Here is a 72089-nt window from a genome sequence, read left to right as displayed (position 1 = left end):
TGAGATTAAAAAGAAAAAACAGAGACGAAACAACATGCAGTTTAATCTTTGGGCTCAAAGTCCTCCAAGATTATTTTAACAGTTAATTTAATGCATTTAACTTAGCTTCCAGCCCAAACTGTTCAAAGAAAGCCCTTGCTTATGCTCTACCGTTCCCTAGGAACATCCTAGAGAGCTGCTGTATCTTTGCAAGCAATATTCAAGTTAAAAAAAATGGCTATTATGGTTTTATTGTTGCTTGAGTACAATTACTCCAAAGAAGCCATCAAGTCATCTTGCTTTCCTCCTCCCCCTTCTTTCTCTTTCCTCTTCCTCCTTGGGAGGAAGGCGATTGCAGCAATGCTGTTTGCGTTGGAGCTGGTGAGAGCTAAAGGTCTGGAAATGCTGCAAAATACATTCCAACAATGGGCCCACAGCCATATATGGCACTGGCAGAGATCACTGATGTAATGGCAACTCTGCACTCTTACTTTATGGCCAAACCTTTCTCCTTGTGGAAAACCCAAATAAACGGGTTTTCCACAAATGCACCTGTTATTAATATTAATTACGTTTATTATGATAGTGGCTGGGGACCAACTAAAAACCATGTCCCCACTGTGCTAGGCACTGCTCAAACACAAAGCAGTGGACAGTCCTGGCCTCAAAGCGCTTACAATCTAAACAGACACAACAGAGTAGAGGAAAGGAGGCTACAGCCGCTCGGTAGCACCTGCAGCCCTGTCCTCAAAATAACTCTATACACTGGACACAGGCCCAGATCCTGAAGGTATTATCTAAATCATCAGTGTTTTATATAATGGCATAGAGAGTACACGTATAAAGTTTGCGGACAATACCAAACTGGAAGGGGTTGCAAGTGCTTTGGAGGATAGGATTAAAATTAAAAATGATCTGGACAAACTCGAAAAATGGTCTGAAGTAAATAGGACAAAATTAAATAAGGACAAATGCAAAGTACTCCACTGTGGAAGGAGCAATCAGTTGCACACATAGAAAATGGGAAATGACTGCCTAGGAAGGAGTACTGTGGAAAGTGAACTGGGGGTCATAACGGATCACAAGCTAAATATGAGTGAACAGTGTAACACTGCTGCAAAAAAAGCAAACATCATTCTGGGATGTATTAGCAGGAGTGTTGTAAGCAAGACATGAGAAGTAATTCTTCCGCTCTACTCCGCGCCGATTAACCTTAACTGGAGAATTGTGTCCAGTTCTGGGTGTCACATTTCAGGAAAGATGTGGACAAATTGGAGAAAGTCCAAAGAAGAGCAACAAAAATGATTAAAGGTCTAGAAAACATGACCTATGAGGGAAGATTGAAAAAACTGGGTTTGTTTAGTCTGGAGAAGCGAAGACTGAGAGAGGACATGAGAACAGTTTTCAAGTACATAAGAGGTTATACAAGGAGGAGGGAGAAAAATTGTTCTCCTTAACCTCTGTGGATGGGACAAGAAGCAATGGGCTTAAATTGCAGCAAGGACGGTTTAGGTTGGACATTAGAAAAAAAAACCTTACGGTTAGTGCAGTTAAGCTTGGGAATAAATTGCCTAGAGAGGTTGTGGAATCTCCACCACTGGAGATTTTTAAAAGCAGGTTAGACAAACACCTGCCAGGGATGGTCTAGATAATACTTAGTCCGGCCATGAGTGCAGGGGACTGGACTAGATGACCTCTTGAGGTCCCTTCCAGTCCTATGATTCTATGTAGTCTTGTCACTTGCATGGAAATCAATGGAAGTGAGGAGCCCCGATACCTTTGAGGATCTGGGCCAGAGTCCCTGCACAGCACCGTTCTGTGGCAGGCAGCCAGCGATGTAGGCTGTCTGACAGTTTGCACTCCCTGGGCAGCAGAACTGATCTGTTTTTGCTGCTGTTTCCCCTTTGCTGAGCAACAGCCTAGTCAGGGTCTTTGTAACAGGTCAGTTTCCCATTGGAGCAGAAATCGGTGCTATAGAGTATTTTCAGCTCTCTCTTGGACTTTCCTTAACACATTGTTCCTTTCCAGCTTCCACTCCAGGTTTCTCACCTGGGCAGCCTCCTATTCCAAGACTGCTTGTCTTACACTTACATGGTCTCAAAAGGTGTCTGGGCATTAACCTTCATTTTGTGTTACTGCTCTGACTGACCATCACACAGAGATTTAAACATTGCCCAGGTGTGATCACTGCGTGGGGTAACTAACTCTGTGGAGAGTTTCATACGGGGTGCTTATACATCCGTGATTCATACCACACACAACTTTAGCACCTTTCGGCACGACAGCTGTCTTTCAGTTTTCATACCTGAGGCCTACTCTACACTAGAAAAGGAAGAGTGCTGTTTCCAGTATAGATTATGCCGGTTTGGCAAGCAAATTAAGCTCTACTGGCAAAAGCACTTCTATGCTTGCATAACTGCATCTATATCTGAGCTTTTGCCAGATTAGAAATGTTGCAAAACATCACCCCAAACTGACATTTCTATACAGGAAAGTGTCTAGTGTAGACCAGATCTATCTAGATATGCATTGCATCAGGGCAGCAGGATTTGGGCCATAATGAACACCCTAATCTCCAAAGGTGCAGACATTTTTGCAGTTTGTCACAGTTCACTGGGCACAAGCAAGGAGGCTACTTTGCCTCTTATCCCCTCAAAGGAGGAGTCCTGGATCCAGGCCACGTTCCTTCTGACCACCAATGCAACTGGTGCGTGAAAGTTCCCGTGGCCTGCTGCACCAATGTACAATTAAAGCATTTTTTCAGCAAGCCCGAGCTCTGAGAAAGGCATTCCCGGTGAGACCAGGGCTGTGGAACTGGGAGCATTTATTTAAAAGGCGAAGCTCAGGCTGGTGAAAAGTGCCAGATTGACAGCATTGGATTCTAGAGTCCATTAGAGTTTCTAGTTATTAAAATGCTTTAAAAGTAGTTTTCCTATGTCAGAATACATGGGAGGGTTTCATGCTACGAACAGTAAAAAGTAGGTCAGACCCCACAAATGCAAACTGACAAGAGAGAAGAAGTCAGCTGTTTGAAGCAATGGCCTCAGTAGCAGCTCCACAGCAAGGGACCAAAAGCCTTTTCAAGACTGCAGCAGAGAAAGGCTTCTTGGTGTGACTAGCTGAGTCTCCGCCTGGGGTATTCGCTTTTGGACGTTTCTGTCTTTTGTAAACAAAACATCCTCCTCGCATGCAGAGGCTGCCGTTGAGTGGCAAGCGCCCTGTGACACTGGCATGAAAGCCTCTGTTAAAAATAAACTGCCCCGGACTTTGTGAATTGAGGTCAGACCCTTCACGTGGTTTTAGCCGAGATAGATAGTAGATGCAGCTTTACACGGTGAGTTTAAGGCTGTGCCATTACAGTCAATTAGACACGCCTGCCAAAGGGCAGTGGGAGGCGTTGCTGGAAGTACACAATGCACACTCAGCATGGGACACTCTAACATTTTTTAAATGGCGCTGATGAGGCTTAGTGCTGCCCTCACTCACTCGGTCTCAGAGATCTAAGGTCAGGAGGGAACTAACTGCTGTCTGATTGAACAAGCCTGGATTTGTGTGAGGGCTGGGTTGTGCCTTTATGGGTACAATGGCACCACCTTAGGAAAGGCCCTGTGACTCTAACTCACAATTCCCCCCTTCCCCCTTATCTTGCTTCACAGGGGAGTAGTCCTCTGCTATAGGCCTTTCCCAGCTGCAGGTTGCCTGCTCCCTCTGTGCTGGCTCAGCTCAGCTGACCAGTGTGTTAGAACAGAACCAAGGATCCGGCCGCCCGATCCTGCCTCATTCTGCCCATCTGCGCTCTCCTCCTCTACTCAAACCCCAGGCCTAAGGAAGCTGCAGAGGGTGTATGCATGTCTTACTCCCCCTTATGTTCTTAGCGCCAGCCTTGTTCTGGCCCATAGTATTTTTAACCTCACAGTGTTGTCCTTGCTCATGTGAAATGTATCCATGTGGTTACCTTCAACAGAACTCCCAGCCGCAGCAAGGATTATGCTTGTAAGGATCAGCAGGTCCAGATCCTAAATCTGAACAGTTTTTAATCTACCCCAGTGAAATAACAATGACACCTAGCTCTTCTCTAGCTCTTCACATCCATAGATCTCAAAGAACTTCACAAGATGGTCAGCGCCAGCACGCCCATTTTACATACAAAGAAACTGAGGCGAAGAGGGGAAGAGACTTGCCCAGGGTCTCCCAGCAGGCCAGTGGCAGAGTTGGGAATAGAAGCCAGCTCTCCTAAGGCCCAGTCCAGTGCTCTGTCCACTAGACTGCTCTGCCTAGCTCACTGTTGCCTAGTTTCGCTGCTGTTCACTTTTGGCCAGCAGCCTGCCTTTCAGAAAGCGGGACTTAGAAGCACGAAGCCAACAATTTCCTAGGCAAAATTAAAGTTGTAGCACAGTTTAATTAAGCTGTTAATTAAAGTGTGCTCTGGTATTCGACAGCCTCTTGGAGACTTAGGAGCTGATAAATACTTGTCTGCAGCCTTATTTTATATTCCTGCCCTATACTTTAATTACCATCCTTTATTCTGTTTGCAGCTAAACACTCCTATAGCTTCAGTGCTGTTTACAAACGCTCTTCTGTGCTGCATAGCAATGTTATTCTCTTTTGCCCTCCAGATGATACCAGTCATTGCCGAGGATGCAGACCTGAACTAAGAATTTTCTGTGAAGCAAATAATACAGACCCCAAACAGTTTGCAAGACAGCCTCCTAAGGCAGTCAGTTCATGAGAGGAGTACATTCAGGAATAGGCCAGATCCTCAGCTACTCTACATTGGCACAGCTGCATCAGGCTCTGAGACTTACAGGAGCCGAGGACCCTGGTGTGTTTAATCCACCGTTTTACACCACTGAGTTTCATCTGCAGTGTGACTATTCACCCTACCACTGTGAACGTGTAGAACATACATTGTATCTAGCACTGTGGTAGCCATGTCGGTCCCAGGATATTAGAGGGACGAGGTGAATGAGGTAATATCTTTTATTGGACCAACTTCTGTTGGTGAGAGAGATAAGTCAGACGTGGGTCCGAAGATATTACCTCATCCACCTTGTCTCTCTCATACACAGTCACAATTTGTAAACGGAAGTCAATGGAGTATGACCATTCATAGCAGCTGAGAATCTGCTCTTTTCTACTTGCTGGTATTCTGTGGAATGTCTAGAATTTGGAAAGCAGGAGACAACTTTAATGTTTCTTTGAGGACATTTAATTCCACAGGCACTTGCTTGAAAACAGGTTTTTCTTCCAGGCTTGAGAGAATTAGTGCTTACCTTGCTAACTGTGGGCTAGATGGGCCCGGTGGGCCCAGACCAGTGGAAAGGATGGTGTGGAATCTCACCACTCCAAAGGGAGCACTTGGAGGCAGAATGGCTCCATCAACTCCCAGCCACACCGGGACAGTGCACCTGCTACTACACCCTGATATGAGATAAAACCTGCCCCACACGTGTGATTTTCACTCCCTGGCTCAGTGTGTAGGTGTGGGGAAGTCCACAGTGCTGCCTCTCCCCACTATGAAGTGTGGCGAACACCTGGGGAAATAGGGCTAGATTAGTCTCTGCGCTCCCCTGAGTGCAAGGACTGCCAATCTGCCTTGCCTTTGCACACGCTCTCCCCCACAACCGTGCGCTTCTGTGATGGCCAAACAGAATCTATGTAACCTTACGGCGATAAGGAGCCAGGCTCTCTAGCTCAGAGCTGTGACAGACTCACCTGTTATGCAGATCGAGCACAGACAGGAACACCTAGCACACACTGACCAGTGGGTAACACTAAGATTTAGTGGCCCGATTGAATCCACTTTGGAAATTTGGCCACAGGGGCCTGATTCTGAACGCAGCTCATTTCAGTGGAGTTGCATCAGATTTACAGTGACGTAAGGGAAATCAGAATCAGGCCTCATGCACCAGATTCTGCTGATCACTTTAAGATGCTCCGGAGATGTAAAGCAGTTGTAAACCTGATTTAATTTACCTACTAATTCAGTTTTATGACTGCTTTGCATCATCAGAGTGGAGCACAGTGATGAATCTGGCCCTACGTGTTAATTTTCTATCACTGACCTGACCTTCACTAGTAGCCACAGTTCAGTGACCACAAGAAGGAAGTATTTTGATTAGAGATTTTGCATATTCTTACCTTATTGTAAGTGCATGGTATAAAAAAAGGAATTGCATTTTTAGATGATTTTTAATATAACACGTGCTGCTTCCCGATACTCATCTGTGGGTTTAGTGATAGAAAATTGCATTAGCAGACAGTTCGTTTGTTACCACAGGCTGATATTGGGCCCCATCTAAAGCCCTTTGAAATCTATGGGTGTCATTCCATTGATCAGGCTCATTTAACTTCTAACCACTCTTGGAGCTATGATTTGTCTCCCAAAATGCATTATACTGAATGCGCGCATCCTGGGCCAAATTCCTGCCTGGTGTAATTCCATTCACCGCACTAGAGCAACAGTAGGACCGAACTGGGCCTGTTACAATTGAATCATCATTTTGTGTGTCCTTATTGTCTTTGATGTATTTAATCCCAGAAGTAACAAGGGGAAAAGCAGTAAAAATATTCACATGGCGCCATACAGTCAAATAGACACACTGCAGAAATGAAGCAAAAAAAGTACTAAGGGAAGACCACAGCCAGCTGAGCACCATCACCTACATTTCCCACCCCTGGGTGAGATTTGCCACCGACTGAAATAACTGCAGTTACATTAAAGCTCAAACGTCTGTACTGACCAATCCTGCTCCCATTGAGTCAGAGGTGAAACACCCATTGGCTTGAGTGGAACCGGGTGCCAGCTCACTATGAGCTTTACTTAGCTAGGCAGGGAGGAATAGCCCACTTGTTCCCCTGCTCAGATTGTGGCTGCAGCTGCAGGTTGGGGAGAGCGCGGGGGACACTCATCGGATACTCCCTCACCAGTGAGCATGTGGAGGAGGCAGGGAGTGGAAGGACCCCTGGCTCCCTACTCCACGGCCATGGTAGCTGGCTGTATGCCCAGTGGAAGTTAGCAGCTCCGTGAACTGGGTGAAGTAACTTACTCCTACTAAAGCAACTGGAGAGCAGGGGAGGGAATGTGACTCATAATTCGTTCCTCGATCTGTCCGGAGGGGGATGCAGCTATACACAGCCCCTCACACAGGGCCATTTGCAAAGTTACCGTCCAGCTCGAAGTGTGCACAGCGCAGGCAGCCATTGCCTTCAGTGGGAAGTCAGGAATGAGCGTTTCGATGTGGCTCCCCGAGATTTGCGCACGGTCCCTAATCTGCAAACAGTACTCAGGCAAGTAGCCCTACTCACCTGAGTAAGGGCTACTTAGACAAGTACAGGTTTGCCGCCCTGGCACACACAACGTACCCTTCTTATTTACTTGAATTTTAGATCCACAAATACTGTTTTCAGGCTAAAATGCCATTTAACAATAAATGGGCTTTTTAGTGCTGCTGACTATTCATAGCCCATAGATCTCTCTCTCCAATATCAAAAGCCATTCTATGACCAACAGCTAAGCCACCACATTTGCCGCAAAGAGGACAAGCAAAATATGAGAAAAATTAATGCTTTCCTTACCTGCCTGTGGTTAATTTCTCATTCACAATTGCCTTCCTCTCTTCAGTCAGGAGTTCAGGTAGAGGCATTAAATATTCCCTCTGCCCTCCGATTTGCCTCATTAAAATTGATAACGCTCGTTTTGAACACCAAACATAATTACCACATCCCCCCACCAACTAGCTAGCGTAGACTCTTTATTGATAATTTATGAGCATCAGCTAAGATGAACAACAAAGCCCCGGCTCCGGGAAAACCTCTCATTTCGGTCCTTTGAAGTTTCAAGCGTGTGAACAGAAGATGAACCTTGTCTGAGGATATGAAGAGTGGCCCTGCTTTAAAGCGCGCTGCCGTGCATCTCAACTGAGAGGATGACACGCACATGCCTTACATTTTTATACCTTCTTTAAGCCTGAGGAGGAATCATTCAAGCATGTTTTTAAAAAGGATATTCTGAAGCATTGGGCCAGATCCTCCTTGGCAGTTGCTTTGCGTTGCCTTAGCAGCACACAGCAGCAGCAGGAAAACTGCTGTACGAGATAGCCAAGTGTTCACCTTCAGAAAGGGGAACCTGCTACACTTCCCACCAGGTAGCAGGGCGGGGTGGGAGAGGATAGGTGTAGTGTATAAGAATCAGGTAGTATCCCTTTAAATAGTTTGTGAGCCCTCGAGTGGCCTCCCTGTCTTCTAGTGCAGAAGCCACCAGAACCTAACAGAGCAGCAGTGTATTAGGTAATGAGGCTTTGGATAAAGTTAGTAGCCATGATTATTTGGTGGTTTCCTCATATTCTTTACACATATTCATGTGTGTAAAGATCACAAATGTAACACTAGCCAGCCCTGCCCAGTGCTCCATCTCACTGTGCTTAGCACAGCTCTCCACTGCTGCAGGTAGAACTTAGTGCAGCCTTTATGCCAGCTGTTGTTTTGGCCCCCAAACCTTGCCTTTGCTCTCTTCAGCTGTGTTGAGTGTAAAATGGTTATAGCTCAGAATCTGGCCCGTTGCCTTGAGGAAAAATAATTCCACCCTGTAAGCGCCACATTCTGTCCCTCCCTGAAATTGGATGTTAGTTCACTTTCTAACCATCTGGTAGAGTATGTTAAAAAGCTATATGAGTAGACCCTCTGCTGGTGTAAACTGTCACACTCTATTGAGGTTAACACCAATTTACACCACCTGAGGATCTGGCCCATCTTGTAGAAAACTATAATGCGAGTGTTAAAGTCCTGTAGGTAACCTATTGTATAGGGAGGTAATATGAGCACGCAAGTCATTGCTGCTCTATCATGAGCAGCAAACATAAGGTAGCAGAGGGGATCATCTCCGGATTCGATAGGACAACAGTCTATAAATGCACTGGACACCAGAGGCAGGCAGACAGTTTAAACAAGGGAGAAGTAGTGTGATCTCTTAGAAGGCCTCAAAACAGACACATTAAACAAATTATTCTTTAGAGCAGGTGCTACAGATAGAACAGATACAGGAAATGAGATATGGGGTAAAAATTTTCAACAGTGCCTAAGGGACTTAGGAACCTAAGGCCCATTATCCAAAGTGACCTGGATACTTAGAAACATATGGCCTGGTCTACACCAGAAAATCACCTTGGTTTATCTATGTTGGTCATGGGTGTGAAAAATCCATGCGCCTGAACGGCATAGTTAAGCCGACCTAAATCCCTACCTAGGCAGCTCTAGGTCAATAGAAGAATTCTTACATCAACCTATCTACCACCTCCAAGGGAGGGGGATTACCTATGCTGACAGGAGAACCTACAGAGGTAGTTTCTACACTGAGGTTCAGTTGTGCCGTTGTAATATTTCAAATGTAGACAAACCCTGAGTTTTACAGAAAGTCACTTGGATTTTGGCTCCTAAATGCCAAAATCACTTTGGAAAATAGGATTTAGGAACCAGATCACTTAGGTGCTGCTGAAAATTTAACCCATTGTCTCTAAAGCAGTTAAATAAAGCCATTTATTTTGCTGAAGCAGGTTTTGTTCCCAGATATTCAGGGAATTATTTTTTTTTTTTACCATTTGCAAAAAGTGGTGTTCTCTCAATTGTGTTGTAGCAGAAAGTATACAATACCCGTTGTAAGAAAATAATAATACTTCACACTTAGTGTCTTTCATCCAAAGATCTCTATGTGCTTTACCAACACTGACTAAGACTCACAGTATCCCTGTGAGGCAGTATTATGATAACCATTTTACAGATGGGCAAATTGTGGGAATTCAGCAAGTGAGAGTTTTGTCCCAAGATCACACAGCCAATGACCAAGAATAGAGCCCAGAAGCCCCATCTCCCAGCTTCTAAATATGGTTGACCAGTATTTTAAAAACAATCAAGATGGTTCCCTTCAACACCAGAGGGCTGTAAAAGGAAATCGTGGAGCTGCTGGCAGGGGGAAGAGGCTAGGGAAATACAAAGGGCCAGAAGAGCCAATGTTTCTCACTCATCGTGGTATTTTTAGCTTGCACATCTGCTGGTTAAACTGAACAGCTGTTACTGTGATTCCCAAACATTTGTACAGACTGTTGCCAGCAAGGAAAGCTCAGTCTCTCTGGCTATCATATAGTGTCGGAATCCTTTCCTCCCTCAATGAAAGCCAATGTGGAGGAGTGGTGAGGGAAGGGAACGTAATACGTGGAGTATCAAAAGCGATGGTTGATATTAACAACTGTATTTGGAAAACATGCAGATGAGCAAAGTGCATGCACTAGCTCCGGAAGAATTGGAATTTTAAGCACTGTACAGTACAACATCTTGATCTTGTAGATTATTATTATTTATATGACAGTGATGTCTAGAGGCTCAACCAAGATTGGGGCCTCATTGTGCCCGGTGTTGCCCAAACATGCGGTAAGAAACTGTCCTTATTCCAAAGAGTTCACAAGCTGGCAATAGAGGAAGAGGTGAGATGACTTACCCAAGGTCACAGTGGGTCAGTGGCAGAGACCAGGCTAGAACCCAGGCCTCCTGACTCCCAATCCAGTGTGCCACCTACTGGACCATGTTGTCTCTCTAATAAAATAATAAACTTTACACCTCTATGGCACTGTCCAGCCAAGGAACACAAGGCACTTGACAATGGACATTGGTTAAATGTGCCTCACTAACTAATTAAGGAGGTACATAAAATTTGGTGCTTAAATGAAGAAATTTGCTCAGGTTCCTCATTAAGCACCCAATCTGGTGGGTTACGATGGAGAAGCTATGTTGCAAAATACTAAATTTCTTGGCTTTCAATCTGCACTGAACATTGGAGAGAGACTCTGGATGAACTACTGCTGCCCTGCCTGACTTGAGCAAGGCGGTGATGGCATCAAACTTCTTTTTATGTGGCACCTTCACAACTGGAGGTTGCAGCCAATGTAGCCTATTCTGTATGATCTTCTGATAATCTCTCTGGATAAACAGTCCTTTTGCATCACCCGGGATACCACGTCACCCATCCAGGATCTTCTCTTTCTGCCTCATATTCTTCTGCCATCAACTTCCCCTGCCAGTGCTGTAAACTTGTGTTGCCTGCTTGAACCTCTTAAAATGTGCTCTGCAGGTGGACTCTTTCTTTTCAGAAGACCTCTGACTGGCATTTGCGGAGTTCCAATCAAATTTAGGAAGCAAATTTAGCAATAAAAGTAGGAAGCATTAAAAAGAATCGTGCTGCACTGAAGAGAACATCTCAGGCATTTTCCTTTGGAAAACGATTCCAATGGAAAATGCAGTTTCGGCAAAATTTAAATTTTCTATAGAAAAATTTTGATTTTGCTAAAAAAATTGAAATTTTCCATTGGGAAAAGTAAAATTAAATACTCCATTCTGAGGTCAGACTGACCAAATAAGACTATTCCCTTTTTGAACTGAGCCAAAACATTTAATTTTGAATTAGTTCAACAAAACTTTAAACTGCTTTTTCCTATCAGCGCATTGACTGATAGGAGAGAATAGGGACTAACTACCATGCCTATTAGCCAGGCTCCCTGGAGGACCACATCTCCTGAAAGGCAATATGCCAATTTATCTCCAACCAAGCTGCATGGTGCATTATGGGAAATGTAGACTGACCAGGAAGCCTGGCCCATAAGGGAAAATGGTATGGTGGCAGTTTAATATTGAAAAGACTCAAGACAAAAGTTGTTTGGGTCAGTTCAATAAGCCAAAGTGAAACATTTAATTATGGGACTATCAAAATATTTCATTTTGACTGAAAAAGTGTCAAAACTAAACATTTTGACATTTCTGCATTGAAATTTTTTGGAACTTCCATTCTGTGAAACATTTAAAAATTTCAACTTTTCACCCCAATTTGGGACAAAAAAATGTTGAAATCTTGGAAATTCCCACAGGACAGAAATTCCAAATTTTGCTCACCTCTAGCACTGAGCAAACTTTAAAAATCCCTCCAAACAAATAGACAATCATGGGATGAAAATACAGTCCAAAGCTCTGAGATATAAAGGTCTGATACTGTAAAGCTATACATGCCCTTTGGGACTATTTGAAATTAATGCCATAATTTCTGAATGTATTGTTGACACGAAATGTTGTCCATACTTTGTATACAACCAGTGGAAAGATAGTACAACTTTCAGGGTGTGGGATATATGTGATATAGTTCATTTAAATAAATTAAACCATTATATCATGCCGAAGGTAAAAATCAGTTTGATAACCTGCAAAATCTTCCTTGCATTTTCAGACTCTGGAGAATCAGAGCCTTGTCCCACGTCTAATGCAGTGCAGGTCAAGAATGACCAAGTGTCATTACCCCTTTGGTTGTTGTGAAAAAGGATGAGGCCTTCACAACAGTTCCTCACGGACATGAGACTTCATGATGCAAAGCACCATCACAATTAGCACTAGATACCAGCCTGGCTCTCAGTCTCGACAGAGGGGACAAGCACTGAACAAGCCATGGAGACTGAGTGAACTGTGAAGAACAACGATGAGGCACATGGGTAGGGACCGTATGTCGAAACTTGTACTTCTCGTGCCTGTGTTATAACTGTGCTGAGGATGGACAAAGAACTTCATTGTCCAGAGCTTTTTGTCTGGAACTCTTTGGCAGCACCCAATTCAGATGTACAAGTAAAATATAGTCAGCCTTTGGACAGGGTCTCTTACCAAATTCCTTTCATTGGTATGTTTGTGTTCCAATGCTAGCAACATTAGGCTAGCAGCAGTGACCACTTGTCTCTAGGCAGCACAATTTGATGGGTGTTTGTTTTATAAACGTAAGCGGGGGAATAGTCCCACTATTGTGGGGAACTTTCCCGGCTTCTGCACTACTCCGGTGAAGTGGGCTAGCGAAAGGATCTGAGTCCTCGCTCCCACTTCCTTTACCCAGTGGCCTCCCTGCCCTTGAGGACTCCCCTTCCACTCTCCTGTCTGGCAGCGTCCTCGTAACCCCAACAAGGCTGGGCCCAGGATTCCTGGGGGGCTCAACCCCCAACCCTGCTGTGGTCACCTAGGACAGGGGCTAGGGTGTCCACACTCCAGGGTACTCTCTCTGCACTGGGCACTTCTCTGACCCACTGACCATTACATACAAGTTAAAGCAAATGCAAGTTATTTAATCAACAATTAATTTTAAAAAGAACAAGGGAAAATGGGAAAGGTTAAAGGAAACACATCAGCCCGCTCTGTGGCAGGGAACATCACAAACAGTGTCTCTGGAACATCAGGGCAGTTCACGGTCTGTTCCTTGTAAGTCCCAGGCCTTCTTCTCAGGCCCTGGCCATGCTGTAGGGATGCTGTGGGTTGGACACTTGCTCTGGTGATGGCCACACGCTCTCAGGCTCTAAGCGGTAGAACCCTTCTTCCCAGTGTCGCCCCCGCCCTGTCGGGGTTACGATCCAAGCCTGGCCTGCAGAGCCTCTTGGCTGAGGCGTCTCCCTGTGCTGGGCCTGCTGCCCAGGGTCCCCCTCGTTCTCCCCAGCTGCTCACCACACCCAGCTCCGGACTGCTCCAGCCCCAGCTCCACCACTCTATCTCAGCACGGCTGCAGCTGCTCTGCCTCCAGCTCCCTGGGCTGCTTCTTTGGCCCCTCTGGCTCTGGTTGCTGCAGCGCTGCTCCCAGGACAGGTCTGCTCTGCAGGCTGCTTCTGTGACTCTGCTCCCAGCACTGACCTGCTTCCTGGGCTGCTTTTCTGGCCCCTCTGGCTCTCGTTGCTGCAGCTCTGCTCCCAGGGCAAGTCTGCTCTCTCTGGGCTGTGCTTCTGGCTTTGGGGCTGCAGCTCTGCTCCCAGGACAGGGTCTGCTCTCTCTGGGCTGCTTTTCTGGTCCCTCTGGATCTGGCCCAGCTCTACTCCCCAGCTTAGCTTGGGCCCCTGCTTTTTCTTTAGCTCGGCCCCACGCTGTCTGACCCAGGCAAATCCAGCTCACACGGCGGACGAGGACGGGACCTCCCTGGCCTCCTGACTCCCTGATTAGCGTGCTCGCCATGCATTCAGGCTGACCTGGAGCATTGGCCTCTCCCCATTGTTCCTGGGGACTATCAGTCTCATGGTCCTGGTTTCCCATAGATGCTTCCCCTTTTAGTATTGGGAGCTAGCCAACCAAAACACCCCCACTGAATGTCAGTAAGGGGGCAACAGTCCCCTTACATAAAGAAGGCTACTGACAAATGAAAACCATTTGTAATTTTGCCATTCATTAAAAAAAATACAGGGGAAGCATCCTATGATGCATATTATGGGCCAGATCCTGGCCCTTATTCCATCCAGTGAGCTGGGGATTTCTCTAGCCTAGCGAAATCCTCAGGAGATCATCAGCATGGTTCTAAGTCACCATCTCCAGGAGTGGGAAACATGCAGATAGGAAGGGCTGTGAGTGGCAAGGGGTGCGGCTAGCATGTGCTTCATCCCAACAGTCCAGGGGGCCACAACTCTAACTTGTGCTGGGAACTGAAGTTTTCCTGACTGCCTCCAGCATTGTCAGGGCAGAGATGTGGCAGAAAACTTCTCCTTAGGCGCACCTAAGATCTGGCCTTATCTCTTTAATCTGAGCTATTTCTTTAACCATCCCAACAACAACACTGTGGGCTTAGAATGAAAGCACCTAAATACTGTGAAAGCCTGTTTGATTTATCTCAGATCACATTTTAATTGGGTTGGCATGAGCCTCAAACTATTTAGATGTTTTAAAAACCAGTGCCTGATTGTCATGACTTTGTCCCATGCACTAGCTGAGGGTAAGAACACAAACCTCTCGAGGTTATTACTCAAACATTTTTTCTGCATGCTGTTTGCTTCATTGTCTCATTAGGCTTTAATGAGGTTGTTCTCCCTCTGCCTTCTTCTTTGATAGAAACCCTGTCTGAGAATCCTCAGAACCTCATATCTGCAGGAGGCCTTAGGGTAAGTTCTCGGTGGGCAGGTGCCCATACCCAAGTGAACAACAGGAATAGTGGAGTAACAGAGCATTGCCTTCTGTGAAGATAAGCTGCAGAAAAGAATACTAGGACTTCTAGAGTGAGGCTCTAGATCAGACACGGTGAAGGAAGGGGCTACGATGTTATTTTCCTGATGAAAAAAAATGAGCTATTTGATGCCTGTTTTGTTTCCTTGCAAGTGGCAGGAAAAAACCTAGACAGAAGGTTTGAAGAAGTCAGCTGAGAGGAAAATCAGAGGGTTTATCTATATGGGGAAATCAGGAGCGTTAAGATGAATTAACTACAGGTGTGAATGTAAAGTGCATCAAACCTTTGTGTGGATGCTGTCTTCAGAGGTAAAGTGGCTTTCGGCTGAGGAGGTTTAGTCCTCCTCCAAGGAGGATTTTGGATTTTTTTAATTTCTAATTACTAAAATTAAAGGGAATTTTGAAACAGAAAGTTGATTGAAATGTTTCATTTATAAAATGTCAAAAATAAAAGGTTTTGAACCCTTTTTTAACAAAACAATTTGGGGCCATGAATCTGCGCAATGTTTTAGGGTCACCAAACCTGCATTTCTTGCTGAAAAATTTTTTGACCAAACAAATTTCACTCAGCTCTAAGGTTAATGGGTTCTGTCAGTGCTTGGAATTTTATCCCCCATGTGATCTAGATTATCAGGCCTGACAGCTGATGCTAATTCTTATTTACATCTGGGTAGGGAGAGGGGAGGAGAAAGGTAAAAAGTAGTCTGTTACAATGAATATTTGCTGTTAAGTTTTCAAGCTATTTACAGAACGCTTTTACCACTATCACTTTCAATGAGCTGTCTCTGCATTCTTAGAGAGTGAATGGTAAATGCTACCTATAGTGGAGCAACAAACTATTTCTCCAGGAAAAATCCCATTTTCCGAAGGATAAAGACAGTCAGAGAGACATTACAATTAATATTTCTATTGGCTCTTAGAGAGATTGTCCTGTTGCTACTGCAAGGAATATATAGGTCTGGAGGAGAGAGAAAACGTAAGCGAGTTTGAAGGCGAGAGACACGCGCGATTGCTGGAAGTGCATACATAAGTGGAACAGTATGGTTGAGAGCTAGAAACATCGCTGAGCAATACAAAGTGCAGAGAGAGCGAAGCTGTAATAGTCCTTTCATTAAGGTCAAAGCTTTCTATAAATTGACAGCAAAAGCAATTCCACTGTGCTCTATTCTCAGCTGGACTTCATCCTCTGGAAAGGTTGTTGTGTAATATTGCTGCTTCTAGATCGCAGACGCACATGTGGGAGTCCTGCATTACCTGTAAAGGGCAAAAGAACACCGCGCAACCTTATAAGCAGCAATACAAGCTAGCCACCACAACCCTCTGGCTTCTAAAACAAGACCATCTCCTTATCGCTGACTTCAGCTATAAATTACTTGCTAATATTTCAGTTGGATAATTCAGTGAGCTCTCTGAGGCAGGAACTATGTGCCTGTATGTGTCAGCACAGCACCGAACACAATGGGGCCCTCCATATACTTCTATAAGGAAATATTGTACAAAGGAATACTGAGGAAACAAGCCGGCCTGAGGTAATAGGGGTAGAGCCTGGAACTTCCACACAGGACACCCTGTTACTGGATCCAACTAGGACCTTTACGCACGTGAGGAACCGAGTGTACCATGGAAGTGAAAGGCGTGGTGTTAGAGTGCCCGCTGCTCATGGAGGAGTCGTTGGGACTAGTCACCATAGTAACCACTACGTTCACTAATAAATGTTCTTTTTTTGCAGGATTGGCCTCAAACGGTCATAATGGGGTTTGGCAAGAGGGAGCACAGGTCAAAGCTTCTCCATTGAGTCCCATAACCTTAGCCCACATTTGAATGACACTGGGGTTGACAGACAATAAGAAAAGAAAAGAATAGAGATTCTCTCACTCCAACCCATGGTGCAAGGGGAATTCACCTCAGCCCCCCTGACACATCCGAAGGCTCTCATATAATCACTGGTCCATCCACAACCACTCTTCCATTCTCCTGCTATTTTACATCAGGTTATTATTTTTTAAACAGAAATGGAGATGTGACAAGCCTTTAAAGAGCCATTAATCTCTATCCCTTTCCTTTCACATAAGCAAAGTGTTCAGTTTACAAACCGGCTGTGCGTGGTATAGTTTGGATACAGCCAGTGATTGCTCCAGTTGGTCACCCAGACTGATCAAATAATTACTCAAAGAGAGGACACTATACTGTGCTGAACTGCATACCCAGCATGGAGTGCAGCAGCTCATCTGTTCTCTGGGGGCCTGGGCCTGGAAGGTGCCAGGACTCTCAATTCCCTTAGAAGTCAATAAAAAAGGAATAAAATGGGAGATGAGGGTGCTCAGCCCCTCCCAAGATAGGGCTCAGATAAACCAAGTACCCTGATTTGCTCCCTGGTAACAAGACATCTTTCCCTCCCAGAAGATGCTGCTTCCTGCTTCTCTCTTTGGAACATTTCAGCCTTAGGCCTGCTCTACACTGGAAAATTAGGTTGGTTTAACTACGTCAGTCGGGGTATGAAAAATCCACACCTCTGAGCCACGTAGTTAAGCTGACCTAAATCCCCCTGTAGACAGCACGAAGTCAATGGAAGAATTCTTCCGTTGACCTAGTTACCTCCCAGCGGTCTAGGTAGTGTCTACGCTGATGCACTACAGTGGCACAGCTGCAGTGGTGCAGGGAGGGGGCCGCTATAGTGTTTTAAGTGTAGACAAGCCTTCAGATGAAGTTTTCAAGCACATTTTTCAGCTGCTTGCCTCCTTCTCTTCAAAGAGCTGTTACTTCCTACACAAGCTTTTCAGACAGCGTCAGCAGGATCAGGCTTTCACCCTTTATCTTTACATTAGCCTCCCTCCCACGTCGATATTCTAATTCATTTCTGCAATCATGTTCGTACTCAAATCTCTGAATGGGTGAAAGCATCAATTTAAAACAAAACAAAACATAGTTAAGTGGACACCTAAACAGCTCAGATTCCTTTCATGATGTGTCCCTACAAATTAACAGTGCCCTTTCTGCGGATAAGTGCATTGTTACTTAGAGTTTGGATAATGTGCTGCACTCTGTCATATTACATGACTTGTGCTGAGAGAAGGATTTCTATTTATCGGCATGTATAAATTGTAGTAATTACTCAAAATTTAATCACTGGTTTGACTATCAGATTTCTCTTCTTCTATTTGCACTGTTCAGCACCTTAGCTGGGAGAGATCTAATCTTTTGCTCTTGTTATTCAATAGTTCTTGTAAGCGTAAACCCTATAAGCTAGTGAAGCAGGAGGCCCTCAGGAGTTATGAAACTTCTTGGCTTCAGATTCTTGTGAATGGTGAACAACTTTTGTTTGTTTTTGTTAAATACATGTACTTTACTTTGTTCTAGATGGTTAGCAGTCATTGTGATTTTAAAATACGTCAAATCAATTTTCTGAAGCTATGTCTTAGCTATTGTAAGTGCTTTCTGCCAATTTAATGGAAGGAAAATGAACTTTAGTCTTTCTATCTGTGGATCTGAGTATTTATATTGCCCTTATCACTTAGAATCTGAGCACCTCAAAATTATTAATTATTGTTACCCTCACAATATTGCTGGGCCAATCCCATTTTACAGATGGGTATCTGAGGCACAGGATAGATTTAAATGATTTGCCCAGAGTCACACCAGGAGTCTGTAGTTGAGCCAGGAAATCTCCTGAATCCCAGTTAAGTGCACTGTCCACGAGACTGTCCTTCCTAACCCCTGTCCTTATGTTAGTGACATCCAGGGGAATAAAAGTAGAGTTGAATCAGGTCTTACTTTGTCTGCCTTGACAAAAAAGAAGAAAGCCTCAGTTGTGGTGGAAGCTTCTGGGGTGCAGGTTGCTGTCCCATAGGCCCTGGATAGAGACAGTGGGTATGTCTGTACTGCAATAACAGGGTGTGATTGCACCTCCAGCTGACATACCCAAGCTAGCTTTACTCTAGCTAGCTGGGTCCTGGAGCAGCGCTACCGAGCTTCAGCATGGGCTGTAGAAACCTAGCCAGTAATGACCGGGCAGCTGGCCTGCTGCTGCTGCTGTTTCACCGTTCTGGACCCAGCTAGCTCAGGTATGCCAGTTCAAGCCACAGTCCCTCGGAGCAACTACAGTATAGATGTCCCCTGTCTCGGTTCACCAATGCCAAACTGCCACCATGGCTAGGGACAGGAGAATCTGCTTTCATGCCCACTTAGACACCATGGGCTTGACAGTTCTTCTCACATCTAATTGTTGTTGGGTTTACATTCTGCTTTGGAAGAGATGAACAAAGGAGCAGAGAGGAGATGAGAGAAACATTCAAGAGAAAATGTAAACTGGGTACACAGCACGTGCTATATATAGGACAATTATGGCCTTCTAGCTTTGGGGGGGAGGGGGAGATGTAGGAGGTTGCTCTGCTCCTTTATACATAGCACAGGTTTAGCCAGAAAAAGTTTTAAAGGGATCATCCTTCGACACCTAACCCCAAATATTCCATTTCCCTGCTTAAATCACGGGAGTAGGTCTGTGAACTTGAACTAGCCTCATAAACCCAAAAGACAGTTTGAGATGGTCATTATGGAACTGGCTGGGATTTGAACCAGTGAACAGGAAATAAAAGAATCCATACCCCGTTATCAATTTCCTAAGGCTTGTAGTCCCCTTAGGTGCTCCTTGAATTGCTGTGGTGTTGTAGGACAGACTCCTGTTTGCTTATATGGCTGAGTTGGGTGCGTTCTCTAAGATGGTAATATATTCTAGCTCAGCATTAACTCCAAAATAAATGTACGCACATAAACTTACGTCATCCAACTATCCACACAAAACGTCCCACTAGTGAACAGAGTCAAGGCAGACGCCTTCAAATCTATATGTTGCATTGTGCCTACATGTCACCCTGATTTCTGGGATTTCTAGAATATCTAGAATTAATGTGTCACTTTGGTAGAACATTTTTCTGGCTGTCTAAATGTGGGCTAAGAATTACGGGAGACACTAGCCAAAGGCACAAAGGGCAGGTAAGTCAAAGAGATTTTGGTGCTTTTCAACCACGTGTACCTCTGAAAATATACCCCCTTAGTCATAGCCCCAGTAAAACCAGAAATGGGCCAAGCAAGGTTCGGTTTGGGTTCTGATGGTTCAGTTCCAGCTTTGCCCAACTTACCAGATGATGAGGAGGGTTCAGATAACATGGTCTATTTCAACCCTAACTGACAGCAATACCATAAACAGGACTGAACTGCATTCAAGCTATTGCTTTGATTAATTCCAGTTAAGGAATTTTACACAGGGTTGGTTTTTTTTTTCCTTTTATAAGTGCAGACGTACTCAGACTGTCACACATTGAAGAAAATCATTTTAATGGCTATGTTAGTTGCAAAAAAAAAAAAAAAAAAAAAAAAGAGGCAGTTTCTTCTTGAACTCTCTGTCAGAGTTAAGTTGGATTTTTAATGACATTTTGAAAGCTTGCAGAGTTCAGTATGATGCACATCACCTGCTTTGTTAGAACTCTTGGTACGATTTGACATCACTTAACTAGGTTAGTTTCAGCATGTTTCTGTTACATTTATTGGACCGTCTCTGGAAAACTCTTGCAATTTCTAACCAAAATTTATGTAAGCTGGTGTATAGAGGCAGAGAGCTGGTGAAAGAGGGTTTTATCTCATTGACTTCAATGGTGCTTCACCCACTTACATTCGCTCTGAATTTTGCCCAGTGCCACTGTCACATTCCGTTTTCATTCTGCTCCTTAGGGCAGAGACTTATCTTTATTTTGATCCTGTACAGCACCAAGAAGAAAAAATAATGAACAAGTAAATAATAATAAGACACAGAAGGACAATCTGCTGTTATTTAGCTCCTTGCAGCTCAAGGTGCTTTCCAGTCTATTCATAGATAAACAGCTGGTATGAATTCTACCACTTGGGGCCCCATTTCTCCCTACAGAGGAATAGCCATGTAGGGCTGTGCAAATACTGAATTAAAACTTGTAGAGATCCCTTGGAATTCTCCATTTTAAAGAGAGGTATTGTGCCTTCCATGGAAGAAGCGGGAGTTCTGCTCCCCAAATTGTGGATCCCTGAAGCCTGCACAGGTCCTGGAGACCTGCAGGAGAACAGGTTATCTAAGTATGATGCCCCTTCCTTCTGCTTTGCAACTGGACCCTCGCAGCTCCAGGGCTCCTTCATTGCTCCCAGAGCAGACTGTGGAGGAGATGCACATCAGCTTTCCCTGTGGCTTTGGGGTGCCTGGGTGAAATGAATTTGGTGGAGCTTGCTGGTAGGGTGGGGCAGGTACCTATTTTTCCTACCTAAATTCCTCCAGTTTGTTGTGCTCCTATTTCACGTGTACTATACATCTCAGGCACAATAGACAGAAGGGATCAAGCCAAGAAATCTCCTTTCAATGGAAAAGAAAAATACACTTTGGTGTAGTTTAGCATTTGCCAAACTAATATCACAGTTGTAACAACTTCCTTTTGCCCTGCTACTTAACCACTGTGATCTGCAGTATATAGTGTCTTTCACCCAAGGATTTGAACACGCCTTCATTTACCTGAGCTAAGTCTCAACACTTCTGTATGGTTGTCCCCATTTTACTGATGGGGAAACTGAGGCACAGAATGATTCAGGTAATGGCTCACGGTCATACAGGGAGCCAGTGTGAGAGGTGGCAATAGAACCATTTATTGGCCATTGGAACGATTTACAAGGGTTGTGGTGGATTTTCCATCACTGACCATTTTTAAATCGAGGAATTACTTTGTGGAAGTTCTATGGCCTGTGTTCTACCAGAGGTCAAAAAAAAATTATCACAGTTGTCCCTTCTGGCCTTGGAATCTATGAACTGCACTGTCCCACCTGTCAGCTGCCTGCTGGGACCACTAGTCTACATTACCTCTCCCGCTTCATTGTTTCTTGGGGAACAGTGGAGCTCAGCTACGTACAAAGATAATGGAAGACATGGCTCCCACTTCAAGGAGCAGTAACCACAGAGTGCAAGGGACAGCATAGAAGGCAGTATGGAAAAAGAGGAGGCTTGAGAGGGTCCAGGCCTCTTGAAGGGAGAGTCATGAATCAAAGTTACTAACTACAATGCAAATGAGTCAGCATCTCATGAGAAGCAGGTGCCAAAAATCACTGGCTATGCTCCAGGCTTAGGATTAGACATTCTTAGCATGCAATCTTTATTCCGCCTCTTTCTAGCTGTGCCAATTAGACAATCTTTTGTAGAGGATATATAGTTTTTGAGAGTAGCATTTGTCCTTAAATACATGCTGGGCAATGTCATAAAACATAAATCAGTGTAGAAGTTGCCTCAGTAGAATAAATCGCTTGCGTTCCTGGGAAATAGTTTGACGCTTATTCTTAAATGTTACACTAACACCAACAAGCTTCCAAACAATGCAGATGGGCTCCAGAAACGAAAACAGGTTCTCCAAATGGATGACAACATTACAATAGGTTCCAAAGCATCCTTGCGTTGGAAGTTGGGATTTTTAGCAATTGGCTCTCTGGTTGCACTAGCATCAGTCACTTCAGCTGACACCTTCACAAGCACAGGTAAATTGTCCTCCATTTTTACAAGCACTCTCTTCTATTTCTCTCCCTCTTGGAGAGCAGAGCTGCAGAGCACATGACTTGTTGACCCATGAATGCCTGGCACAACACTAGCAGAGCGACCGCCGAAGTCTCCTGGCGCAGGTGGAGGACACAACATGAAGTGCAGGCTCCAAAAGTTTCATAGGTTGACATCTGCATCTCTGACAATCCTCGGATTCCCCCAGAAGTGGTGTAAATGTCCTAGGGGTTGAATTTTAACAAATAAAGGCCGTTCCAATTAGTTACAAATGCGAAAATGCTGAAGAGCTCTATCAATCCCTTCCTGACTGGCCATCTCCACAGAGAAATGGTACCTACATTGTGCTGCCATAAGCAGCTGGAAGCCTCCCCACGCTAAGCAGAGGACACATACCACAGGCTCAGATTCATTCCCCTTCCTGGCTCTTACCTTTCTTCTGGCACAAAGCCCTGAAGAAGCAAAAACCTTATCCCGAGTTCCCTCCTGAGTTGACTGTACCTTGGAGATCTTCCTGCGGAATTTCCTTTTCCTCCTTCCCTCTCCCTTTTGCCTCAGAGAGACTGAAAGCCTTTTATACTCCACAGTTGGAACTAATGCTACCCAGCTGGTCTGGATGCCGGGTAAGTTAGCAGGAAAGCGCAATACCTGAGAACATAAGAACAGCCATACTGGATCAGACCAATGGTCCATCTAGCACAGTATCCTGTCTTCTGACAGCGGCCAATGGGGGAATGAACAGAACAGGACAATTTTGAGTGACCAATCCCATCACATACGCGCAGAGTTTCTAATGTGCCGGGGGGAAGGGGAGGTGCTTCCCCCTGGCTCCGCTCTAGGCCCTGTCCCTACTCCACTCCCTCCCCCAAAGCCCTATCCCCACCCTGCCCCTGTCCTGCCTCTTCCCACCCTGTTCCGCCCCCTACCCCGAGTGCACCCCATCCCCGCTCCTCCCCTTCCCTCCCAGCGCCTCCTGCACACCACGGAACAGCTGATCCTGGTGGGTGGGATGTGTGGGGGGAGAGAGGGAGGCACTGATCGGCAGGGCTGCTGGTGGGAGAGAGGCACTGGGCGGAGGAGAAGGCGCTGATAGCAAGGCTGCCGGTGAAGCATTCACGGAGTCGGAGCCTATGTCCAGTCGTCCAGTCCCAGCTTCTGGCAGTTGCAGGTGTAGGGACACCCAGATCATGGGATTATGACTCTGATCATCTTGGCTAATAGCCATTGATGGACCTCCATGAACTTATCTAATTCTTTTTTTAACCCAGTTATACTTTTCGTGCACACAGAATCCTAAAACCTGACGCTCAGTTACCAGCATGAGCCAATAACACTTATAGTACAACTGTCTGAAAAGTATCAATTTTAAGTCATTACAGCCACTAGAATTGATCATCATTCGTCAACTTTGGAATTTTTACAAGCAGGTCTGACCTAAAAACCCAACAACGACGAATACCATTTTTCATTAAAGCTTGTAAATCAAACAAAAAAGAAAACCCCAATCTCTATCCTGTGACATTTGGATGTACAAACCACACTTCTCAAAATGGAAAGTAAATTTAGCTGGAAAGCAAATGCAAAGGATATTAGTGCAATTTGAATCTGCATTTTTGATATGTGGCATTTTCCTTTGGAGTCACAGGCCTCTGTTGCAAGGCAAAATAAAATAAAATAAATCTTGGCTTTTAAGTAAATACAGAGACAATTTCCTCAGTATGGTGGGATTTATTGGATTGCAGAAATCTCATCAGAGATCTCATCTGCCAAAAGCTTAAATGTAGATCTCAAGTAGAAGGGGGAAAATTTATTTAAATTGATGATCACTTTCGGCTAAGTGGGCAGCATTGTAATCAGAGAAATTCTGTAAGGGAAGACCCATAGTTGGTGCCTTTATTAGAACTAAAAGAAGTTAGGGCCCTACCAAATTCACCGTCCATTTTGGTCAATTTCACAGCCATAGGATTTTAAATAATAAATGTCATAATTTCAGCTATTTAAAATGGAAATTTCACAGTGTTGTAATTGTAGGGGTCCCGTCCCAAAAAGGATTTGGGGGGGGGGTTTGCAAGGTTATTGTAGGGGGGGTTGCGGTCCTGCTACCCTTACTTCTGCACTGCTGTCTGCGGCAGCACTGCCTTCAGGGCTGGACAGCTGGAAAGTGGCGGCTGCTGGCTGGGAACCAGCAGCAGCACAGAAGTAAGGATGGCATGGTATGGTATCGCCACCCTTACTTCTGCGCTGCTGCCTGCAGAGCTGGACCCTCAGTCAGCAGCCACCCCTCTCCAGCCGCCCAGCTCTGAAGGCAGCGCAGAAGTAAGGGTGGCAATACCATGACCTAGAATAACTTTGTGACCCGCCCCCCCGCAACTCCCTTTTGGGTCAGGAGCCGCAGTCTGAGAAACGCTGGTCTCCCCCGTGAAATCAGTGTAGTATACGGTAAAAGCACACAAGACCAGATTTCACAGGGGGAAGACCAGATTTCACGGTCTGTGACGCATTTTTCATGGTCGTGAATTTCATGGCTGTTGTAGGGCCCTATTAATATACCCAGGACATATTAAGTTACAATACAATGTAATCTTCACTATATTATAATTTCCGTTAAAATCTACTGGCTATTTGGCATTATATATGATTATATAGAGATTTCCTTCGAATGCTTACCTTGCATTTCCTTGAGCTCTGATGAAAAGCGTGCTGTGCACAATGACACGATTTATTGCACCTAACACTCCATATTATAGCTGCTCTGCTAACCACAGTAAACAAGATATGAAAAGCAATCATAGAGATAAAGCCACAAAGGAACAAGAATTGGTCTCATCTTTAACCCTTCTACCTGCCTTTATCCTGACAAAATTCATCATACATCAGCTCTGTATCAAATGCAGACCTACCATGTTAAAGGCTTTGTCCCTTTACTAACAGAATCTGCACTTGGATATCTAACTCCACCATTTCCAAAGCGCTAACATTGTTCATTGAGTCTGGTTTATCTTGGTCACTATCGAGGTACATGATCCACAGCTGGGGGGGGAGTGAAGTAGAGCTAGCCCTAGGGCTATAGCTGTGAGCTAGTCAGCAGCAAGTGTTGCAAGAATGTCAAATGGGCAAATGTCATCCCTGTAGGAACAGAGCTTTGCCCTGTGGCCAGCTGACATTTGTTTGAGGCGCAGTCATTCCCGAGGCGAAGTCCACCATTCCAAGGCGGCTATGGATTGTTACTGAGTAATGTAGTATTAAAAATATTTTCTTTGCTTTGATCATGGTGCTGCTGGGAAGAGGATGTTGTCAAGTCATGACACAGTCATCATGTTAGCAATGTTTTGCATCACAAAAGCCACGATTTGACCCTGGAGACCTATAAACATTAAATAAAGAGTGAATTTCCATATCAAGGTCAAGTAGAGAAATATAAACTCAGTTAACTCACTGCTCGCAAATGAAACAGAAGTCTGCACTTCAGTCAGTCAATCTTAACCCATTATCCTTCACAAATATGCACTGGAGAATATACGCTCTATTCCACATTTTCGGTGGTCCTAGCTATGACCAAGGAAAAGACCATCCACAGACAATATCCGCAGAATAACCATCAATTTATGTATTACTTTCAGTAATTCAGGAAACAATTTAATATAAATAATAATTATTAATAAATATTATAGAGAGAGAGAGAGATTGCATGTGGGCAAGACAAGCAAGGCAAGGTTTAGAAAAGAACAAAACAGAACTGCTAAATGGTCTTGAGCCAGTCAATGGCCTCTGAGCAGTGTTCAACTTGGGAAGACCTACAGGTTGATCACCAAGAAATGAGCAGCCATCCAGCATGTGTACAGCGTCCTCCCCAGTGCCCCAGGCATGGTAGGTCTTGGCTTAGCAAAGCCCACAACCCTTGAACCTGTTAAGATGGCTCCAGAGGCAACATGGGAGCCCAACGCCAGGGAGCTGTTCATCCGGCCTGGTAATGAGGTGAGAGTTCTTGGTAGCGTCAGAGGTTCTCTCCCATTTTGACCGCTACAGTCAACTGAAGGTGTTATCACTGGATGGAGAGTGTGCAGCGCTGGCCATATACGTTTTGCTGCAGCCAGCTGTCACCCAGTATCACTTCTGAGTTGTAGCTACAAACTCCTGCAGTGGATGATCTTATGGAGAATTATGCCCATGAGAGAACAACTTTTGAACGATTGCAAAGCAGGTTTTCGACCAAATCGAATCACCAGTACCAAGTACTCCCTACTTATTTTGAGAATGGATTTCAAGACCAGAAGAAAATTGGAGCTCTCTTTTTTGACCCTACAGCAGCCTATGACACCATCTGCCACACTAGTCTGCTGTGCAAGACATCAAGAGCTCATCCTAGATGGGATGTCATGGTGACGGAGCTGGTGTCCTGAGAAAGACGTTTTCAGGTGGATCTCAGCCACAAAACCATCACCTGGAGAATCCAGAAGAACTGACTTCTGGAAGGCTCAATGCTGGCATCAATTTTATTCAATGTATTCACCAACGACCTAATGTACGCCATTTCCAGGTGGTTCATGTAATGGCTGCACACATGCCGGATGGCTGCACATGTGCTGGATGGCTGCTGACAATATTAGCTTGGTCTCAAGGGACCATGACTCCCAAAAGAGGGAAGAAAATCTGAATAAAGATATGGCTGCCATAGACATATTGTAAGAAATGGAGACTGAAACTAAGTACGTCAATGACCATGTCAACATGCTCCCACTTATGCCATGCTCAGAGCCAACTTGAGCTTAACATTTTTTGGAATGGTCAGCAGTTGGCATATGATCCAGAGCCAGAGTATCTAGGGATTGCCAACAAATACCATCTCACTAAAGTAGCTCAAAAGATCAAGAAATTGTTTCCTGAACAAACTAGTAGGGTCCCTTTGGGGAACCAGTGAACAAACACTGCATAGTTCAGGGCTCGCTCTCTGCTACTCAGTTGCCCAAAATTATGCCCCAGTTTGATTAAAAACTCTGCCCACACTAGACACGCGGTCACAGTGCTTAAATCATACCATAAAAATTATCACAGGCATATTGAAGCCAGCAAAACTTGTATGGTTCCCTGTCCTAGCCAACATTCCTCCACCTAATAGCCCATACCTGAATACAGCCAACAAACTGATCACTACAATATAGCAAAATGACACACTTGCCACTGTTTAAGGATATATGGGATGCACCCTGCCACTGACTGTGTAACAATAATGAACAAATAATTAATAATTATTAATAACAATAATGTCTTTAAATTTTCATTATAGGAATCTAAACAATCAACACATGTTCTACCTGTTTTGATTAGATGCAGGGAACAACAAATGGAGATCTGCTAAACACTGGCAGACAAGCAGAGGAAAACTAAGATTCCATAACTTCCTACCTTGCTATATGAAAGTATTGTGTACCCTTTTTAATATCTAAGGAGCTAGAAGTCCTTTGTAAACATTATTTCATACTCTTATAAGTATTATTAGTTCCACAAGCAGGTAAACTGAGGCAGAGAGAGATTAGCAAATTGAGAAAGTTCTCACAGCACGCCAATGGCAGACCCAAGAATAGAACTCAGGAGTGCTGATTCCCTGCTGCCTGCTCTAATTCAGACACGGCTTCCGCTCCCTAAGCTAACGGATATTGGTTTTAATTAGTCATTTAAAAAAAAAAACAGCCAGAGGGGAGATACTTTATTGATCATTTGTAAGAGGACTAATGGCCTGTTTTCCCCTCATAAGTTTTGCTCTCCTGACAGTTTTAACTCACCGTGGGCTGTTAGCCCCAGGCTAGCACAGAGCACTCTCACTGCCTCTGGGTACGTCTACACTGCAATTCAACACCCGCAGCTGGCAGGAGTCAGCTGACTTGGGCCCGCAGGGTTAAAAATTGCTGTGAAGGCATTCAGGCTCAGGTTGGAGCCTGAGCTCAGGCACCCTAGGCTGGGGGAGGCTCCCAGAGCCTGGGCTCCAGCCCGAGCCCAAATGTCTACAACCACAATTTTACAGCCCCACGAGCCTGAGTCAGGAGACACGGGCCAGCTGCAGGTGTTGAACTGCAGTGCAGATATACCCCTAGAGGTTGTGCAGCAGACAGATGCCTCTACAAAGGATCCTGACACTGCTCCAAGAGGAGGAAAGGCAGCTAGTAAGGAGTACAAATCATGTCATGTCCTGGGAAGAAAGAGTCACCGATACTGAAAACAACATTAAAAATAAACTGGGGTCTAAAGTCCAAACCTGGAATATATTTAGCAATCTTGGAGTGGGAACGAGAGCAGAACATTCCTGGAAAACATTCAAAAAGCAAGATGAAAAGATTTCCCAAGCACAGATTCTGAGTCAGGTTGCTATGGATTTTGGAAAGGGGCGTTAACCTCTGACCCCTTATAACGAAATGCATTCCCTGACCACCACTTTGTTTGGATTTGTAAATTGGATCCCAGCTCTGCAAAGGCATAAACTAGTGAAAAACTTTACACACAGGACTAGTCCCAGGGAAATCAACAGGACTCTTTTATATTTAAGCACATGAACAGTAAGTGTTCGAGAGCTTGGGTTTTCTGTGTAATAGAGAAGCTGCAGGTCTCCAGTCACGTGTGACAATGACACTAATAAGCACGAGGACTTCCCAGCAAAATTTTGCCTTGCTGTACTTCCCAAGGAAACAAACCTTTCTGCTGTCTGGTGCTTTTACAAATCATCAGCATCACAGATCAGCTAGAGACAGTAACTAAAGGGAAAAGAGTAACAGGCACAATTCTGTACCTGCTTCGCCACTAAGACCCTACTGCAGGCCACAGAGCTGCAGGGAGCTTGGAGCAGCACAAAATATTTGGCTTTATGATGCAGATTGTCAGCAGATATAAGTCAGCAGAGGCCCATTGACTTCAATGGAGCTACACTGATTTACACAAGCTGAGGATCTGCCCTTTTGTTTATATAAAATACAAGTGAATACTCTATTTTGCTACCAAGGCCCTCCTTCATCCTGTGCTTGTGGGACAGCAAGAGATCAGCTTCCCCCAGGGCGGTGTCTTGGTTACCAGGTTCCACTGAGCTGGAGGCTGCGAATAGTTTCAGGATAAACCAATGGAAGGAGCTGATTTACAGCCCCAGTGCAGAGGGGTGAACATTGCACATCTGTTCCAACACGGGCCCATATGCCATGGAGAAGCATCCCCACCCTCAGAGAGGACAGCAGCATTTCCACCACCCGCCTCCTCTGGGGGTTCTGCCACTCAAGGTCAACGAGACTTTCGCAGAAGCCCTGCTGGTGCTGGGTGCAGACTCAGCATCCTGGCCACACTCCCTCCTTTGCCAGCGCTGCCCACTTTCCAGGCTGGGCAGGTTCTCTGGAGCCCTCGCTTGCAGGAGGTTAGGCTTTTCTGCTACTAGGGGCCCTGAGTGTGCCGCTAGCTCTTCACAGAGCTAATTCTCTGCCCGTGAGGGAAGAGAGGGACTCCTTCATCCATTCACGCATTAGCCCAATGCCCGTCCTCTTAGTCTTTCAGTCTGACATGCGCTCCATAAGTATTTCCTATCTTCATGGCTTCATTTCTGCAGGTCTTATGTTGACACGATTTGTCAAGGTATTGCTATGTGTTCCCTATGGAAACATATTATTCATAGAAGAGATTTGTCATTTCGATAGCTCCAAATCCCAAATTTTCCATGAAGGCCTTTAGCTACAATGGAGACAGATTCCAAACCCTGCCCCATGGGAGAGTACATTACTGCAGAAGTAGTCCCATTGGTTTCATTAGGGCTACGTGTAGTGAGTACAACACGCTATGAGCAAGGGCAGTAGAAGGTGTCCCAAAGTCATGAATATTCATTTACTGAGGAGGAGTCATCCAACTTTTCTGGTGCATCAGAACAAACTGCATAGACAAGAACAGGAAAAACAGAAGTTCCTGTACCATGATTTAGGAAATCCGATGAACTAGGGCCAAACACATGGTCAGGCTTCAATGAGTCCCAGGGTGACTGGCCCTTTTAGAGAGAAAATGCCAAAGGATTAACTTATCTTCTATTGATTTAGATTAGCCACATGAATGGTGCAGGCTTTAGTCTCTTTAGCCTCAGATTATTGACGTAACTCTTTCTAGCTGTCCTGAGTCTGCAGCAGTAGCCCCAGCTGCCAGCTCTTCAGGGAAAGAACTTCTAGGAGAACACTTATTGGATGCAAACGGCTGCAAAACTGGATCAAGGAGGAAACTTTGCGTGTGATAGACAGAGCACATGCTATCCGAGGCAGAAAATGAAAAACCCAACGTATGCTTTTTGGGGTTAGAGGCTGTACTTAAATCAGAACAAGAAAATTTGGTATAGGGCTACAACTGAGTTGTAGTTTATTTGTGCTATTCTAAACATTGCAGAAAGTAGCTGACTTCTTAGGTACTTAAACAAATAGAACAGGTATGTGTGAAAAAAATGAGGATTCATTATTACAGGCAAAGGAATGAAAATTAGCAACTATAACAGCTAGTAAAGATAAAGACACTGAATTACAAAACAAATGCATATGCCATATGGACAGTGAAACACTCATTCCCACCAGATACAGTGTTTTTAGTCTATTTACAATATGATAGAGTTCCATGGAGATTTCTGCCTTATTGATTTTGCCGAATGGAACATGTTTATTTCCTAGGGGCATTATGTATTTGAAGCTGTCTAACATATATAAAGGGCAGGAAAGATATTATCCTCTCCTGCTTTTGCTGACTGTCAGCATTTAATTAATCTGAGAGCTGCAGGGCAGATTTTTAGTGCAACCGAAAAAAATAAAAAAGATCGGGAGACAAAACATCAACTTGTGCTCTGAATGCCCCAGCGCATTATCATCATACCATTAAATGTATAAACTGGAGGCTACAGAGCTGAAGAGACATGAATGCATGTCACATTTCTCCCTGGTAGGACTCTGCTCCAGAAACCCTTTATCCTCCACATCAGTTCTTTTAGCGGGAGCTTCCCTTGATACTCAGTTTTCTAGGCTTTGGGTCTTTGGATCCAGGCAAATCTAGGTTTCGTCTATAACGGAGGTGTAATGATGATTATAAGTAAGGAGGTATTATGCTTCCTTTGCGGCATGTGGGAGCTTCGCCAGCTCATTGCGAGTATCCTGGGCCATTATTATTTAACATTTACATGTTTTACATTGAATGTTAAATAATAACGGCCCATTGTGTGAGGTGCTGTACAAACATATACGAAGTGGCAGTCTGCCCCAGTAGGGCTCACACGTTGGGACTGATGAGGGTTGTACAGTATGAAGTTTTTATGTATTGCTTTGCTCCCCACACATCCCTGGTGACTTTGAGAATATGCAGCCTATCAGTTGACCTACTAAAAAAAGTCAGTAATCTTCTTTAGCCGCTTTGGAGCTAAATTTAGAAAGTTCACCTTTAAAAAGAAACCATTTTTTTCCCCTGCAGGTTTGTCTCCCTGTCAACGCTACAGACTGCCAGCTGCTCTGCTGCACAGAGCCTAGGGTGACCAGACAGCAAGTGTGAAAAATCGGGATGGGGGTAGGGGGTAATAGGGGCCTATATAAGAAAAATACCCAAAAATCAGGACTGTCCCTATAAAATCGGGACATCTGGTCACCCTAACAGAGCCCCTCCTCTAATGCCCTGACTCTCACTTCCAGATGGATGTCTCTGCAGAACGTCTCTCTGGTTTGCAGCAGCTAACCCTGCTAAAAGCCAATACATAAAAGGCAGGATTTTTATGAAGAGTGACAGCCTCTGCAGGCCAGAGAAGGGCAAGAGCAGCAGAACACCGGAAGGGGTCCAAGCACGCACCTACACCAACATTTTGTTTTTAAAGTGTGCACTAATTTCGGGGGGGGGGGGGGGGGGGAGGTGATCTGGGGCCTCATCTTCAGAAGCGCTTGGCACCTGCAGATCCAGCAGGAGTCAATGGGAGCTGTGGGTGCTCAGCACTGTGAATAATCTATCCCAACATGACTCAAGTTGCTCAAAATGTTAACACTCTACCTGCTAGGAATCATGAAGGCAGGAGAGCAGAACAAGGGGTGGGTCTTCTGCAGAGAAAAAACGCAAAAAAGACAGAGCCACAATACTTATTTTAATTCACCAAGAGATTGGGATATATGGATTCCTCCCCGCCTTTTCTCTAGCATCCTCCCTGGTGTCCCAAAACAAACCATCGGCAGTACTGATGTCTCTTGATGGATACATGTTCACCAGTGCTTGTGAAGGTGGAATAGGATCCATGGATACTGCCTTGTGTCATATGACTCTGACCCATGTCATGGAGCCAGAAAATAAAGAAAGATTTTCAGAGCCACCTAACAGGAATCGGTATCCAAATCCCTTGTAATTAACGGGAATTGGGTATCTGCATCCCCCAGTGGTTTTGACAATCTCAGATCCTGCTTTTAGCAGCAGCCCGGCCTGTCATGCCTTTATTGCATGGGGTTAGAAGGAAACGGAGGCTTTGTCTACACCCAAATTTCTGTTGGTTTAGTTAAACCACTTTAGTTAAACCGGTGAACCCATATGTGGACATTCTTATTTCAGTTTCGGGGCAGCTTATTTTGGTTTAGCCTAATCCCATTCTTAATAGATTTAAAGTAAACTGGGATTATTATGGTTTGGATGGAATTTTCTCCCAATTCTATTGCAAGATTGGTGTTTTCCTACAAGCCCCAACTCCTGGAGTGAAGTGATTATGTGAGAATCTCAGCTTTCATTCTAAAAGTTTCTAGCCCTCTTGGCTGCCAGGAAAAGCTTGAACATATGATATGAGTGCATCCAAAAGGCTTAGAAATCAAATGGCAAGGGAAAACCCCCCCAAATGTACTGGTGTTTAAAAAAAAATCTCACAATTTTTAGGCCAGTTGTTTAGGGCTGGCAATACTGTGAAATAAGGGCATCCACACAGCCGTGGGCACAGGTTTAACAAAAGTGGTTTAAAATCACATCCGAAGTTACACCAGTGCAACTGTGCATGTAGACATGTCCTAAGCATCTGGCCAAAGTGGAACAAACCAAACCACCTGCGTCCCTCCTTGCTGGCTGCAGAGGCCCCACTGCAGAGCAGTGCTGTGACGGAAAGCTGACCTGACCCCTGGAGTCCTGATAGGCTGGAGAGGGGCAGAGAGAAGGAACTGGCTTCTTCCCCCTGGTTGGCTCGAGAGTGGACCCTGCTGCCAGCTCTCCTCCAGTTCGAGTATGGAATTGCCATTGGAGAAGAGGCTGCAGGAGCAGCCAGAGGGCATGTGCTGGTGCCACAGAGGCTGCCATGATATGCTAGACCGAGAATCAGTTCTGGGCTGGGGGACAGGCCCAGGGCACAGCCTGAGCACGTGGCCCCTGTGGGTACATCTACACTGCAATAAAGCACCCATGGCTGGCCATGTCAGCTGCCTCAGGCTCGCAGCGCTCAGGGTGTGGGGTTATACAATTGCAGAGTAGATGCCAGTTTCCAGACCCTGGGATACAGCCCAAGCCCGGACATCTGCACTGCAATTTTTATAATCCTGTGGCCCGAGCACCACGAGCCTGGGTCAGCTGGCACGGGCCAGCCGGCACAGGCCAGCCATGGGTGTTTTATTATGATGCCAGAGCCCAAAGGGAAGGAGGCCCCTACTCGCTGACTAGAGCTGCCGGGTGCAGGGGCCATGGCACTTGCTGATTAAAGTGAGCGTGGTTGATAAAGCTGCGTGGGTTACCAGCAGCAGTGCTGCAGGGATGGCTGGGCGGGTCTTCCCTCCCCAGAGACTGTGGAAGGGGTCTCTACCAGCAGGTAAGCGACAGGGTGAGGAAGCAAATATCAGCAAGGAGAGGTGCCACCACAAATCACTTTGTAGCGTGTGTGGACATGTCGATGCCCAAAAATCCTCTGGGGTAGGCCAGGCTAGAGGGCTGCCAAGGGTGCGGAATCACCTACATCTGTTGGTTTCTCAGCCACCATGCCAGTCAGAGCAGGGTGATTACAAAAACAGCAGGCAATCTAGCAAATAACAAGCAATTAACTACATGAAAAAAAAAGTGTCACCACCAGACTGCTTTGTTTTTAATCTTCCAAACTTGTCAGGGAAGAGATCAGTCAGGGCGACAGCGCAGGAAATGAAGGATTCCGCTGCCGGATAGGCACGCTCTCATTCTAAGTGGCAACGCATCTCTCTTCCTGGCATCAGAAGCAGATGGGAATCTGACACCCGTCATTGAGCCATCGTGAAAGGTGGCTGTTGATTGATTGGGCTTCCTTCGAACATGTTGCTACCCAGAGATTAAAAAGCATGCTGCGATGATTTATAAGAATGTGCTGAATTGGTGGGAAGCATGGCTCAGCTACCAAACCACAAAGAGAGAAGGAAACCACCTTTCTTAGGCTTCAAACTGCTTGGCTGTTCCGTGCATTTCTAGGTTTACAGTTTTGAAAATCCATCACAGAAACCTACCCGCATCCTGCTCCATGAAAGCTGGATCAGGTTACAGAGAGGGGACTCCACAAATGGTTGAGTTGGATATCTGTAGGCCTGATTTTCCATTGCGCTGCACTTTGTGTCATCATTATTCCAGTGCAATGTGCTACCAGAGTGGAAGGGTCAATACCCACCTTGCACGAGTGCCAACAGTTATATAAGATGCAGAGCAATGGACGATCTGGCCCATATGCGTATAAAGAGGAAGGTCTTAGGTAAATATGGCCTGTGCTATGCTAAGAGTTCGTCTGGCACACTAGCATCAAGATACTCCCAATTTTAGCAGATGGTTGATCGGACAGTAATTACATACCTTGCAGCTATGTAGCAAGAAGCAGCATGCTCCTCAGACACTATGGTGGTGGGCACCATAAGCACCTAAACTGTTCCATCTTGTTTCTTGGCATGGGACAAGACCATATTCATTTTACCTTCCTTTATGATTATAGCAATGATAGCCACAAGCAGCAGGGAGGGGCAGCACAGACACGTGGGCTGGAGGACAGCTGCCACTCCAAAGAAGAGTTCTTCCCCACCCCCCCCCGGCCCAACTAAGATAGCATGAAACATCCAGGAGGTCTTCAGCTGACACCAGGAAGAGAACCCACTGCACATGCTGGAAATGTGTTCATTTACCACGAGTATTGACAGAATAATTAAGGGGGTAAAACAGAGCACCACCCAATTGCATAATCTTGAGTGCTTAAAATTAAATAAAAATGGATGCAGTGAGTAGGGAAGAGCCTAGTAAGCTGCCCTACCACATTAATAAATTTTTTGCCATCCCATCTGCCTTCCCAAACTTTGAGTCCTGCAGACGGCCCTGGGGCAGAGATAACTGGAAGCTGGACTGCAGCCAACTCTACGCATGTCAAGGCACATTCAGCCTAAGATGTTTTCTGGCATTGGATTTGAGTGTCTTTCAAACAAATAAAGGCGCTGAAGGGGCATTATAATGACTCTTTGAATATTAGTCACACTCCCATTAGCGTTTGATTTTTCCTTTCGTAGAGTGAAGCCAAACTCATGAGAGATCTGGAAGGGATCAGATCTGCTCAAGGGTGGAGAAGAGACAGCTGGGAATACCACTGGAAAAATGTGAAAAACACGGCATGTGTTTGGACCAGCGCCGCTCCCTCATTCTTCCATGAGGATACAAGCTCTCTGACCCCTCCAAAGAGATTTCACATCTCTGAGACAATGACCATCTGTCGGGCAGCATGGGGAGCTCATTATTTAAACTGAGACTCTATTCCCTGCTGCCATTTTCTCTCACATTCTGCTGTAAAAGAATGCCTCACATATCCCATCATCCCTGGCTAAACAGTGGGATATGGTGCCTTGCCTTAGCTCAGGAGGTTTTTTAAAATTCTCTTTTCCTAGAAGGTGCCATTGTTTAAGACTCGATTAAAATACAATAATTTCCGATCATTCTAATAACCAGCCAAGTGCAAGATGGAAACCAGTCTCTTTGCAGGACCGGTGCCCTAATTTGTGTACCTGCAAAGGTGACTGCTGTGTCCCTTAGTCCGAGACCCAAGTTTCCAAGCAGGGCCAGTGGTGAGCATGAGGCCATATGAAGACTCACCTTCAGTTCCTGACACCCGGGCTTAGCAGGGGCTCAGCGTGCATTACCACGGGTATGTCCTAAATGCATGAGTTGCTCTGCTTGTATTTTTATAGCTGCCAATTGCCTCCAACCAGATTGCTCTGCACTACCATAGAGTGACCATCAGAAACAGTCCTCACTAGAACATTCCAATCCCATATCCCCATTTTTATAGTATCATCTTCTCCAGCAGGGAGCATGCCAGCTGAGATGGATCAAATGCCGTGCAGTCCCACTAGTTACTGGTGACTTCCTGCCACTCTGGCACGCTTGTTACATTTTTGAAACAAGGCAAAGCTCATTACTAACCATATTGATGAATCCACTGCTCAGAACAACAGGATGTTTTTCATGTCATTCAGTGAGTTAGTTGTGGGAGTGGAGACTGGATGGGAAAGCACCCACCTGGGAACACAGACCCAGTCCCCCTGCTCCAATCACTCTTGCATTATTTATCCACCCAGAGGATTGGTAATGAGAAACGGTATCTGTAACCAGAGGAGGGCTTAGATTCTAATGGTTAGAGTGTTCAGCTGGGAGTCAGGAGAACTGGGGTTCAGTTCCATGATCCCCCCCAGACTCTCTGTGTAACCTTGGGCAAGTCACTTAAGCCCCGATCCACAAAAATACCCAGTCATCTAAGCCTGGGGGTTTGGTGCTTAAGTCTCAGGTTTATGCTCCACTGCAATTCACAAAACTCCTGCTGAATCCGGTCGGCACCTAAGTTTCCAGGATAAAATTTCTCATGATGCCTAAGTTTCTGCTTCTGCACATGTGCACTGCTGCTCTGCTCTGGGGGTCCGGAGGCCTATCTTCTGCCTAAGCCCCAGAGCAAGCCATGAACTGGGGAAAGATAAGCGGACAAAGGCATGTTCACAAGCTGCCTACCAGATTGGGGGCCAGGCAAAAGTTGGCTGGTGGTGATACCATCTAGTTTATAACTTTCAGCCCAGAGGTTAGAGCGCTCAGCTGAGATTTGGGCTAGAACAATTTTTATAGTGGGGATGGCTATATGAAAACCATGGAAACCAGATATTTGATGTTTGTTATTACTATTTCAACCCCTGCTTCCAGCACCACTGGATGTGGGAGTGCTAGGTTCACTTCCCTGTTCAAATCTTTCTCCAGAAGAGGGGGGGTCTCCCACCTCTCAGGAGAGTGCTCAAATCACTGGGCTATGGGATATTGTGATGTGGTGCATCCTCAGTCTCCCCTGTTGAAGCTGTTCTACTGTGGATAAATAATGAGTGATTGGACCAGCGTGTCTGGGCCCTGGGTCTTCCACTTCCTGGCGTGACTGTACCACTGTGGATAAATACTGACAGTCATTGGGCAAGAGAGAGAGAACAACTCTGTAATCCAGTGGTTAGGACACCCCCCTGGGAAGTGGGAGGTTCTGAGTCCAGTCCCTTTGTGGATCCAGGCCTTAGTTTCTCTGTTCCAGATCCAGAAAGATATTTAGGCTTCTAACTTCCATTGATACCCTTCTGGATCTGGACCTCTCGGCCTCAGTTCCCCATCTGTAAAATAGGGAACCTAGTACGTCCCTGCTTTCTAGGGGTGTTGTGATAAATACAGGGAAACCTGTGCGACACTCAGATACTACGGTAATTGGGGGCGGGGGGGGGAGGTCATACGAACACCTGAGGATAAGTCTACACAGAAAAAGAAAATCCACAGCATTTCACAATGAACTACAGTCTACACAAAATGCCCAGCTGAGAGAGTCCAAAGATGTCACGGGCATGAAAACACTTCTGCCCTCCCTGCAGGCTGGCAGTGTGGGGATGCTTGTGCCTGCTAGGGCCAGAAACCATAGGGCAGTGGGGCGGGCAATCCCACACTTTCCCTAGGCTATAAATTAATTTAAAGAGGCATGTTATGAAGCCACGCCACTCCCCAACCTTTAGGAGACAACGTTTGTAAAGTGCTCAGAGATCTTTGCCCTCCTGCAGCTCCTTCCAGCCAAAGTATTATTTTACAAAAAAAGAAGTAAAAAATCTCAAAATGCTGTTTAGTATTTTATATCAATTGCTTCTTATTATTTTCAATATAAGGCCCATGTAATATAAACACAGTTAATGGTAAGAATAGGAAGATATTTCATCGAAAGATTATTTTATATTCTCCAGAAGAAGTGCCAGCCTGTGTTCATTCTGGATATTGTCACTTCACAAGATACGCAAATAGCTAGTGACAACACCACCACAGCATGCTGGGTCCGATTGCTTCACACCCTATTTGTGGTTTTAAGAAGGGAGCGGGAACCACTGGAACGTTGATATGGCATCAACTATTCTCTCACTCCAAAACAAGACTGAGCAAGCTGAAGAAGTATGCGATCACTCAAGCGCTCAATTCCAGGTGACCCCAAGGCAGGAAATTCTGAGAACAACGCTGCTCCAGTAGCAATTGTGCCTGACATCTATCAAGCAGAAGCAAAGAAATATTGGATTAACACATTAGGGGACTGGACCAACGTTGGTAATAAGTGGTAGGGAAGAAGCTTGGCCAAATGTAACAAGCCAGTAGAGCTGTGCAGCTTTATAATTCATGAAAGAATTCTCTTAAATGCCCCTAATCGAGGTGGTTTGGTGGGGGGAATATTCGCTGGAGTTCACTTTCTATACAGAGTTTTTCCACACTGCTGACTGTTATAGACTGAGATTTCAAAGGAGTCTAGGGGATTTAGGCAGGCAAGAGCAGTCAGCTGTGTGTGCTGTGAATGGTCAATGAGGAACTCTGTCTGGGCTAAGTCTCGCAGTCCTCAATCTAGCAAGAATTTCACTGGAGCAAAGGCAGGAGACCTGACATTTATTTGACTGTTGTTCTGTAAGGGCTAAAATAATGGGCCAAAATCACTGGCGCTGGGATTTCCTCCTTGAAACCAGGAGCGGAATCTGCGCGGTCAGACTATACCCCCTCCATCTGCATGGAAAGTGGTGGGGGTGGATGAGCAGCCAGCTTTGCTGCAGTGTTCTGTCCTTCCCTCAGATCCTGTGGTGGGCACTCCATGGGCCTGGGGATGGCCATGCAGGGAGGACTGTGGTGTAGGCAGGCTGGGGGAAGAAAGCACTAGCGCCCTGAAGATCAGGGCGCCAAGGTAATTCCACCCTGCGCTGTTACCTTCCCTTGGAGCCCCTTCTGGGGAGAGTGGACTTCCAGAGGCTGCTGCTGCTAGGGCAGGGCATTGGAATGGAGGGAGGACAACAGGAACCCACAGCTGGCAGGAAGGCACAAGGCCTCCTGGCCAAATACACAGCTCGCCCTCAAAAGGGCAAACCATGTCTCCCCTCCCCCATGGGAATGATTTGGTAGGAACTCCACAATGGGACCCTCACAGAGTTTTCTGACCCCTCCCACAGGTTTTCCCATGGGACAAAAGGATTTGAGGCCTCAGCCAATGGGAGTTTTCCACTAACTTTAAGTGGGCTTTGTCTCAGGCCCCTGCCCTGCGCCTTTAAAGCAGGCTAGGGAAGGATGGCAAACGTGGCTACCCTCTGAGATTGATGAAATCTGGCTGTTGGCAGGGTCTGTTTCACCTGTTGCTAGTGAAAAGGAAGCTGCCCAGAGTTAATTACCATGAAGCGCTGGGAAAATGACAAAGTTTGATTAATTTGCCATGCATCTGAATAGTCATTTGATCTCTCTGACATGAAACGGTTCAAAAAAAACACCCTGAAAAAAACAGACCCTTCCTGCCTTAGTTTTAAAGGAAAGTGCAAGATCCTGTTTGTAAGGGAGGGAAAAAAGATAATTGTCAAGCTGCCACCAGCATTTCACGAGGAATATATTAAATAATAGCATTTGCATAATTCATCTCTGGAGCTGATTTATAAACCCCTGTCTCTGTGCACGACTGTTTACGCATTACAAAAGGGACATAACTCAGTCAGCTGAGATATCAGAATTGCAAAGGGAAAATTGTAGCCCAGCGAAGCCGGCATAAAGCAACCAGTACAATCGATCTGTGGTACTTCTATGGCGCCCCACCACCTTAGTATCTCCCAATCTTTAACGTACTTTCCTCCACAATACCACTCATAGGCAGGGCAGTGCCATTGTCCCCAGAGGGGGAACTGAGGCACAGAGAGACTAAGGGACTTACCAAGGTCATACCAGAAGTTTGGGGCAGAGCAAGGAATTGAACATGGGTTTCTCAGTTGCTAGGCTAGTATCCTAAATACTGGAGCATCCTTCCCATAAGGCAGAGATATCCGTTTTCAGAGTAAAAATACAGGCCAGCCTGCAGTACCTTTTCTAACACTGTGTACTACTTCCCCGCCATGGGGCTGCTTGTGGACACGGTGCTACCCAAGGTAAGTAACAGTATCGCAATCTGATCCTAAATATACAGACATACTAGGAATGAGTCTCAAGGGCCCAAATTTCTCCACGTAAGTGAAATTCTCACATAGGGTCTAGCTGAAACTCAGTGGCCTCCTAGAGATTGTGCAATGAGATGCATGGCTTGCATCATCATAGAGCATGCAGAGGGAGTGAGTCAGCTAACATGAGGATGTCCCAATATCCACAGTGGAATTAGGACAGCTGCAAAGACTGGGCCAGTCGCAAGGAAACTCGCTGGGCAGGGCAGACATCTTGTGCCCCAGTGCTTTGCAGCTGCTTTCCCCCAGACGATTGCAAGACCGCTCCCTCAGCACCCTGGCCCTCTTGCCAGCAGCCGCTCTGAAATCTGCCCTCAGGAGTGGGGATACATAGTATGGAGAGGGAACTTCCAGCAGTTAATGCTGACAGGGCAGCTTAGATAGGTACTCTATAAAAGTCTCTTTGGTGTCCAAACATGGACACCATCTCCTGCAAAGGAAATTCTAGTGGGAGATTGAATGCGGGGAAAGGCACCAATTCTTTTGGCTCCACCCTCCGCTACCCCCATAGATCCTCATATGGCTGACTCCAGAGAGTGAAGGCAGCTGGACTTGCAAGGGATCAGGGAACTGTATGGCATGGAACCAGAGGTGAGGGGAGCACATGGGCCAATGTTTCCATGCAGCTCCCATTAGTTCTCGCTTTCTTCCACTTGACATTTGCTGGAGGTACATCTGTAGAGATAGCGGTTTCAGTCTCACAGCCAGCATCCAAGATGCCAAATTGCTAGTTAAATGAGAATTCAAAAGAAGATTTAAAGATACCATGAATACCACTTGGACATATGCCTGCAGGCTGTTTATTTTTAAATGAGATGTCACATGTAATTTAGTGGCTAGACTATGTATTGTTTTTCACTTTTATTTGCACTGCTTTAGACAGCTCTGTATCAGCTCACGCTTTCATTCTTCATTAGACGAGATAAATGAAAATGGCACCATTTTTCTGAATTAAAGTTCAAATATTTGACATGTCAATACCACCTACCTGAACAAAGCTCTACAGATTCCTAGAGCAGGTGTCTAATTTGCATGTTATTACCAACAAGAAAGATTAATGCTTTACTAAATAAATAAATCCTTTACTATGCTAAAATAGTGACAAAAACAGGGCTTTGTATACTCTCACCATTGCAAAGAAGAACAAAATGCCATGAGTGCATTTTGTCCATTCTTGTGTTGTTATTCTTCAACTGATCTGTCTTCATAAAATAAGTTTGTTTGTTTTTGTTTGTTTTTTTTTTTGGGGGGGGGGTGTTTTTAAAAGTGGCAAATAACTTTTGGTGTAAATGAACCCAATGTGCATCCTATGAGATAAATATGCTGGAGTTGGGTAAATCCCAGTTTGGATACAATGAAAAACAGATTCAACACTATAGCCAGGAGTTGAAATAAGGTTGCTTAATTTTTTAATGGTAGTATTTTAATTAGAGCTTTCAGGTTTTGGTTGGAACAGAAAGTGCAAGTACTGGAAAATACTGCAATGAATTCTGCTTTCATTCATAAACAGAGTAAGTCCAAAATGACTCTATTGACTTTGCTGGAGCGCCTCCGGATTCACCCTAGCATAAATGAAAGTTTGACCCATTGAGTTCTCAAAAAAACGGCAGAGCCCAATTGTGCAGCCCCAAAAGAGTCAGATAGTTTGGATGAGTTTCAAATAAGCAGCAGATTTCTCTTTCTTTCTTTCTTATTTTTATTTTAGTAGTTTACTAGACTGGATTTCTGAACCTTTTGAAGTTCATAGATCTCAAGGCCAGAAGGCGCCATTATGATAATCTAGTCTGACCTTCTACATACAGGCCATAGAATTTCACCCACTGATTCCTGAAGCTGAAGGAGATGGCCCTCTTTTAAGCTTCCCTGCACCTCTCTCTGGCCCTGATTCTGCAAAGCACTGAAGCATGTGCTCCAGCTCCATTGACGGACATATCACATAGGCACGTACTTAAGTGCTCTGTTGAATTGGGCCTCTATCCCAATGGTGTTCTCTAAAGAAGACACTTACAAAGCAAAGCCCCCAATTCAGTAAGGCACGTAAGCATGTGCTTACCTTTAAGCTTAAGAGTTAAGCATGTACCCAAGTGCTTTGCTAAATCTGGGCCTAAATGAGGAAGATTGCACAACCTGGTCCAGCTGGCTGCTGAATAGGCTCTCTGGGTGGAGAAGCCAGACAGACATCCTTTTGCAAGTATACTGCTGGAAAGGTATGGAGTGCTTCTTGCTTACTCTAGAGCTAGTCAGATTAACATTCCCTAGTGCCAATATGTTTCCTTGACACTGTAGCGTAAACTTTCAAACCATCCAAGAATCATATTTTGACGTAACTTGTCTCAGGACAACAACATGAGTTCCATTATAAGTAAAGCACAAAGTGGTTTATAACAGAGGATATCCTACAATAATAGAAAAGCTGTTTTCATACATACGGTAAGTTTAAAATCAATTATTGCTTTGAACAAGGATTTAAAAAACACAATGTGCTCCCTCCACTCTACTGTTTAAACTTTCTTTAAATTAGCTAGTTCTAAGCATACAAAAGAAAACAAGAAAATTAGTCAAAGCATATGTTTCGCCCCTTTTCTAATACACTAACGTACCTCACAGGCCTCTGTACAGAATAACTATGGTTATGTAAACTAAGGGGATTATTTCAAATGATTACATATGAATCAGAGGATTAATCTTGGTTTTCAGAATTGATTAGTATGTTTAGACTGTGGCATTTTGATCTATTGATCAGCACTTTTTGAAAAGTATGCTGCAAACTGTTGTGCTAGTCAAGGCACGATCATGTTTCATCTTTCCCAGCCAAACTAATATGGTAGCAAGATTCCTTTGGGCATGAGCAACCTCCTGAGTATTAATATCATAGTAAATATCAAATCAGCACCACTTTAACTTGAATCAGTGCAATTAAAGCAATGCTGGGTGAAAAATTCCTAGCAAATAATTTGAAAACCGTTGCCTCTTTCTGTTCGTGATCGTAAAAGCTTATGATTTCCTCAAAAGCATTCATTATTCACAATGATTCACTAAATAATTTCTACAGTTTGTGGTCTATGCGTTTAAACTTCGCTTTCAGAAAATATTCTCCAATAGCCACTTCAAATTCATTGGTCCCTGACCCTCAGCTAGTGTTAATCAGCTTAGTTTTATTGAAGTTATTAGATTTCACACTGGCTGCCTGGCCCCCAAAGGGCCATTTTGTCAGCTGGGGAGTGAGCATAGAGAAGCCCTGACCATGTCCGCTTTCCTCCAGCCTTGCTCCCTACACAAGGAGCTGGGATGGGGTGTAGGAGCCACTACACTGCTAAGGGAATCCTCATGCCAGGGTTAAGACTGCTTTGCTCTGGTGGAGCGGCCCACAGCAGCCTTAGCAAAGCCCAGGAAGGGTCTAACAGTTTATATTCATTACCAGTGCAATTGCTCCCATGTAAGACTTTGGGTTACATGAAATGGCAAGACACAAACTCTTCACCACTACCAGAAGGATGCACCCTTAACACAGTCAGACTTTAGCCTTAAGATATTGGGACAAATGACACAAGAGCCTCCCTGAACTATATGAAAGGGATCACAAACAGTTTAGGGCCACAGTACTGAATATTTTTCCCCCAATTTCTTTATTGCATCAAGACAGCCCTGGCAGTCCAAACAATTTCCTCACTCAATGGAAATGGCAACCAAATGGGTGCAAGAACTCCAAGAGAGCTGCACAGCAAACTTAACTCCATGCAGATTCTCAGTTTTTTGCCCCAGTTCCTTTCAGTTGTATGCTAGAAACCCCCTGCACCTTACTTAACAAAGGAGAACACCTGATTTCATACTATAGATTTGCCATGCTTTAATTAACTGTGGTGCATCTGCTGCTGTAATTAACTAGTGATCAATAACCAGAAAGCTATTTTAAGATCAAGTAAACGTGAAATGAAATATCTAATGCATATTTAATCAGACTAGCAATTACTCTGTCATTAGCCCTTGTGTTCCAATGGGTTGGGTAGTCCGTGTTACAGGTCATCGATAGATTAGTGATGAGATGAGTTACCAGGAACTCTCTGGGGCAAGGACTGTTTTCTTTATTATGCATTTGTTCAGTCCCAAGCACAAGGGGTACCTGATCTTGGATTAAGCCCCATCATGTTTCTGCAATAAGTAATAATAATTGAAGAGAGGGATTCAATTATAGAAAACTATACTGCACCTTACAGGCACCTGTCCACCCATCAAAGACATACCAACGAAAGCACATTGGGAAAGATTCTGATCTCAACTGTGCCAGTATAAATTCAGAATATTTCCACTGACTTCAGCAGAGTTGCTTTGCATTTGCGTTGGTAACTGAGATAAGATAAGCTCTGGGGTGAGAGTCCGTGGCCTGCATTGTGCAGGAGGTCAGACTAGATGATCATAATGGTCCCTTCTGATCTTAATATCTATGAATAAAAGCATTCAAAAATACCCCTGCTCTCAATTTACAAAGCAGTATACACTTGGAAATGCGGAAATCATTAGAACCAGGCCTCTGTTCCTCACTTTTGATGAAACTGAAGAACACTCATGTTTCCCCAGACACATGAAAAACTGAACATTTAGTATGCTTGCTTTTGTCCTACAGAATGTCTGCTATATTGAAACTCTACCTCTTTACAGCAAATGCACCATATACAGTCTGAACCATTGCATTATCATTTATTTGTGTTGGCTGAAGGAGCTCTGGTGAAAATGAAAGCTACGTGAAATCCCCACTTAACAACAGGAGATTACCCTGGAGTTTGGCGGAATGGCAGTAGATATGAATGGGTTTCACAGCGACCCTGACGTACCAGTTTGGGGTGAAGTTTCATGCCAAGGGAGCAGTTTGTAAAGTGAAATTGGGGTGGGGGGGGGGGCAGGAAGATCTGCCTCATTTGGGATTTAATGCCAAACTCTTTTTTGGATTTTATAGGCAGGGAGTATCCACTTCATTTCTTCAAGCCTCTGTGTCCCACACTTCCTCATATCCATTCACGGATGCTGCTTAAAACAGCTGACCAGTGCCAACTGAAATCCCTGGGCCAGATCCTCAAATCGGCATAGTTCCACTGACTCCTGCTATAATAGAGCCAAACCTATTTACACCATCTGAGATCTGGCCTAATGGAGCTACACTCACTGCTCCAATTATGAGGGGAAAAAAGTAGAAGAGAGACCCTGAACGTCAAGTGGCTTGCTTTAATTTACAAGTAGTGGAAAGTAAGGAGTCCATCAGACAGAAGTGAGGTAGCTCCTAAAAGTAGTCAGGGGCCCTGCCCCTTCCAAGCCCCCCTGTAATTTGGGTGTAGCCCAAGGCCCTGTGTGCTTCAGCAGCTGTGGTGGAAACTACATGTTGTAGGGTAGGGATTACAAACACGTTGCATGTTGGGAGAACTGCTCCCCAGTAGGAAGTTTTAGCATGGAATCTGGGAGTCTAAGGCAAGAAGAAAGGAGGCAGCTGGACTGCAATCCTGGTCTATGTTTCCTCACAGAATAAAACTTTGTCCCTGGTGCATAGGCCTGGGCTGAGGTGAATACACATGGCACCCAATGCAGAGTGCCTTAAGGAAGCTCAGGCCCAGTCCCCCAAAGCTGTGGAAAAAGCCACCAGGCAGACTTATCCTATCCTGGACAACTCCAGACTGGGATGGTGAACAGGAAGGGGCATTACACAAGCACTGGTTACTCTGCGGTAAGACCAGTTTCAGTGATTTCAGAATCAAGCCTACAGATCCCCTTTCTAGCTACTTGTCAACCGTTTCTGGTTACCAAAAACATGCAGCAGTTTAATAAATCAAAATTCAGATGCAATCTTAGTGTGAAAAGGAAACTGACATTTCTGCTGCCTGCTGGCAAAGTCTTCTCTGACTTCGAATTTAGTGCATGAACTTCCCTATGCAAAACTCTCTTTCTGCCTCAGTGAACTATTTATAGGGGGAAGCCAAGGAGATTCCCCACCTGAATTATCAGTTCCCTGGTTCTAGACATTCAGTAACACACCAGGTCCAGGGACTGTATTTCCCCCTCTCTATATTTTCTGTGATAGCATTTAATTATATAGTTAACATATTATAATGTAATTTACCTTGATCTGCAGCTCTGGGAACCTGGGGTGTGAGTCTCCTCCAGTATTTTCCCTGAGGTAAATCAGGAGCAAGTCCATCAGGAGAAGGATCGGGTCCAGTGGGTGGCTAGCCACAATGCACCCTCTTCTCAGGCATCTCACAACTCAGTCCATGCTTTTCTCACATGCACTTTCCTGTTAAGGACTTGTACGGTTTCAGAGATCACAAACCAAAGGCCACTATTCCTGGGCTGATTAGTTAATTATTCAGAATGCACCTGTGTGCATGAAGGAACAACCAGCCCAAGGAGCAAGAACAGCACTAATTACAGATAACATGAAAATCGTTTCTATGGTAAGTCTATAAAAGTAATTAACTCATTAACCTCACTCCTAGCCACTTGCTCATGCTCGGAGGATCAACTTGCATTTCAGTGTCACTGAAGGACACTAACAACATCATCAGGAGATCAATGGGCTCTAACCAAATTAATTAACCCCAGAATGCCAGTGGAATGATAAAAGCATATGCATCATAAGGATTCCTAGAGCAAAACACAGAGTTCACTACAGCAGCCTTCCTCTAACAAATCTTATACAACAGCACCAAACTTAGGCTTTCTTCACACTGAGGATTTACCCTGATTACAGCCAGCTACACCAGTGCAAGCAGATAGCAGCTTTGCTCATCTACACTATTTGCACTGGTGGAAACAAGCTGCACTGGTGCAAATCATGGCTTATGGTGCTTTTGTCCTGTCTGGACTGGAGGTTATACCAATGCAGCTGTGCCTATGGCCGCCAGGGTCATAAATTGAGGCAAATTCCCCAGCGTACATGTCATAAATATAAAGGGAAGGGTAAACACCTTTAAAATCCCTCCTGGCCAGAGGAAAAACCCTTTCACCTGTAAAGGGTTAAGAAGCTAGGATAACCTCGCTGGCACCTAACCAAAATGACCAATGAGGAGACAAGATACTTTCAAAAACTGGGGGGAGGGAGAAACAAAGCCTCTCTTTCTGTCTGTGTGATACTTTCGCAGGGGACAGAACAGGAATGGAGTCTTAGAACTTAGTAAGTAATCTAGCTAGATATGCATTAGATTCTGTTTTGTTTAAATGGCTGAGAAAATAAGCTGTGCTGAATGGAATGTAGATTCCTGTTTTGGTGTCTTTTTGTAACTTAAGGTTTTGCCTAGAGGGATTCTCTATGTTTTGAATCTAATTACCCTGTATGGTATTTACCATCCTGATTTTACAGAGGTGATTCTTTTACTTTTTCTTCTATTAAAATTCTTCTTTTAAGAATCTGATTGCTTTTTCATTGTTCTTAAGATCCAAGGGTTTGGGTCTGTGTTCACCTATGCAAATTGGTGAGGATTTTTATCAAGCCTTCCCCAGGAAAGGGGGTGTAAGGGATGGGAGGATTCTGGGGGGGAAAGATGTTTCCAAGCGGGCTCTTTCCCAATTATATACTTGTTAGACATTTGGTGGTGGCAGCGATTAAGTCCAAGGGCAAAAGGTAAAATAGTTTGTACCTTGGGGAAGTTTTAACCTAAGCTGGTAAGAATAAGCTTAGGAGGGTTTTCATGCAGGTCCCCACATCTGTACCCTAGAGTTCAGAGTGGGGAAGGAACCTTGACAGTACACATGGCCTAAATTTAGTCAAACTAGAAAGTCATGTGGGTCAATAAATGCCGACCTAGCAAGACTGTGAGGGATAGAAGAGAAGAGTTGGTACAAAACCTCCCCCCCCAAACAAACAAGGAGTTAAAGGGACTCCAAATCAATGTGAAATAGGAAATGCTGGTCTATATAAATCATTACCACCACCAATAGGCTAGAGAGAACATGGGTGGTATCTCAAGGGTTACAAGCTCAGAGGTGGCCTCTGTATATTTATGTCTGACTGCACACTGTGCTGAGGTTTTACCCTTTTCTCAACCTAGGATATCTGAAATCTCCTTCCAAGTCTCCAGTCGTTTGCACATGAGGGGAGGAGACCTTCACAAAGAGCGGTCTTCCAAATGCAGTAGCAGGAGAGTGAAGAATGAATTTTAACTAGAGCTGGGCCCAAGTTGTGATCCAAGCTTTGGACACTTGGTGCTGTTCAGATCCAAGGTTCTGGGTTCAGGCCCCATTTCTAAACAGAATTCTCTTCATTCATTTAATCTAGGTAAGGCCAAGCCAGTCACTAAAGATCCCTTATGTGAGTCCATGTCTGGTCCTCACCCAACTTCTCCCTGGCTACTGAGCAGGGAAGCCAAAGCCAGGGCAAGGTTGGGATGGTTTTTGTGCCATCACCTGTAGCAGTTTTAATATTTTTGGAAGCGTTCTCCTTTCACTGGCTTGCCCATTGAAAACAGCTGCTCATTTGTCTGCTTCCACCCCTTGGTGTGCCAAACCACTACAAAAACAAAAATGTGGCTTTAAAGAGAATTGTTTTTGGTGAGCACCACTGGGTGCCCTGGGATCCCTGCATTTGTGTCTCAAATCCCTGCCACATCCCTCTTGGCACCGTCCCAGGGCATTGGCCACACGCAGCTGGCTGATTCTTGGCACCATCCACCTTCACAGCTTCAGTCCCATCACAATAGTCGTTAGCAGCGCTTTGTGTTGCTTCGCACCATCTGTTGTGGATTAACCTTCTTTAAAGGCTCCGCCTTCATTGGAATGGTGGGATTATGTTATCACTTCAGAGGCTGGGCTCTAGTATTTCAGAGCAACAGCCAGCTCCCATGCTCGCTGGATCCAGCCACAGGAGAAGCAGATACGTATGCCTGCTTATTAGAATTGTGCAAAGAAACAAAACTCATGACTGGCAATATTGATATGTTGGTGACTTCATTTAATAGGCACCTGGTGGATAGTGAAAGGGAATTTAGACAGATTAATAAACCTCACAACGCCCCTCGCGATGTAAGTATTGCACCAATGTTCCAGTGAGGCCAGAGGGGCGAAGGGCTACACTGGGGCTGTAAATGTCCTGTTTGGAGGAGGACTTCCTGAGCCCTAGTGGTAACAGAGGGCAGCATCATGACTGTGGAGGAATTTGTGCTCCCAGAGGTACCTGGGGAGCACACAGAGCAGCAGTCCAAGGTCATCTGCTCCCCACTATGCCCTCCTATGCCAGTCCTTGCTGCCACATACTCTGACTCTGAGTTCCATGCTAATTAGGTTCAGCTGACTCCAACTGCTGAAGACCTTTTTAAACCCCGGGGGGGGGGAGAAGCTGCCAGTAGGCTAAGGGCAGCAAGACACAGACCCCTTCCAGGAAGGAAGACGGCACTCCCTCCCTAGAAGGGAAGGAAAGCAAGTACAGGGGACTGATCAGGGAAAGGAATAACCGGACCCTGTACTACCTGTGAGGATTTGCCTTGCCCAAGCCGTGTCCACGGCTAAAAAGGACTGAGTCTGCTGAGGAGAACAAGGTACTTTGCCACAATACAAAAAGAAATTGAAAGATTCAGTATAATTAGTTCACGTGAATGTGCTCTCACTCCGGCTTCACTCAGTTGACTTCAGTGGGGAGTTATTCCTGATTTACACCAGTGTAACTGAGCACAGAGTCAAACCCATTGTGTCTTCACTACAGAGCTAACTCAGGCAACCAGCACTCAGGCTGGCCAAGTCCTACCTGAGTTACTGTGTCCTGAATGATGTGGCACTCACCTGTGGTGCTAGGACTACTGGGGGCACATCTCTGGGCTACAGTAAGCTGAGCTGTTCTGTGATTCTTTCTCAGAACATGTCTTCCCTTCTGGATGCATGAGGGGAACTGTAGGAAGGCACTGGAGAGCTAGCAACACTCAGAGTTAGCCAGCGTCCTTATTGAAAAGTGCGTGAGTTACTATCCCGAGTGAAAGTGGCATCTGAACTCTAGCCTATACCAGTAGCTGGGCCAGCTAGCCTGACTTGAAAGTACCACTAAACTCTTGTGAGAGACTTGAGTGTGTGGGCAGTAGCCAGGTGAGGAGCAATAGCCATGTAAGAGCCTGGATTAACTCTGCAGTGAAGACAGACCCTTATATTTCGTGAAGAGTTAATATTAAGTTTCTTTGGAAAGAGAATTCAGTTTGTGTGCAGGTGCACACAAGCATGCCCTTTCCATGGATGTGGTTGTGTGGTTTTAATCCAAAACCTGCCCAGTGTGTTCCACTCTTCATAAAATTGCAGAACACCATGCAGAGCACGGTGCCACTTTTTTCCTTCCTGCCCATTGTGCTCTCTAGTCTCCCGTGGACTCTAATGCAAGATGCCATAGGAGAGGACACAAACTTGACACTTATCCCTGAATAGAGCCAACTCTCCCCGATCATTAACTTTGCTCGAGCGTGCGCTTTCTCTCTAAAGACCTAACCTCATTTGCCTGGTAAGAAAATTCAAGTTAATCCTAGCGTCCGCAGGTCATTCAGCTCCCCTTTTTGTGACAGTTGGTGTAGTACAATTAACTGTTGCATTCAGAGTCATTCAATAAAATAAAATCCTTATCCATTTTCTTGCTGTACTCCAGCTGAGTTGTATCTAATAGACAAAAGGAAGAAGAGAAGAACATTAATTACTATTGATTTAAACAAATGTGCTCACTTTATCAGATGGCAGTTATAAAGGGCTCCCTACACAGACACCACTGTCCTCACATTGAGTAAATGGCTGCCTACAGGTCAGAAGGCTTAACTCGAGGTTTAGCAGAAATGCTGATACGTGGGAACTTTTCACTCTTGTAGTCATAATAAAGATGTGGCTTGTCAACATGACCAAGAATTGACTCTTTCTGGCTAATGTCTATCTTGAGCGTATGTTTTCAGTGGCTGCCAGATATTTAAGAATGAAAGGGACAGATTATTTTCCCCAAGTCCATGTGCAGAGAAGATTCCCCCATGTGGCTGGAATTGGGCAGAAGTCACCTGGATCTATGGTATCAACTCATTCTGGACCCTGTGGAGCACCACAGCGGGTGCGGAGTCAGGAAGGACATACGTTACTAGGGGTAGAAGAAACAATGTTATTGGAGGAAAGGGGCTCTCCAAAACTTAACTGGGGGTGAAGCTGCTGGATCAGGAGGTGGAGGTCAGTCCTGGTGTGAATACTGGTCTAAAGTGGGGCATTGCAGTAAAAATATTATTTGAAGATAATTATTTCCCCAACCACCTCCATTTCTATAAATTGAGAGCTACCAGAATGGCTGTGTTAGTCATTCTTGTGTTCAACCTGTCAAAGAGAGGAAGCAGGTTGTCAATGACTATGCAGGGCACCCAAGCGGGCACGGCCATCTGCCAAGGAAGAGTTTTAAAAAAAGTTAATATTGACTTTCCCAGCTAAAAATAGGCATGTTCAGGGATATTTTGTGCAGTGCTTTTGCCAGAGAATGTTGCGTTTCACATGGAAAAGGGTGAATCAGCGTGTTGACAACATCGGCATAGCTGGTTCTAAATAATTAATGAAATGGCTCACCTGAAAATGCAAAGCTTGTGACACCTTGGAAATGGGTGTTTTATGAGCTGGGTTTTTTCCCCTCTCACTTTGTTTGGTATGTAAACCACATAAATCACTTCATCATCCAGCAGCTACCATATTTTGGCTGATTTCCTGTAGGCAGCACCCGGTACCATTCATCGGCATATACTTTTGACTGAACTGAGCCCTGTGTTTGCAATTCATTTCCTCAAGGAGCAATTACTGGGGACGACTTTAAGACCTCATCTACACACAAAAGTTGTACCACTTCAGCTATACTTAGATTGTAAGCTCCTTGGGGCAGGGTCTATATTTTTGTTCAATGTTTGTACAGCACCTAGTACAATAGGGTTCTGGTTCATGACTAGGGGTTACAACAATACAAATAATAAGTAAACAACAACAACAGTTGCAGCGGTACAACCTCGCTAGTGTAGACATTTATACCGGTATACATGTACTTATATTGATATAAGCATTCTTATATTGGAATACAACTAATTTTTCTACATCGTTATACCAGTCTAACTGTGTCCACACTAGGGCAAATCATAGTATAGTAAATAACACAAGGAAGATGCATAGCACTATATATCCTGCCACTGCTGTTGCCAGAGATTTTCTAGCCTGTTGCTATTTATTTGCAGTTTTCTTCACTTTTGCACATGCAGACCCATGGTGCAGTGAATAGATATTTACAGTAAAATGAAAAGGAGACTCCCTGTCTTTCTGCTGGGGGGTGGACAGCAGAACTGGGAGTCTGTGCAAAATGCTATTATAAAGAGAGTAGCATACTGTGTGCACTCTCTCTCTCTCAGGGTGTCTCTGATTTGTTCTTTCTTTGCTTGTTTAACCTGATTAAATAAATTCTTCAGCACTATCTCCCCTTGTTTTCCACCCAGATCAAGTTCTGTTCTCAGCTATGCACATGCTATATAAATCCTACCACAGTCCTTTGGGCTTTGCAAACCTATCTTGTCTGTCCAGCATTCAGTGTAAGTTAGAGCAGCCTCAGGCTCAAGGCTGCTCTATAACCTTTGCTCTACTTCTCATGGGCCCCACAGGGTCTGGGGACAGGGTATGATAGAGCCCTTATATCAGAAATAATCCAGCTGAGGAGAAGGCTCCCTGCACAAGGTGGTGTTCTCAGGGATCCCTTTCCTCCTATGTGAATGCATAAAGGAGCAGTCACTGGGTAGTGATCAATCTATCGGGGATCGATTTGTCTCGTCTAGTCTGTATGCATCCGATGAAGTGAGCTGTAGCTCATGAAACCTTATGCTTTAATAAATTTGTTAGTCTCTAAGGTGCCACAAGTACTCCTTTTCTTTTTACGGATACAGACTAACACGGCTGCTACTCTGTAACCTTTGTTTGTAGGGTAACTTGTTCACTAGTCAACACTGAGGAGTAATCACATGGGCTGCTGAATTTCTCTTTTAAAAAATTAAAAGCATGTTACAGAAATATGAAAAATACCTTCAAATCCCTCACTTTTAGTTTTGTAAATTCAAAAAAAAAAAAAGTGTGTGTATACACTCTATGTACAAACTAGTTTGATCGTAAGCTGGGACCTCATAACTAGATTTCAGCCTGGAGTGAATTTTTATAGCTGCTGAATTATTCCCCTCCTCCCCCGCAAATAGGTTATTAGAATAGAAATCCTGAAATATTCATAACTGTAGCCAGGTTAAAAGGCCCTCTAAACACCATGGCCATGGTAAGCACCCATATTTTAAAGATAAGGTAAGGCTTCAACATTTCTGGCCCACACACTTGATTTACGTAGCTGCCCTGGATACTTATTTCTATTGTGTTGCTGAGATATGAGCCACACATCTTTAAATAGCGTGGTTAGTGTGTGATTCAGGCACAATTTGTGTCACCCAAGCATTGAAGCTCCTTCCAGATAAAGCCTGGATCCTTCTAAAAGAAAAATCCTGCTCCCTGATCACAATGAGGTGATTTACAGGGAGGCAATGATTGCCAAGACTTTCAAAGCAGCTCTCCTGTCAGGGTGGAAGTGGCTAAATGAAGCATTTTAGAGGCTGAGGCATCAATTTTATATTTTAATAGAGGGAAAAAGTAAAGTAATTAACTCTACAGCTGTACTTGTGGGTTTTTTAAAGTTATTAATTCAAATGGGGGGGGGGCATGTAAAATGGATAGTTGGCAAATAAATCATTCTATTACTCACCACTGCATGCGGCACCAACCTCAAAAGCCTCTTTATAGTATTCAGTGTACACTCTTCAAAGATTTAATAAATTAAATTAATCTTACAGCCTTACCGTTACCCGCCCAGCTGTCATTCAAGAGCAGCTTAGCTCCCCATTTCCAAGAGCCCCGTTTTTGCAGAGTACAATTTTAAATGAAAATGTCCTTATAGATGATGATAGGAAGCATTTGTTCCAAAAGCAGGTTCCACGAAGGCACTAGCCGCATATAAAATTGAGGAGCATTTAAATTCCATGCCAGGCCATCAAATTCTGCTCCCAGGCATGTGGGCTAGCCATTAGGAGAGGTTGCTAAGAGATGGGATTCTAAAGTTTCTGTCACTGGCTCAGACCTGGGGTAAGTCATTTACCCACTCTCTGAAATTCAGCCGTCTGTAAAATGACTATAATCACATTTACCTACCTCAAAGGGATATAATGAGGGTTGCTGTTTATGAAACACTTGGAGTCCCTCAGAAAAGAGGCAGCACTAGGAGAATAACGCATTTATTGCTTTGCTGGCTCTTCCAGCTTTTTTTAATTCATTATGGGTTGAACTGAAATTTTTGAAAACATTTTTAAAAACCATTTCAGTTTGGCCCAAAGCCAAACATTTCATCTTGATTCAGAGCTTTTTTTTTTTTAAAAAAGTATTTTTAATTTTTAAAAAACAAAGAAAATGTTGACGGCTGCTCTGTGGTGCCACTGGCATTTGCTCCAAAGGGTCACAGCAGTGAATTGGATCCAGGAAGGCTTGTCAGTGTCTCTCTGTCCAGAGGTCTTGGAGGGAAAGGAGGTCTAGATAAGGCAGTAGTGGGAGAGGCAAGTAGAAACAAGAAGGTTTTTTTTCCCCCAGTATAAGGACATAGAGCCAGATCCACAACTCGTGTACACTGGCATAGCTCTGCTGACTTCAGTGGAGCGCCATTGATTCCCACCAGCTGAGGATCTGGTTTACAGAGAACAGGAAGTGATTCTTGTAACCATTTCAATGATTAGTGTTTTGTGAAGCTCACGTACAAGAAACTAGTGCCCTCCCCTGGCACACAATAGCATGCTCTCCCTTAAAACTCCGGACTGAAATGTTCAAAGCTGTCTAAGAGCTGTGGATGCCCATGTCCCATTCATTTTAGAAGGAGATTTAAGAAGGTTGTTATACAATAACAGCTTGAATGAGAATTGGGTATCCCACTCACCTTAGTGGCTTTGAAAGTCTCAGCCTTGCTGTGTTCATATGCCAGCTAAATGAATACATACAGTGACAAACCTTCATAGGATTAAATTAGTACGTACAATGGCGTACGTAATACATTATAAATACATTGACGTGCATAATGCAAAGCATTTTATAATTGGGATACCCATTGCTGATACTCTGCTGTATGGTATTATAGATGTAAAATAATGAAATGAACAGTATACAGATTGCTAAAGCCCTCCAAAGGTTAATATTTTAATAGGGAATGATCCTCACAAGCCATTAACTGATTTTACCAGCCGTTTCCTTTGAAACATATGTGCTCCTCAAAACTGTAAAACTAATCAAGCTCTTAATTGTTAATTGAAACAGCCTTGATATTTGACGTACAAAATGCCCTTTAAATATGAACCTTTGCTCTATTACTACTTTACCCAGATTTCTTGTATCTGCTATGCAAAAAGATGCTAATACATGCTAATAAGCTGGAGCCACTAAGAAAGGGCTTTAAAATGGAATGTTTTAATTTTGAAAAATCATGCACCTTCCACAGGCTAACAATTTAGCACAACAGATTTACATTAAGCTTAAGAGTTCTCCAGCATTTTAATGATATTGTTTTAGCAGCAGTTGGTGCTCAAAAATGTGATGGGTCCCACAAGACTTAAGAAAACAATAACAGCAAAGAAAAAAAACCCACTGGCAAGAGAGAGCTTGGGATTGTCCCCTAGTGTCTCAATGTTAAAGAAATGTCTGGAGGTGGGCAGGAAATAGTTTTCCCCATATCTAAGCTGAGAAGATCCCTCCAGATCCCTACACAAGATTACAGAAAAGCTTAAGAAAAGACTAACCCAAGGAATCCCTTACAGGTTTTACACTGGCAAATCAAAAGAGCTAATGGAAACTTGCAACCCTTGTTGACATGAAATGAGTTGTGAGTCCTCTGCGGCTTTTGGGAGTTGGCCTTTAGTTCTATCGTCACACTTGAATAGTTACTTACTTTAACGCTGAGCCTCAGTATATTAATTCACAGAGGGGCCAGCCGCTTGCATTCACTACCTTCTTAGAAGACTAGTTGTGAGGTCCAGCTGCCCCCTGTGCTGAGTCCCAGGTGTGGCTGTTGTTAAATCTTGCCAGGGTGGAGCATTCTAGGGTTTCTCTGGTCGTATGTGATCCAGACTGCACTGTGAGTCAGGCATGTGAGATTCAAGGTTCACTGAACCCAGCTCAGAGGAAACTGAACCCTGAAAGAAGCTCATCCAAGGAAAGGGAGACGGTTGGGAGAGGAGGGGGCAGTTGAGTTGGTACCAGGATCCAGGGAGAGTGCGCAAGACAGATCTGTGCACATGAAAGGAGTCAGCGGGAAGAGGAATTTGCAAAGGCATAAAGCAAGAGAATGAGGAAGAGAGCAGTGGTGAGAACTGAGCCATATTAATGAAGAGAAGGGAAAATGGGGATTTTGGCAGTGATGAAAATGACAGCAGTGAAAGTGTTTAATGCTTCAGCATTTACTTGTATCAAGAAGAACCCCCAGAGACAACTGTTTCCAACCACACTAGGTTCTGCAAATTCTGGCTGTCTCAGTGTTGCTGGTGCTGCTCAAGTACTGGAATGGATCACATACAGTGGTGCATCGGACTGGAGTCATGACCAATGTTCCCTCTAATTTTTGACAGGCCTTCTGCGCCAAAAATTTCTTCTGTGCAAATTGTTGTGCTTCTGTGCAAATGTTTGTGCATGCGGGGTTTCGGGATCTGTGTGCACACGCACAGCTTAGAGGGAACAGTGGTCACGACCTCACCTCTACACTTCTCTACGCCACCCTCATGACCACTGTAAAGTAACTCTTAGCCTCAGCTACTTACACCCCACAGAACAGAAGGTTCTTTTCTACAGAGCTGGAATTGTAAAACCTGCTGAGTTGCAGCTCCACTCCAAACACAATGGGAAATGCGTGAGAGCAGGAGAAATTACACCTCTGTGTTCCCCATTTGCAAAATTCACACACTATGGGGTAAAAAATAGTTTAACAAAATCGTTTCGTTGCACAACAAAACCTAGCAGCTTGCCTTGGCTTTGTTGAGGAGCAGCACTTGATTAATGCTGACTACAGAGGAGTTTATGTTCAGCTAGGCAGAGTCCTCCTAATGGTATGGTAGCTTGTGTGCTCCGAAACAGTTCTTAACTCTTAACAAGACAAAACTGTCTGGCCATTTATCACAATAACGTGAGCCCAGTTTCACTTTTTGCTTAGCAAGATCTACTACATTCCCCACATTTGACTTGGTTCTGAGCTCTGCCGCAGCCGGAGGGACAAAGGGACCATGAAGCCAACTTATGCAGCCCCCGGAGAATAGCTGACGGCTGATTTAGGTGGCTCTGCACTACCTCCCCTACCCTCCTTGCACAGGCCCAGCATAGGAACATGCCAGGGAAATGGCTGAAGGCAGGAGGAGGAGAGGTCCCACTGGTGGGAGCATAGAGCAGCCGTAGGGGCTGCTCTAACATATGCTGGAGGCTGCACTAGCTCCAAAACCAACTGTTCTTACCCCTTCTGCACTGCTCCTGAGGAGTGCAGCCCAGAATCCAGCCCAGTGACCTGTTATAAAGCAATCAAAGATCTGAACGACTCCAGGGTTTAACCACATCCGGCAAAGGCAGCTGTCAAGAACAAACCGAGTAGAAATAGACAACTGAGGTGAGCAGGGAAACGATTAAACAACTTCACGCAGCAAAGGTGGAGAATGTCACAGAACGTTTAGTGCAGCACGCCGATTGCCATGATTTATTTCAGCCTGCAGACGTAAAAATAGGCTGATGGAGAAGCAAGTTTAATGGAGACACTGCTATGTTTTGATTGATTGCTCTGTTTACTGTATATTCAAAGGTAACTTACACCATGCTCTTAAGTTTTGGTGGCTACTGTTCCGTGAATATTACAATGATTTGGCATTTCACTATTGCAAATATAAACTGTGATATTTTCTCACCTAGCTTCTGCAGAACATTGACAGGAATGGGAAAGCACTCCGGGGTCATTAATCTGACAGCTAATTAGAAGGTTTAAAATAAAATACACCTATAGTGAAGCAACACAATATCAGACACCCCCTCTATGAAGAGTTACTGCTGATGGAAGCAAAAATACGAACATAAAACCAAACTGAATTCTGAGTTCTTAAGACACAAACCTGCAAACACGCACGGAGTCAGTGCAACTACTCCCAAGAGTTAAGTCACTCAGATACTCAAATGTTTGTGGGATTGGGTTCCTTAATTCTGGAAATGTGTAGACATGGTAAATATGAGATATGTGCCGTAAGTCATTATGGAACTTACAGTAAAGAACTGTGACATTCCCCAGGGTGCAATCTGAACTGCTGGACTGCAGTGTCCCCTTAGCTCTCCAGCCTGTGATGCCTTTTACACTGCTTTGCTGGTGAACAGCCGCCCCTCCAGGCTCTGCACACAGCCACAGCCACTAGCATGTAAAATCACTCCCAGCTGAGTACATGAATGCTATGCCTAGCCATCCATGAATTACATACAGGGCAACACCCACATATCCCCAGTTCAGCCTTGCTCCCCAGAAATGTGCATCATATACTGCTCCGTATTCTCCTGGATAGTGTATGCTCATAGTAAGTCCATCATTCCAATACTGGGTAATGACTACGCACTAGCCTTGTTTATCAAATAGAGGTTCTCAAACACTTCAGTCAAAACACACTGGTTTAGATCAGTGGTTCTCAACCAGGGTTATGCAGAAGTCTTCTGGGGCAGTGGATATTTGCCTAGTTTTACAACAGGCTACATAAAAAGCACTAGCAAAGTCAGTACAAACTAAAATTTCATACAGACAATGACTTGTTTATGCTGCTCTATATACTATACACTGACATGTTAGTACAATATTTATATTGCAATTGGGGTTTTTTTTTTATAACTATATGGTAAAAATGAGGAAGTAAGCAATTTTTCAGTAATAGCGTGCTGTGGCACTTTTTTTTAAGTCTGATTTTGTAAGCAAATAGTTTTTAAGTGAGGTGTAACTTGGAGGTATGTACGAAAAATCAGACTCCTGAAAGGGGTATGGTAGTCTGGAAAGGTTCAGAGCCACTGGTTTAGATAAAACAATAAAACAAGTTTATTAACTGTAATAAAGCATAAAAGTCAGAATTGGTTACAAAAGAAATGAAAAGATAAAACCGCAAGCTAATACCTAAATGAATTAAAAAGCAAAATGTCTCTCTCACCATAAGCTGTAACAATTCACAGGCTGGATTCAAAGTTCTTCAGTTAGTTGTTGGTGTCGTGAGCAGAGAGATGGGAAGAGAAGAGAGGGGTCCTGTGAAGGTCACTGTATCTTCCTCCTCTCTCTGAAATTAAACCCCCGCAGGGATGGAGACAAACAGTCCCGTGTATGTGGGATTTGAACCGTAGCTGGGATGAAATGTAAATTTCTTGTTTACACTTCCCAGTTGCTGAAGAATGGTTGCTTAAGTAAGTGATAGCCCCCCTTGACTTGTTGATCCCTCAAAGTCATTTTCAGTAGCAACTTTCTTCTGTGTAGCATATCCAGTATCATTAAACTAAAACTTGGCTTGGAACCAGATGCTCTCATAAGAATTTACAAAACAAACAGCTAAAAGGCATTTAACAGCATGCAGTAGCCAATTAAGTGCTGCATTATTTAGAATATTTTACTAAGAATAATTGCATTTTGTTTTAAAGAGATGGTGTTTTTTACTCTCCTTTGGGTCTGTGAACTATTTTAGGTTTTGACTACTGAGAGAGTAAAAACATCCCAACCTTTGTAGTAACAAAACACTGCCTGTTATCAACTATATCATGATTCACAGGGAAAACTGCGTAACTTGAATGTTATTTCAATTCATGTTTATTAATTAAAATAAACATACTGTCAGGAAATCAGCTTAATTGCCTAGCCAGCAGAGGCAGCAAGATATAGTATATGTTACATTTTTTAAGAGCTTGCAACTAAAAAAGATGCTTAAAAAAAAAAAAGACCTTTAAGGCCCTGATCCTGCAATTGACAGTGCATAAGTGCAGTAGTCCATCCATGAATATGTACTGCAGAAGCAGCCTGTCATAGACCAGGACCCTATTGTGCTATAAACAGAACAAAGAGAGAGTTCCTGCCCCAAAGAGCTTGCAATCCACATACTACTGAATGCAATCTGGGGGCTTAGTGCCTGATTAGTGCACTGTGGGACAAACATTAGGCAACCAGAGCTCTTCTCCTACCTACATGTCCTTCACTAGATTGTGAGGACAGTTGGGCAAATAATTTATAATTAATAAGGTAGTCAATGAATTTTGCCTCCCTTTTTGTTCACACCAGTTGGAAATGGATTCATTATTTGAAATTAGTTGTGCAATTCCTGATCAGAAAAATATTCACTTGTAGATGGTTGCAGCTACTCCAAATTTGCACTTGGGGCTGTGTAACTAGCCAGTGCAAGGTGCTTGGCCTGGCTTCTGTCTGGTGGATTTGTGTAGCTTATTGAACAGCATCATGAATTTGGGAGAACCTAGCTGAGTGTCAGATATGCAGTCTGGGCTGTTGGCTAGTTGTGAGGTTAGAAGTTGGCTTTCAGGAAATATTCGTTTTCTCGAAGTTGTGCTAGTGGATCACATTCACTAGAATGTTCTCAGAAGCAACCACAAACACAAGCAAAGCGATGACTGGAACAAGATTGAGAGGAGCGATACATGCTGTCCCTGCAGTTTATAGGCCAAGAGCATGGACACATTGAAGGACAGACCCAGGTTCAATTACATTTATATCAATACTCCACTCACGGACCCAGATTAAAAGTCCATTCAAATCGATGGGAGTCTGTCCCTTGACATCACTGGGCTTTGGATCAGGCCCCGGGTCTTCCAAAAAGGTGCACAATCCACTAAGAGCAGAGAATTGCAAAAGGCAGCTCATGTTTTAAATTGGAAGCAAGAGAGCCAAGTGCCTATTAACGGTAATGCTGAAAGTCTTTCCACCCATTACCACTTTAGCAGAGAGCCTTTTTCATCAACAGGCCACCCCAACCCTCCTCACTGGTATGATGGGCTGCAGCGGGTCCCCACCAGGATGCAGAGAGGTCAGTTCCTCATGCTCACTGCTCCTGCAAACACCCTGATAAGCCTCATGCCGGAGGAGTCAAAGGCCAAGCTGTTGGAATTGCCTGACCTGAGACCCACCCTGGGGGATGCTGTCGGCGGAAGTGGTGAGGGGAAAGGGAGAGCTGGCCTTGGGGTGTAGGAGTGTATGTGATGGTAAGGTTTAGTATCTTGTTCTCCCCCGCTCCCTGTTGTTTTTACCTCCTTGCTGTTGCTGGGAGGTTTGTCCATGGCCTGCCTCCTCAGTCGCTCCTGTTGCCTGTTTCTAGGGGGCCGGGGCTTCATCTGAAGCATCTCAGTGGGCAGTTCCTCCCACCCCTGGCAAGGGGCTTCGTCTGCTCCCCTCCCGCACCCACTCCTGCAGTGTTAATCATAACCCTGGGAGTGGGGTGTGAATTAATGATTCCCATTGGGGCCCATCTATATATAGGGCTGCAGGTGGCTCTAGATATGCTTAACCCAGCCCTACCAAGGAGGAGGAGAAGGATTTGCTAACACAACAGGCCGCACGGACTTGAGTTAACTGTTCCCCCTCCCTCTCTTGCTGCATGACCCGAGAGGGCCTGGGGGAGCCTTTGTGCTGAGATAAAAGTCTGGGCTTTAAAAAGCACTAACCTATCCACAAAATTTCCATCTACAGACGTGGGCCCAGCCACCTGCCTTAGTGACAAGCACAGGCACGAGACCAGAGAAGGGAAACCAACCAGACGAAAGGGGCAGGAGGGCATCACTTATTCTGAGCGGCTCCATAAATGTGGAATAACCTGGGCAGAAGAGTATGGTAAGGTTTAATGAGAAACAAAGTGTCGAAGGGCACTGGCAAATGATCGGGCACCGGCAAATGATCGGGCACCCTTTTTACCCTGTTACCTAATGTGAGGACAAAGGGGCACTTCAAAGCATTAAATTACAGATATGTTTACCCTGCGGACGGATGGTCTCTTGCGATTCAGGCTCTGGGATCCAGCAGAACTGCATTCGATTCCCCGCTCTGCCCCAGATTCCCACTGCCACCTCCAGCCAGTGATCCGGGGTTACATTTTCAAAAGTGCTGACGTGATTTAGGAGCTTAGACGATGTGTAAAATGACGATAAGAAGCCTTCCTCTCTCCCACCCTTTGTCTGTCTTCTCCATTTAAACGGCATTTACTGGATGTGTTTACATTGCTTAGCATCACGGAGCCCTCGTCTCACTCAGTGCCTCTTGACGCTGATAGACAAATAAAGAAACAATAATAAAAAAAGAAAAGCTCTTTACACAGCACGTAATCCACATATGGCCCTCCCTGGCATGGGAGTTCATGGGGACGGATGTCATGGCTGAGTTTTAAGATGGCTGGATAGTTTTACCACCAGTTAGTAAGCCTGCAAGCAATGCGCAGGCAGGCAATGGGAATCCAATCACGCGTTCAGGCCCTCAGCCAATTGTTTGAGATGGGCAGGAAGGGAATTTCTCCTCTTTGTGCAATACCATTGCAGCATGGTGCATCTGCATGGAGCAGGGGGTGCAAGGATGTACCATCTCTTAGGGAAGGAGAGAAAAAAAGGGAAACAATGCAGGCTGCAGGTATTGCTTTATCTGTTGATAAAGGACCACATGAGGGCAGCAGCAGCAGCAGCTACTTGTCCCTCCCAAATTGAAGAGGCCAGTGACAAGGAAAACAAGCTGGGAAAGGTTCCTGTGAGAGGGTGACCCCCTCAGAGAATTCAATAATGACTAAGCCAGCACAGAGAGCTGGATTGGGATGTTAGCACAAAACTAAGCAAGCAATGGGGAGGCATTGTGACTCTCATACACTATTCTGTTCCTCCTTGCGGGTTGGTGACTTATTCCTGGCTTACATTAGCAGCAAATTGCTAACCCCCAACTGGCTCAGCTATTCTGGTCAGCAGCTGAAGGGATGAGTGGCTGGAGCCAAATTGCAGCTCTATTTACTCCCATGTGCCTGGACCAAAGGTCTGGGTAACCCACAGTCTCCTCCTATGCAATCACCTCATCTGAGTCAGACTCCAGCCAAAAGGAAGTGGTACCGGTAAGTCTTAAAGGCGTAGACTGAGTCCTACCTTTTGGAGGACCCTGGGAAGCTATTTCATGTTGGTCAAAGCCAGATTCTGTTACATTTGAGACAGTGATGGCCATTTGTTTTCCTTTTCTTATCCCTAGTGGATAAAAGTCAAGAGCGTTCTGGACATCTGCTATATCTTGTTCAGAATGTTTACGCCTATTATACTCCATTTTGATGAGCCGGCTATGGGTATTGCTGGAGGCAGGATACCACCATAGATGGACCCGTGATCTGGCAATTCCTGTGTCCTTGCCCCCACCTTTTAACTCCTCTTCTAGATCCTGTTTTATTACTAGTCCCAGCATTTGGCAAATTAGTTCTGAAGAATTTCAGATTAGAAGGGAACTAACCTCTCTCTTCCTTCAAAGCACAAATTTCAGGCTGTTTTTCTGAAGACACTGCATGAGTCCAGGGAACAAAAATAAAATAAATGTGGAATGAAAGATTCTTTGCCTCTGTCAACATACTCAGATGACAAGAAAGTCGGGGGCTCTCTCCAACTGCCAATCATTTCCCCTGAAAAGCAGGTGTGTCCTCTAGTTAATTGTGCTCTACTCCTTCAGCTGCCTGCTACTCAAACTGAGCAGAAGACCTGAAGCTATGAACACTACTGATTTCGCTACTGATTTTTCTCTTTGTCACTGCCACTATTGTGTATGCAAATGGATGGTAATGAGTCAGTATTATGACTGCTCTGTTCAAGTGACTTTTAGCAAAAGGCAATTTAATCAAGTGATTGAGACTTATCAGTATCTCTTATTTATTTTTAAGCAGCAGAGGGGGGGAAAAAGACTTTTCTTTAGAACTGCAGTTTTATCATGAGCAAAATGCTAGCAAGATCACCCAATTTCACAGTCGGCTCAGTGGTAACTTTGTTAATATGACTGGCATCAGCAGAATTAAATACTGATCATTTCAAACAATCACTACATGGTACCAGATCCTTTTCTGCATGCAACCAGTTCTGGGGTAGTCACGGCACTACAGTGAATGTAAAAGTGAGTTTTTCAGAGGTGACACTTTCTTGCTAGTCAAGGTCCCGCTCTACCAAAGTACAGGTCTAGCTTTAAGCATGCAAACCGTCCCATTGAAATCACATCCTTAAAGTGATGTACATGCTGTAGTGATCAATCCTTCAAGGGCTGAGCACTTTAGCACCAATTCAGCAAAACCAGTTAATCACATGCTTAACTTTAAGTACATGAATATTCCCACTGAAGTTAGTGAGACAATGCATGCGGGAAGTTAAGCAGATGCTTTAGTGCTTTGTTGGTTTGGGACCAGAGTTCTAGGGACCTTGCAGGATCTAGGCCCAGATACTCAAAGGGGTTTAGGCTCCTAACTTCCACTGCAACCAGTGGTAGTTAGGAGCTTAAATCCCTTTGGGAATCTGGGTCCACACCCTAAATCCTATGCTGAATCAGGGCCTAACAAAATAGGGACTATGGCTTGAGTCAGCACTAAAGCAAGTGCTTAAACCCATCCCTATTCAGTAAAGCACTTATGCAGGTGCTTAATTGTACTTAAGTGCTTTGCTGAATAGAGCACTTGCCTCCACTGTGTGCTGAACAGGGATGAAATACTGCATCTGGGCCTATAAGTAACAAATGGATTCATTGAAGCAGGTCTCTGCTCTGATTACATTCTGACAGATGGACATTCCTGCCACCTGAAGTCCTCTGTCAGCAGAGCAAGCAGCAGCAGTGTAAACTTCTCCACACTGTCCAGACAATATGCCGCACCCTAACCCCCACAGACATTCTCTCTTGGTCAAGAGAGCAATTTAAACTCTATGCTTATTTAATCTTTGGCCTCTCTGTGCCAAACAGGGCTGACTGTGGACATATGTTCACTAGGTTCTCAGGACTGAAACCAAAATCATTTCCACCAGACAGACATCAGGTGGTAAGAACTTTCAGTTATTACCACCTTCATCAGGATTTGAATCAGTAAAGCTAGATTTCTGTTAGTGCAATTGTGATTGTTGATAAAAACAGAGCTGGTCAAAAAATTTGCAAAGTGTAATTTTTCCCCCTCTACATTTTCAAAAATGTGCATAGTTTCCCAACCTGCTTGAAAGAGCAGGTGTTTATGACTTCCATTAATTATACCAATATGAATCTGATCTTGGCCAGAGGAAATAACTAATTACACAGCATCAGTGATCAAGTGCAATCTGCTACTAGCATAGAAAACATATTAATAGATGGGAGGGAGATACACATATGGAACATTTGGTTTAAGAAATCAGTTGACCATGCATGGAGGACATATCTACACAGTGTGATCAAAATTAATTAGGAGTGACATTCAAAAGTAGAGCTGTGTGAAGCCCATCAGTTTCAGTTCACATTGAGTCTCAGGGACTTTTCTAGGAAGTTTGGTGCATGTGTATCATCCTGAAACTCAAAACAAAAGGGGGCATGGTTGGAAGTGGACACAAACAGCAATTTAATGCAGCATTCAGACAAAGTCAATCAGGAGTTGATAAATAAACTACAAATCACTAATTCAACATTTTCGCTCTGGGATTGGTGGATCTGGCTGATTTAAACAAAACAAAAAAACCCACCAACCAGCAGCGAAACACTAGTTTTAGTCAAACCTTTCAACGTATCCCTTCTGATTGCTGTTTAAGGATTGTAGGGGCAGAAAAAAAAAAAGACTGAATGACAGATTAACGTGAGCCTCCATTGTGGTTTTGCTAGCAGGGCCAAAACCAAAGAACCAAATAAATTTTGCCTGGTCATGGTGCAGAAGTTTTGCACGGCCCTATTCAAAACGTTCAGCATTGGACCTTGTCTAGGAGAAGCACCCACAAGTCTAGATACTGTCCCAAAGTTTTCACAACTATCCACTCTTCTTGGGCCTGCACAACTGGATTGGAAAATGAAAGTACAGGCTCTCTCCAGAGATTCCTGGTATTTTCTGCTTCTGGTTGGACCATCAGATTCTATGAGAACAGCTTTCCCATGGCATTTTGGGGTTTCATTTCCTTGAACCACCACAACCCAGCAATGCAGAGGTAGATTTTCCCTTGTGCTCTTCCAAAAAAAAAAAAAAAAAAATCTTTGTTTCAGATGCAGTCTGTCTTCCAGGGACAGCAGACCCAGCCCAACTCAGCAGGTCTCATGGATAGTTTACCATCTTAAAAAGATCTATTTTATTTATGAGGTACAGTTGTAGATGTAGCCTCTTTGATCCCCAGTCTTGCAAATCATAGCAAGCAAAATAATTTGCTGGATGCCAGGGATTTTTTTTCTTTTGCCAGTTTTTGTAATGTCTTGGCATTTTATTACTGAAGTTTGGAGCGTTGTTTGATTTTCCTTGAAGAATTGCTCAAACTATCAGGTCAGCTTGAGGGAAAGTTTTATTTACATTTGTCTTAAAGAAAAGCCTTCTCTTTAAAATAAATCCTCACATCCAGTGGTATTCTTTTTTCCTGTGTTTACTATCAAGTTACGCACTAGCTGAACACACAGAACAGCGAGTACTGTTTATATTTCTAGAGTGCATTACTGCACTACGTCGACGAGCTACACACTGAGTAGCAATTACAGTCTATAATTCAGAGTCCTTTAGCTTTGGGTAGAGGAAAGGAACTTTGGAATAGATCTCATTGCTGGATCATGAACAAGTTCATTATGTGGAACCATGCACAGTGCCATAGTCTGATTTTACCACTGAACAGGATTTTACCTATCTTTTATTAAGTTAGTGGCTATTTACCAATTTTCAAGTTCCCCACTGCATGTCAGAATAATTGACGGCTTCCTTCTGCTTGCCAAGCTGTTTCCATTGACTTCAATTGCAGGAGTTGTATTACACCCTTTGGGTATGTCTACAGTGCAATAAAAACACCTGCAGCACCAAGTCTCAGAGCCCAGGTCAGCTGACTTGGGGCTCAGGCTGTGGAGATAAAAACAGCAGTGTGGAAGTTCAGGCTTGGACGCTCAGATCCACCCCCCTCATGCGGTCTCAGAGCCCAGGCTTCAGCCCAACCCCAAAGTCTGTGTTGCAATTTTATAGCCCTGCAGCTGGAGCCAGCTGACCCAGGCCAGCCACAGCCATGATGTGGGTCTTTTATTGCAGTGCAGACATGCCCTTTGTCTCTGGACAATATCAAGGAGATGCACACCTGTCTCACACTAGTAGTAGCCTCAGTTTGAGAGCTGGCTGGGAAACTGCATTTCAGTTCCATAAAAACATTGGTTTTTTTGCAGAAAAAAATCAGGGCAAAAAGCTAAAAATTCAAATATTTTTGTGGAACTCAATTCCCGCAGTATTTCATTTTGGAGGAACCAGATAAACGAGTTGCCAGGAAACGTAGCAGAGCTCCTCTGGGAGTTCTTTGAATTCCACAAAATGTTTCAATTTCAGCAAATCAGCCAAATCCAAAACAGAAAAATGTTTAAATCAGATTTAGCTGAGCTGGTCGGAAAAATTCTCATATTTCTGAGCTGCTTGCAGAACAATAAGTTTGAGCTGCACCAGTACTTCATTTCCAGAACATTTAGTGAGAGAGCAAATAGATTTTCCTTTAACCTCTGCCAAAGGTATAACCCAGGACTAGAAAAACCCCTTGGCCAAATTTCTTACAGTAACTAACTTCTCCGTTCATGAGTTTTACTTAGATAAATTAAAAGTGAGCATTAGGTCACGACTTAGAAGACTCAGGAAAATCTTTGCACAGGACCTCTCAGAAAAAAATCTCCTTTGTTTCCACTCTTTTCTTCTACAGGAATACAAGTGAAAACACAGCTACATTCCCTTAGTAGTCTTCAACTCCAAACTTGACAGCAGGGTCCAGTGGACAGGATACAGAACTGGGACTTGGGAAACCTGAGTTCTGTTCCTTGCTGTCCCATTGGCCTGTGACCTTAGGCCAATCACTGTATCTCCTTGCCTGTTTCCTCTCCCATCCCATTTGTCTGTGTTGCCTATTTAGATTGCAAGTTCTTGTGGGGAGGGTCAGTCTCTCACGATGTGTTTGTACAGCACCTAGCACAATGAGGTCCTGATTGCGGTTGGAGTCTGTAGCTGCTACAAGTAATACAAAAACTAACAAAACTAGCTAGACTATTTTACATGAACAACAAACTAGAGAAGAGCCTCCCCCCACCTTTGCCCTGGACAGAAATAAAACACACTCCCCTCTACACTAAGCACTTCAGAGAAATACAGCACTCAGTGCCTAATGGTCTACATCCCAGAGGGCACCATAAAGTTAGCCAATCTGCTAAATGAATCTGGCCTGGCTCTAATGGCCCCCACAACATTCCTTCGTGTCATTTATTATGCTGTCCTCAAATTAATCTGTGCTCTTAGACTGAACAGAGCAACCATAGTTCTGCCACACCAGTCATCCATTTTTAACAATTTATGTTAATTACAGGCCCAGTAGGCTTTCAAAACAGCCCTCTCCTGGTTTTCTTCCTCTCGCTCCAGCTGTTCCTTCAGCAGCTCTTTGCGTGGATCTTTCTCTCCTTCCTGCTGTATATGGGGGTACCGCAGGGCTCTGTCTTTGGCTCTTTACTCATCACTTTACACCCTGGCTGTGGGCAGCTTCCACCACTCACACAGTGTCAGTTAGCATCTGTACATGTCTGGCTTACAGATCTCTTGTGGTGTTCAGCAATCACACATTGTGTAAGGTGCTTGCAGGAGCTCTACTTTATTCAGTGTCTGATTCCAACCAGCTGTGCCTAACAAGTAACAAGAGCTTCACAGTGCCCATCCAAGCTCTGTCTGTCATTTTTACACAATGCATAAGTAATTGGCGGTGGAACTCATTTTGAGGCCAGGAGCTTAGTAGGATTTTTATGAGAATCAGGTGTTTATCTGGATAAAGAGAATCTCCATAATTACATTAGGATGAAAAAGAGGTGGGTTATTAACCTTCATGCAGTAGGGCATAGGTGACCACCAGCTGACAGAGATTGGGAAGACAATTCCTCTATGGGCAAATTATTCTATTCCAGGGATTCCTGCACCTTTCTCTGAAGCATTTGGTGCTGACCTCTATCAGAAACAGGATACTGGACTAGATGGGCCTGACCTCATGTAACAAAATTCTTTGTTCTTGGCTGAGCAGAGTTGGTTGAAATACTCCAAATTGTGATTTTTCTACATTAACACGATACATTGTTTGCAAAAAAAATCAACCTTTCTCCCCACAGCAGCTGTAGAGGTGGTCAAAACATTTCAAGATAAACGACAAAACAGAAAGGAACTAAATTTTCTGCCAAAAAATTTCACTAACAAATCTCCTGCTTTTCTAAGCAGCTCTGCTTATGATCGATAGCACTTTGGAGGCAAAATACTATCTGTCAAGCAACACATTAGCCACTATCCTCTGCACCAGCAAACACCTGATGGCAGTTTTTAGGAAATAGTAATAAGATTAATGGCATTAACATAGAATCTTTTTTAATGTGCTTTACATTGTTCTTCACACAAGAGGTCACCCACAGCACAGAAAAGTGAGAAATTGTCAGAGAAAGGAAATAACTGAAATCAGCAAAAAAGGGACAAGAGAAAAGGCTTCTCCTTTCTCTTCATTACAGTTTTGCAGAAATCAGATGCAGGAAGGAAAAATATATATATCCCCGCTGAAAAACAGAACACTTCAAGGTTATACATACGGAGAAAAGTGAGATCTGAGGACTTAAGAAACTGCTAGCTGGAAATGCAGAACTAATCTCATATCATTCTGATGACTACTTCAGATGTCTAGACTGTATTTCAAGCTGGCATAATCACTCAAGTGACAGGAGTCTGTTTTTTTTTAAACTGGCACTAAGATTCTTTTCATCTTTTTTTTCATTCAGTAGCTCCCATCAACAGGAGCTCCAAGCCTGAGTTAAAGAGACTGGCCTTTCGAAGCAGATAAGGTGGGATTCTCAGAAATGCTTAGTTAGCATTGGCTTAACTCTCAACATTGACTTTGACTTCTCACCTTCAATGTTTGCGTAATTAATACAAAAATTAAATGGCAGTGATAGTAAAACTGTTTCCAATAAAATAAACACAGGAGAGGCAGTTTGACAGTTTTGCATTTCTGGGTTGTGCTCCCCAGTTCTAATGCAGTAGAAGTTATTTTATAAATGTCAAAACTAAAAATATGACACAATTTTATGCCAGTTACACATTAAAAAGACGGTGGGTCCCCAAAAGTTGCAAACCCAGAACTTAAGCCTCCTTTAAAGCAATCAAGTAACCACTGTTTAAGTCAAAAGCAGAGAAGGGAAGAACGGAGGCTAACACCAAACCATATTTCTGTAAATTTTGTAAGGATCATTTTGTTGAAACATAAAAACATGCAAGCTGCATGTGTTGCCACTCTGTAGGATTTTTATGAGAATCAGGTGTTTATCTGGATAAAGAGAATCTCCATAACTACATTAGGATGAAAAAGAGGTGGTTTATTAACCTTCATGCAGTTCTCACCTGTTAGGTGGATGGGACCAAGATGGCTTTCTGTTTGCCAACACACACAAGCACCAGACGTTGCAGTTTATAGAAAGCATCTAATTTATGAATCATCCATTGACAGCTCAGACAGTGAAACTGACAACGTCCTCCTCTCCTTCTCATGCAAAACTGGAGCTGGAAAATTACATTGAGACATTTATTGTCTTGCGGATATAGTCACCCTCTTATAAAACAGATGCCAACAGCCTGGAACTGCAGCAAATGCCAATAGTTCTGCACAGCAAGGATGAGCGTGTGGGTACTCATTTCGCTGTAGTTCAGCTTCAGTAATCATGACTGGCTAGGGACAGGAATGAAGTGGCTACCATGCAGATCCCATTGGAAAATAAACACTCCTCACCCCCCCCCCCCCAAAAAAAGGCATCCTGAACAAAAAGAGAGTTCTGCCATTTTGATGTCTGTAATAACAGGAGAGAGAAAAGGGTTTTCTATTGTTTTAATGGTAGGTGTCAGAGG

General features: G+C 44.3%; 1 long non-coding RNA gene across 1 annotated transcript; it reads right to left on the bottom strand.

Annotated features, from left to right (window-relative positions):
- Positions 1 to 20312: 20312 nt before the first annotated feature.
- On the bottom strand, positions 20313 to 47243 carry LOC141992737 (uncharacterized). Its single transcript, XR_012640633.1, has 3 exons — positions 47084 to 47243; positions 23012 to 23158; positions 20313 to 22734 (listed from the first exon to the last, which is right to left on the bottom strand). It is a non-coding gene; the product is annotated as an uncharacterized LOC141992737 (long non-coding RNA).
- Positions 47244 to 72089: the final 24846 nt, after the last annotated feature.

Source organism: Natator depressus, chromosome 8 (assembly GCF_965152275.1).
Source record: "Natator depressus isolate rNatDep1 chromosome 8, rNatDep2.hap1, whole genome shotgun sequence".
Classification (NCBI taxonomy): Eukaryota; Metazoa; Chordata; order Testudines; family Cheloniidae; genus Natator; species Natator depressus.
This window is presented reverse-complemented; position numbering and strand designations above follow the sequence as displayed.